Source organism: Macaca fascicularis, chromosome 15 (genome assembly GCF_037993035.2).
Source record: "Macaca fascicularis isolate 582-1 chromosome 15, T2T-MFA8v1.1".
In the NCBI taxonomy this organism is placed as follows: domain Eukaryota; kingdom Metazoa; phylum Chordata; class Mammalia; order Primates; family Cercopithecidae; genus Macaca; species Macaca fascicularis.
Window position 1 is genome coordinate 119,007,903 of NC_088389.1, and position 72,089 is coordinate 119,079,991.

Sequence of the window (72,089 nt, forward strand, 5' to 3'; positions counted from 1 at the left end):
TGGGTTAGAGGCCCAACTTAGGGGAGTTAGAGCCTCTCCAAAGACAGAGTGGGTGAAAGGCCCCTCTTAATAAAAGGCAAGTACGCTTGACTGAATTTGGGTTTGAGGCCCACCTTATGAAGGTTAGAATGATTCCTAAGATTTAGGGGGGTAGAGGCCCCTCTCAGTAAAGTCCCTCTCAGCTAAGAACGGATTTGGCACTATGGGATGTTAACTGCTATTGTCTTTGGAATAATCTGCCTTAGACTCTGCTGATGACTGTAGGTGACAGGATGAGGCATGTACAAGATCTGGGGAGATTTTCTCTCCCCAGAAGGGGAAACTTGAGAGCTGATGGAACTGCTAGAAAAGATCCCTTCATGACCAACAAGTGGCCACTTTTGGTTCGGTGTTGCTACAATGGATGGATCGTTCCCTGGCCTCCCTGAACACTTTGCCTTCCCACTCTGCCACAGGCAATGCCTTTCTCTCTCTCCATTCTCTTTCTTATCTTTTCTATTACTCAGGGGGACCATCTTGCCCAGGGACCACATGTTGGAATTTCTGGTCGGAGTTTAGATTAACGATAACGAGCCCATTTGAGTGCGAATTTGAGCCATAGCAGTTTGATATTGGGTGTGAAGCAGGGCAGCTAGTGTCTGTTTCGTTGCATGTATTTTGTTCTGGCCGGAATGGAAAAAGATAATTTTTCTTTGTGTTGTGGCTTGGCCCCCAGGGCTGTGGTGCAGCTAGCTGGGTCACCAGGGCTGCTCAGGGAAAGGGATCCCAGAAGCCTGGCATGTCGGCCAAAGGGTAAGAATTTCTTACAAGCAGATGTCTGGCCTCTCCCTGTTTCTTTCTATGCAAACTGGTTGAATGGATGATAGAAATTACTGTTTATCTCCTCTATAAGTTTTGATTAATGAAAAAAAAAAAGAGTTTTTGTGGCTAGTCCTAAGCTATAGTGAATCTAGTGTGCTTTGTGTGTCTTTCTGTATTGTTGTGTCATAAAGAGGGGTACCCTAGGATAGAACATGGGCCTAGGAACCTATAAGCCCACTGTTCAAGATGGTCCAGTAAACTGGTCAGTTATAAACTTTGTTGCAGGTCCCTGAAAGCAAACTGGATGAGCTTCTCCTCTTGTCATCTTCTATGTCCTTGGGAGCTTGACCTTGTAACCACGTGGCAGTACTTTCTCCTGGTCTCTGCCATATTAATGGCAGCCTAGGTTCAGGATTCCATTCCTGGCTTAGGGAATGAGTCCCTTATCTTCTGTCTGTGTATTTACATGTGTTGTGTGTGTGAAATGAAAGAGCTTTCATTAATTGGTTTAAAAACAACAAGAGCTTAAATCGAATGTTTTTGTGAGAAAAGTAAAAAGTATAATGCCTTGCAGCTCCTGTGACTTTAGGAGTCTTGGGGAAATAAAGACAGTTTTAAAGATTATCAGTAAAATAAACCTTTCTTAAAAAATGTAAACATTTGGTTGAAATGAGACAGATCAGCTATTAAGTTTACTAAACACTTTAAGTCACAAACTGCTTCTTTGACTTTTAAAAATTTGTCAGTTGGCCAACTTTGGAGCATTAGATTCTAGATAAAGCCTGGGGACATGTTGGGAGCCATGCCCCTTAGCTATGCTGGAAAGAGTCAGCTCTTATCTGCACTTCTGTCTGATGTCCTAGGCCTCACACCTGGGACATAATTATGATCACTTACTAACCAAGTTTTAACCAAAAGTAAAAGTTAACATTGTAACATGTAGTTGAAACTACTGAAGAAACAGTTTTATATGCAAGTCGTGTAAGGAAAGTAGAATATACTTTGGCCTGGAATAAAAGGTTAAAGGATTGTTTTAAGTTAAATAGGGTAAAGCTAAAAGTTTGAGCAAGTTATGAAAGGTTTGTATGAAAGTTATGAAAAGTTAATTTTGTGAAAAAAAATTCTATGTGTGAACGTGTTGGCTACAGTTAAAGAGGTATTCAGTTTTTCCATAAATTGAGTATTGGAATGAAAGTACAACACGTTTTTCTTAAAGAACTGATCTTCTCTTTAATAAATAAATTTTCAAGGGTTATAGAAGGTTTATGAGAATATTAACTTATGGTAAGGCATTAATGTTGGATAGATTTGTCTATAAGGTTTTAATAAAAATTGGATTTAACATTAATGGTACACCAATGTAAAGGTGACATTTGGCTTATTTGGTGTAAAAATCATACAGGAAGCACTGTCAAATATGAAATGGTATTTGACTTTCTTTGGGCTATTTTTGTGTAACTATGTTATTCGTATGTGTTTCAAAATTATAGGAAACTCCTATAATTCTGATACAACTAAGTGTATGTTATTAATAATTATAAAGTTTACATAAAATTATTGTATGCTACAGAGATAATCAAATTTCTTTGTCAATCAATCATATTTTTCATTATGGCTGCCCTAAAACATTTTGTCATTCACAGGCATTCGTTTTCTTGTTTTGGTCTTCTTCAAAAATGTGGTTTTATAAGCAACTCTAAAACTCTAACAGGTGTTCTTAAATACAGGTTTCTGATAACGCTGGACATTGTGACATTAGAATAGAAGAAAAACACTTTCCAGACTTTCATGGAGTGCTGAAATGTTCATGAATATCAAGTAGAACAGTTAACTGCATGGACTAAACTAATAGAAGCCTGAAGTAATCTGTTTTAACCTTTTGCCTAAAATATTGCTGATCCTGTTTTGTTTTTCAGAATAAGGAAGGAAACTTTTCTATCAAGCTATTTGTAGCTTAACAATTGAGTAAAGTGTACTTCTGTGAACAAAATGTGAAACATATTTGTTTTTCTCTACCTGATTTCTCCTGAATTTGGAAACTATTTGTGAATATTCGTAACTTATGGCAATATAGTTATTTGCTTAAGTGCAATAACAATCTGCCTTTTTTTTTTTTTTTTTTTTCTAACAAGACACAATTCAAGAAACTGGTTATTTTAGCAAGGCTTTGACTGGAATGGTGTACTTTCCTTTAAGGAATCAAACTTAACTTGCAAAGCCAATAAAAGTCCCTTGGGAAAACTGATCTCATATTTTGTCTACAACAGTCCCTGTACGGGGTTTCTGACTTGTAGTAAGTAAAGAATGTCATTTTCTGACAGGTCTTGGGACCTCAAGAGGAATGGAATTTACCCAACTCATAGGTATTTGAGGGTACGAACAGGGCTGGGCTCAGCTTAAAAAAAAGTCGTATCTAAGATTCCTTCTATGAAACAGAGTTCCATCAAAGCCAATTTAGAAAGAGCTCATGTGAAAAATAATTATTCTTGCTGTATTTTATGCAAATAATCAGGCCAAGTATAATAAAGCAACTTGGTCATACCATAATTTGCCTTTAGTAAAAATGACAAACTGCAGGAGAAATATTGTGTTTCAAAAACTATGTACACCTCTTATTAGATTCTAGTCTCATCAGTTTTTTGTTTTTGTTTTTGTTTTTTTGAGACAGAGTCTCCCTCTGTCTCCCAGGCTAGAGTGCAGTGGCACAATCTCAGCTCACTGCAACCTCTACCTCCCAGGTTCAAGCAATTCTCCTACCTCAGCAACTAGCTGAGACTGCAGGTGTGTGCAACTATGCCTGGCTAACTGTTTTTGTATTTTCAGTAGAGACAGGGTTTCACCATGTTGGCAAGGCTAGTCTCAAACTCCTGAACTCAGGTGATCCACCTGCCTCGGCCTCCCAAACTGCTGGGATTACAAGCATGAGCAACTGTGCCTGGCTCTCATCAGTTATTTTTAAGTTTTTTTTTTCTGCAATTTAGACTAACCCTGTTTGTTCTTGTGAACCAACCAGTGATCTATAACTTCAGCTCAGAAGAAACAAGAGAGTTGAGTAATGTAAAAATCTGGATCAATATTCTAATTCTGGGCACACTGTAATCAGCTAGCAACCCATATCTGCTTGGTTCCAACAATTGTTCAGTTCACGGAAAGCCTTATAATTTAGTTTACTTGGAATAATTTTACTTTATTTTGCTTTATTGTGGAATATATTGCTGTTATTCTCTTTGTGTAAGAATGCAGAATAAGCTTATTCATCATTTTCTTAAATTGAACACTTATTAATCTTCCAGATATCACCTTTTGTCAGAACTCAAGAGTTGTGAATGACTCTCAGCATACTGACACTTTCTGACTGAGCTCTCTACCTGGAATACAAGAGACCCCACTAGTTAGGCAGGAATATCATCATCCCTATTCAGCATGAAGAAGTTACAGAAGATGGATCATCATCCCTCTGTAACCTTTAGGATAGAGGGTTCCCTTGTAAAAGGGAGGGGGAAAATGTCAGAGGCATTTGAACCAGAGCAATTCCATCTTGAATAGGGGCTGAGTAAAATAAGGCTAAGGCCTACTGGGCTACATTCCCAGATGACTAGGCATTCCATCACAGGATGAGCTAGGAGGTCAGCATAAGATAAAGGATATAAAGACCTTGCTGATATAACAGGTTGCAGTCAAGAAGCTGGCTAAAACCCACCAAAATCAAAATGGTGATGAGAGTGACCTCTGGTTGTCCTCACTGCTACACTCCCAACAGCACCGTGACAGTTTACAAATGCCATGACCACATCAGGAAGTTACCGTATATGGTCTAAAAAGGGGAGACACAAATAATCCACCCCACCTTTTTTGTTTAGCATATAATCAATAAATAACCATGAAAATGAGCAAGCTCAGGGCTTCTCCATCTATGGAGTAGCCACTGTTTTATTCATTTACGTTCTTAATAAACTTGCTTTTACTTAAAAAACATAGTAAGAAGGTAGCACAGAAAAACAAGGCAAAATAAAGGGTGCACACCAGAGTGCTTAAAAACAGGTGGAGATAGCATGGAGCACGCAAAAAATGTAGGGGTCATGGGGACTCTGCCCCTTGGCCATGGTCCCTGGTGCTCACATGCAAAGCAAAATATTTGGATTCAGTCACCAAGGCTCCACCACTGAAACTGATTTCACGTGGTATTTTCTGATTGGACACTGATGTCAACAAAAATTGGTGCATGTGTTGTGTCTTTGCTGGAAACTGTGAAGTCAAAACATTTCATGTATTAATTTAGTATGTTTTAAGGTGAAAAAAGTCATTATAGCAAAAAATAAGTCATCATTCATAAAGCAGTCTTATGTTCTGAGTCACAGCTAAGCAGCTGCATTGTGTTGGGAAGCACCACTGGGATGGTAGAGAGGTGGGTAAGTGTGCACAGGCTGAACAGATGTGAGTGTCCATCATGGGTAACATTGGGGTGGCAGCCCCTGGACTTCAGATTCTGACTCCAACTGTGGGTAATCAATTCTCGTCTTTGGCAAAGCTGCTCTTCTTTTAAAGATCAGGTTGGTTTGCCTTGTGGACTCTATAATGCTTGTAATTAGTTGGTTTTCCTTGGCCAGTGGTCAGCTCAGAATCCATGTGCTCCACTTGGTGACCAAAGGCAGGCCACCCCGGTCACCCACGTGCCAGGCCACTCAGAACTTCACCTTCCCGCCTGTCTCCTTTCCTTGGACTTTCATTTTCGTGTCTTCCTGATTTCTCTATCTTTGGGTCTCTCCCATTATGATGAATATATTTCCTCAAGCTTCTTCACTTCTTTTTGGAATAAGGAAGAAAACAGGAGGTAGAAACATTTTGTTACTCGTTTGCATGAGAAAAAACAGCAAAAGAAGACAACGTTTTATTTCTTTTTTGAGAGGCCTTCATTTTTTATTAGTTTTAAAGATCAGTCTTCCTTTCAAATAATCACTTCATGCATTTCTTTTTGTTTTTCACTAACATTTGGCCAACTATTCAGTTATGACATATCTAAAGATTGGAAGCAAGATTTCCTAAAGTTCAGAACTGAAACCATATGAACAAACATGGAGGGAGCTGAGTATATCGACCAGAGAGGAGGGGAAAATGCTGCCTTCTCCATCGAAGCCCCATTTCCTCTGCTCACATACCCGAGAAGGGTGGCAGGTGCAGTGGGGTTAGCAGTATCCCTGAGGAAGAGGAGAAATTCTAGACTGCTTCATATCAGAGCCAGGGATTGCCTATGAGAAATAACTGAGACTGTCACCCTGATTTGGTCTCTGAAAGCATGATTATTCAAACAAAGGTGGTGAGACTCTGCAGCCAGAAAACACTTGCCTGGGGCTGTGATTCTCCAACCTGAGAGAGGAGAACTCCCTGCATGGCTGCAGCCAGAGGCTCTGCCACAGCAAGTGTGGGCTGGGCTGGATCATCTGCGCATGTAACAAGTTCCTGGGTGATGCTGTGTTGCTGGTCTGGTGTGTGGTTGTGCAAGACATGGTGACTCTGCTGGACAGAACGTACATCCTCTCCCTGTGTGAGTGTCCAAACTCCTGACATCAGCTGTTGGGTGGCTCAGGGGAAAGAGTTATTCCTGCCGCCTCCCAGCAGAACCCTTCTGTACCCAACTCAAGCCAACCAGAAATACAGTTTTTTAAAAAAACTTAAAGGTTTGCAAAGAGGAGAAATCAGCTGTGAAGACTAGTAAAACAGACCAAAAGCTAGTCAAGAAGTCTGCTTTTAGAAAACTTGCTGTCAATAAACAAAAGTTATTTTTGCTTATATTGCTGGTGCTTTTGTTGTATGTCCAAAAAATCGTTACCAAGACCAATCTAAAGGAGGTTTTTCCCTGTTTTCTTCTAGGAGTTTTACTGTTTCAAGTTTTACATTTAAGTACTCAATCCATTTTGAGTTAATTTTTGTATATGATGTAAGGTAAAGGTACACTTTTGTTCTTTTTTTTTTAAGTGGATAAACAGTTTTCCCAGCACTATTTATTGAAGAGACTATCTTTTCCTCATTGAACTCCTGGCACCTTTGTCCAAGAGTAGTTGACCTTATATGGGTGGATTTGTTTCCAGGCATTCAGTTTGGTTCCATTGGAATATATGTCTGTTTTTATTGTTCCATTGGTCTATGTGTCTGTTTTTAACAGTACCATGCTGTTTTGATTACTATAGCTTTGTAATATAGTTTGAAATCAGGTAGGTGATGACTCTAGTTTTGTTCTTTTTTCTTAATATTGCTTTGGCTATTTGGGGTCTTTTGTGCTTCCATATGAATGTTAGGATTGTTTTTCTTTTATTGTAGCATTATTCACAATAGCCAAGATATGGAACCAACATAAGTGTTGGTCGACAGATGAATGGATAAAGAAAATGTGTCATATATGTACAATGAAATATTTTTAAGCCATAAAAATAGAAGGAGATCCTGAAATGTATAACAACACAGATGAACATGGAGGACATTATGCTAAGTAAAATAAGCCAGACACAGAAAGACAAATACCACATGATCTCACTTACAAGGAAAATCTTAAAAAGTTAAATTTATAGAAGCAGAGAGAAGAATGGTGGTTGCTAGAGGCTGGGGCTGGGGGAAATGGGGAAATATTGGTCAAATTGTACAAACTTGCAGTTATAAGATGAGTCAGTTCTGCAGATCTAATGTACAGCATGGTAATATAGTTAACAATACTATATTGTGTATTTGAAATTTGCTAAGAGATTAGATCTTAAGTGTCCTCACTGCCCCCTATGCGCACACACCATGGTAATTATGTAGGGTGATGGTTGTGTTCATTAATTGTATTGTGATGATCATTTCACAATGTATGTGTATATCAAATCATCACATTGTATACCTTAAATATATACAATTTTTTATCTGGCAATTGTACCTCGATAAAGCTGGGAAACAAAACCAAAAACAAACACCCCCCCATCAAAAAACAACAACAACAACAACAACAAACAAATGAAATAAATCAAGAGAAGTTCGCACTGTCCATGGCAAGCAGTGGTAACAGGAAGATTCGGCCTGTTCCCTGGGGATGAGTAATAACATCATGGGATGAGAAATGACCAGAAATAGCAAAGTGCAGCCGCTTCTCCCAGCTGGTTTCAGGAAGCAGCAAAGTCTGCGGTAGGGGCTTTGGAGCATAGACCACGTCCTGCACGGAGCAGGGGAAATTTCTCATTATTCAGGACTGAAGGCTTCTCTGTACCATCTGTCTGTCCTTGACAGAGTATTCTAAATATTCCCCTTGATATGAATAATCTGCAGCATCCATTTCCCAGCCAATGAAGACAGTGTAGTGAGGAAGCAGATGCCTCGCAGGCTTCCTGGAACTTGCCCAGAACCTGGGAACCTGTGCAGGTTCATCCAGGCAGCATCTCTGCTTGCTTTTCCCTCCGCTCGGTTTTTACCAACATCAGCCCTTTCTGTCCCCAGTAGGATGTGCAACATCCCCCTGAACTCTGCCCTGCTCTGTCATCCTTGGAGGATTGTGGTTGCTGTGGGTGCCATAGAGCTCTGTGGATCCAGAATGCTGAATGAGAAGACGGAAGGGCTTGGGAAGTCATGAGGTTCTGATGGAGGAGCTGGGGATGTGTCCTGTAGAAACGAGGGCTCTAATTTCAAGCCTGTCCTTCCTTTTGCTCTTGAGGGGTCACTCATGCACACTGTGAAGACTTTCAAGGGCCTCTGCAGAGCAAGAGTTGTCATAGGCACAGGTTGCTCTTGTCCTGCATCATGGTAGGTGGGGAGGGTCCTCTCCGGGAGGCAGGCGTCATTCAGTCCAAGTGAGAAAAGCTCTCTCGAGGGACAGTCCCATGACAGCACGGGGCCGGTCAGGACCCCCATGCGTGCCTTCCTGAGAACATGTCCAGGTGGAGGCTGGTCACTGTCTGCCAGGGCCTTTGCTAAGGGACTTCCTTCTAATGGTAAAAGATAAAACTAAATTACCTTAACATTTCTTCTAACCTGGATTTAAAAACTTGATTTTGTGCAAATATCTACACTTACAAAAAATAGACCATTGAAATAATTATTTTAATAGAAAAAGAGAGATCATTGGCAGGACAAAACTTTGAGGATAGCAAACAAAAGCCAAAAAATATTTTTGGGAAGCAATGAAAAGATCCATTCTTAAAAGATGAACTCTTTCCAAAGAAATAGCTAGACGTTTAGGGTATTGAAATGGAGAACAGAATATCTACCCTCCTGCGGGTTTTGCCCAAGGGGATGTAACTTCTGACAGGGTTCCTAAACTTTTAATGCAGAGTGTGGGCTTTGTGATTTAGTTTTGGTCAGTTTTGTGGGAAAATTATCATTTTTCTTCTAAAATAGCAACACCTAAAGTCTAATATTTAATTATAACTTGTAGCTAAAGCTGTTTTCCATGGGAAAAAAATGTCTGATTTTATCATAGAAATCAATGCAGAAACAGGGTTTAGTTTCCTGGAGTTTACTTTGCAGGCTATGGAGCAGAACTATTCTTAAAGCCAATTGGAGAACCCTGGACCGGTGGCCTCACTCCCTGGGCGTCATCTTCCAGACTGAGCATGTCTCACCTTAGCATGGCCTTCTCTGTAGCTGGGCTGGTGGTGGTCCAGTCATGTACCCCTGTGTGTGTGGGCCTTGAAGCCCACACAGCTTCTTCCAGATGCAAACGCATTACCACCCTTACAAAGCAGCAAGAACAAACCTGGGGTTTCTTTCGGATACTATTGAGGGTCTTCATCTGGGAAAAAATAGGAGGAGAACAAGTAGGCTTCTAAGAGACTCTAAAACACCTTGAATTAGTGCTTCCCTCAGACACACTTGTCAACCAAGATGTGCAGGTACTTCTGGAAGGCGAATCCCATCACACATCCTTCCATACTTAAGAATGGAACCAGGTAGAGCTCTGTGGGTGTGCAGTGCTTCTCACCAACCAAAGCACTCAGGACTCTGCTTCCCCAGTGATCGGCACCACAGTTTGCCTGGCACTTTCCACCTGGCCGTGTCTGCAACTCAGAGCAGAGGCTGAGGGAGTCCACCTGCAAAGGACATTCAGAAACACGGGAGGGTTTCAAGGTTCACGTCTCTTTGGGGTTTCCCAGGCTCTCCTCACGGTATCAGCAGTGTCCACATCGCAAACTTCAGGAGATGGGAGCCAGAGGGGCCTGTTGGGCGACCAAGCTGTCGTGGTTGCTGGGCTCCCTCTTCACGGCCTGTCAGCCCCACCCCTGGGCATCCCCCACCTGCTGGTCACAGACTCTGTCTGCCTTGGCCTCCAGGTCCTTAACTCTGGCTCTTAGGAGCAATAAATGAGCAGCATGGGTCCTTGGCCTGCAGGAAAGAGTGGCGGCAGCCCTGGGGCTGCGATGTTATTTTATAACATTTTTTTTTTTCTCGTTACAGGATGAATATGTGTTCGTGGTGAAAAAATTATAAGAATAGAACCATGAAAAAAATGGGCTATACCTGTTCTGGCCCACTCAGGTCACCACTGTCTCCTTGCTTCTATTTCGAAGCCCCACGGCTGCCTCCTGCCCAGTGGCGGGGCACCATTTAAACGGGACCATTTTTCTACTGAAGCCTCTCCATGTACTTAGTATGAAACCCAAATCCCCTGGCCTGGTGGATGTGCCCTCCTTCTTTTTAATGTTGTTCTCACTCCCCTTTACGTCTGTGCCCCTCATTGTCTGTGCCATCCCCGTGTGGGAGACATCCCGTCCCCTCAATCGTTAGTGCTGTGGAGAGCTGGCCCCGTACCCTCCGTCCCTTTCTCTACGTTACACCCGCTTTACTCTCAGAACAGGTCTTACTGCTATCTGCAGTTATCGTTTTTAGTTACTTATTCACTGCCCTTTCCCACTGAGAGGGTCAGCGTCATGAGATCAGAGCTCGTCAGCTCAGTGCTTCCTCAGCGAGGTGAGGTGTGAGCTCCTCGAGGTCACCTGTGGGTTGGGGATGGGACAGTTTCTGAGCAGAAGTGTTAAGTTGTCCTCCGGAGAGTCTGTGCCAATTTCCACGTCCACCAGTGTGCTTGGGAGCATGTCCAGTTTCTCCACCTCTTGCGAGGCCTGTGGGGATCTTGGACTCGGTTCCCGTGAGCAGCCTCTTGCGACAGCCATTGGTTGATGTTCACCATCTGTGTGGGTTCTTGGTTACCCCTGCATCAAACATCAACTCTGTGATGAATCCACTCATTCCCAACCACTGCTTTTCAAAGTCACCCCATCACCCTTCCCCTTTCCTCTGAGTTTCCCTGAAAGAGATGAAATTTCTCAGAAGGATTCGGTTGCCTTTAAGATGCCATGATGTGCTCGGTGGCCTTGAATTAAACACCCCACCACATGGTTACACCGGGGCTGACTGGCTGCCCATGCGCTTCCCACGAATGGCACATGCTCCATACATGTGTGTGTGCTTTCTGCTTCCCTCATCACTGCAATCCAGAGACAGAATTTCTGCATTTCCTGTTTTGCAGATGGAAACTGAATTTTAAGCCGCACAGCTACTAAATGCGTGAACCAGGATTTGAGTCTAATGTCACCCGTGCATTTATGACTTCATTCATTCTGTGTCTACACCATGTGCAGCCCTGCTATGTGAGAGTTTGAGATGCACTGTGCCGAGTGCTGAGAATGCAATTCTGAACAAGATGTACTTCCTGTCCTTGCAGACTTTACACTTCAGTAGGGAGGACTGCTATTAGACAAATAACTATAGGCTTTAAATTGCAACTATAGTAAGTACAACAAAGAAGAAATACGGAGACCCATTAAAACATAAAACAGGGTTTGGGAACCATTTTAGGGGTTCCAGGAAGGTTTGGAGAGAAAGTACTGTAAAGGGGAGCTGAGGTGGCCCAGCCACCCCAGTGCCCAGCCCCCAGCCTCCAGCCCCAAAACGTTTCAGCCCTTTTAGCTCAATTTAGCTCATGAATGACCCTATCCTCAGCTCATCCTCAGCTCAATTTAGCCACATGAATGACCCTAAGCAAAACCAACAGAGGTCAAACCACTGTAAGAAACACACCTAATTGTTTTTAAGCCACTAAGTTTTGGGGTGGTTTTATACACAATAATAGAAAACCAAAATAGAATTCAATGGCTAAACAGAAAATTACATCTTACATTTTTGCTTGTGGTCACTTGGACTGAAGTGCTCAGTCAAGTCAATGTTTTTGCAGCTCATTTGCTGCCATTATAAGACAGAATATAGCGTATTAGCCATTCAAGGCCCCTAGGTTCTCTAAGGGTAGAATGATTACTTTTACAGGCACTTGGATAAATGGAAGAAAAAGAAGTTCAAATCCCAACATATGTCCCCAAACCAAGGTCTTCCGAAAATGTGTGTTAATAGAATCTCTTCTTTCTTCTTCCCATAGGGTGATGGTGGCCAAGAATCAGAAATAAGTTGGATCCAGTGGCTTGCCAAGTTGGGGAATAGAGGCATTGAATGCTGGAGTAGGGAGATTTTGGGGGATGGGAAGCCTCAGAGCACGTGAACCAACCCAGCCTCTTGCATGCATACACTCCCCATGTTTCTTTTTGAAGATGCTGTCATGTCCTGGCCAGAGAGAATTACCCTGAAAGAGTACAGGTCTGCAATTATACTCAATCCTTGGGCGGGTGAATTTCAGAGTCAAATCACACGGGAGAAAGCGTTCTGTGGTAGTTTTAACACATCCACAGTTTCATGTGGTCTCCCCTTGACCCTGGGTGGGCCTTTGTGATGGTCTGTGACTTCTGAGGCTTGGTGAGCTGAGTCCACACAGCTGTGCCTGTTTCTCTTGAGACATTTGCTCTGGGGACCTCCAGCTGTCCTGTAAGAAGTCCAGCTATGCCGGGGCTGCTGGGTGAAAGGAATACATACAGGAACGGGCGAGAGGCCTCAGCGGTGGCAGCTTCCAGAAGTTTGAGCTTTTCAAGCCCAGGAGCCAGACATATGAATGAGGAAACCTCAAAGGCTTCTTGAAGATGTCCTTCTGTTGCCACTGTCCGACTGTAACCACATGAGAGATCTTGGTGAGAACAGTCCAGCTAAGCTCAGTCAAGCCACAGAATGAGGAGAGGTAATAACAGTGTGTGATTGTATTGTTCCGAGCCACTCTTTGGGACTCAGAAGGCTGGCATACTCATTTACCAAATATACTGTGTGACAATGCTGTTTACACAGGGAATATCTCGGGAATAGGTGTATGAACCTGTGCTAAGGGTACAGAAAGCAGCAAGTGTCTTAAGGAGGAGGGAGGAGAAATATCACAAGACAGTGAGATGGCTGATTTTTTGTGTCAACTCGGCTAGGCTATGGTACCCAGTTGTTTGGTCAAACATCAGTCTAGATGTTGCTGTGAGGGTGCTTTGTGGATGGCATTAACGTTTACAATCAGTTGATGTTAATTAAAATAGGTTACCCCCCATAGTGTGGGTGGGCCTCATCCAATCGGTGGGAAGCTCACTGCAACACAGAAATCCTGCCTGACTTTCCAGCCTTCAAACTCAGGACTGCAACATCAACTCTTCGCTGAGTCTCCAGCGCTGTCTTACAGTTGTCAGGCTTGCCAGCCTCCACAGTCATGTGAGTCATTTCCTTAAATCCTCTCTAGATACAGATAGACATAGAGATATAGAAATAGATTAGATATCAGATGTAGATACAGATACAGGCACAGATATAGACACAGATTAGATATAAGTTAGGCACAGATACAGGTACAGATACAGACACAGATACAAATACAAATGCAGGTATAGATCTAGATACCCTATTGGTTCTGTATCTCTGGAGAACCTTGACTGATGAAACAGTAAAGCTTGGCACATGTGTGAACTTGGTGGAGGGTAATGGCAGCACATCCTCTCCAAAGGGAAGGACATTTTACTTGTCCTCGCACCCCCATTGCTAGGAAGGAAATATGATTCTGGTTTGGCTTCTTTAAAATGCAGTGGCAGGCCAAGTGTGATGGCTCACACCTGAAATCCCAGTGCTTGGGGAGGCTGAGGCAGGAGGATGGCTTGAGGCCAGGAGTTCAAGATCAGCCTGGGTGACATAGTGGATCTTGTCTCTACAAAAAAATGTTTAAAAATGCAGCAGCATCGGGCACAAAGTTTGGGTATGTGTGTGGGTTCACCAGGTGGCTGGCAGCTGTGGGTGAAGCTCAGAGACACAGCAGACTCTCCAGCTGGGCAGGGCAGCACAGCCATGGCTCTGCCATGGGCCTTGGAGACATTGCATGTTCACGAGGCTTAGGGTCCTGTGTGGAGTCTCTGGCCATCCCATATGGAATCACAGGGCAGCCCCCTGGCATTTGAAGCACACCAGAACCATTGCAGCTTGATGGCAGGTGGTTCTACTGCTTCAAGGAACTTAATTCTGCCAACAACCATGAGAGCTTGGAGGAGGACCCCAAGCCTTGCGTGGGACGTAGCCCTGGCTAGTGCTTTGACTGCAATCTTGTGAAACCCTGTGCAGAGATTCCAGCCAAGCTTTACCCAGACCCCTGACCAACAGAAACTGTGGCACAGTAACTGGGTGTTTTCTTTTTCTTTTTTCTTTTTATTTTTTGAGATAGGGTCTTACTCTGTCGCCCAGGCTGGAGTGCAGTGGCATGGTCTCTGCTTGCTGCAACCGCCACCTCCTGGGTTCAGGTGATTTTCCCATCTCAGCCATCTGAGTAGCTGGGAATATAGGCATGTGCCACCATGCCTGGCTAATTTTTGTATTTTAATAGAGAAGGGGTTTCACCATGTTAGCTAGGTTGAACTTGAACTCCTGACCTCAAGTGATCTGCCAGCCTCTGCCTCCCAGAGTGCTGGGATTACAGACGTGAGCCACCGTGCCTTGCCATAAATGAGTGTTTTAACCACCAAGTTTGTAGAAGTATGTTACGCAATAATACAAAAATAATACAAATAGTAATTAACCATACAGCTTTGGCTGCTGATTGAGATTCTGGCATCCTCTAACTCATTTTTTGTTAAAGTCGGGAGTATCCACAAGCACTTGTCACCCGGGGGCACTGGTAAATACTGGATGGGGCTTGGCCATTCCCTGAAGGCATCAATTCTCACTCACTCACTCTCTCTGTCTCTGCAAACTGAAGGGAGCCAGATTCTCTCTCGTCTGCCTCCTGAAAACTGGCGTGGCATTAAAAATCTAGGCCAGGGCAGCTGGAAGCCCCCACCAGGGGTTCTTTATTAATGATGCAAAGATGCTGGGTAACTTAGAGACCATTCCTGGGGGAGCTGGCTGAGCCAGGAGGGTGGTCTAGGGGGTAGGGGAGACTGTGGTGGAGGCAGTGATTCCCCCCCGCTGGAGACAGGAGACTACTCTCACTGCTTGTGCCCTTGGCTCCTGACACTTCTCTGCTCCTGCTCTGCTTCTGAGCCTGGCTCTCCTGATCTCCCCTCAATTCCATGAGGTGCCTGCTAGTCTTCCAGTACATTGCTGAAGTTAGTTAGGATCTGTCTGCCTCTAAGAACCCTTCCCAGTTGAGCTGAGAGGTGCTGGCTCCTCTGCCCTCCTTACTTTTCCTTCTCTATGTCTCCTTCCTTGGATAAGTATTAGGTTAATCAGATTTGATCAATGACATCTCCGTAAAGCTATCCAGTTGTTGTGTCTAAAATGAAGGCCGACTCAAAGCAGGAACTGAGTGATTTCAGTGCTGCTGGGACAGGCGGTTCTCTTGTCTTGGTCCCCGTGGGGCCTGGCACAGCTTGCCCAGACACAGCTTGCTTTCATCATGCAGTGACGGAAAGAAAAAGCCTCTTCCTGCTTGATAGAAGCTTCTTCCTTCTTTCTTCTTGAACTGTTGTTGCTGCTTCTCCCTCTTTGGGGCTATATCTGAAGAATAGGTGGTATTTTACATACAGAGCAACATGAGATTTCCCCAGAAGCAGCAGAATAGCAATGTCCTTAGTGTGGAGTGAGCTAGCACCTGAGTGATATTCATTAAAGAAATGCATTTCCAGAAGGGACCAGAAATGTCCTCTTAATGGAAGGAAATCGCTGCCACGTTAGGATCAAAGATGAAAGGGGAAGGTAATGCGTGCTTAGAAGGGCAGCTTTCCATCTCACACACTTCCCACGTTGGCTGCAGAACTGGAGGGTGTCACAGGCATCTAAATGAACATCTGCTCCCTGGGCACCACACACTGGGCCCTTGACCACTTCTAGAGCATGGAGGAAGGGGTTTGAGGGGCATGATGAAGAAAATCTGACTTGTATTCATTAGTGCTTCCATAAGTCAACTTTCTGTAAAAGGCTGCATAATAAATACGTTAAATGGACAAAAGATTTTTATGGGAGTATTTTGTCACTGACATTATTTAGGTCTGTTGGCTCAGGATGTTAATAAAAAGAAGACCCACACGAAGTCACAATTCTGATGAGTGGAATGAGCAGCCCAGGGGAGCAGAACCCACAGAAAATGTTCATTTTGACTGCGAGGTAGGTAATAGAGTTTATTTACCTCTAGGCTGGAAGCCAGAACGTAAACAAAAGGCATAACCCAGGAATGGACTTCGGAATGGGTCATTAAAACACAAATACAGCCCAGCCACTGAGAGAGGAAGAGCAACAGCTGAAGCCTTGATGGCTGAAATAGAAAAGCCAGAGCTCGTAGAATTTAGCATCACCTGGAGTCCACTAGACCACTGGGAGGTGAGGTCCCCATGCCTGGGTCAGCTGCCTGGGACATCAGTACTTTGTTTGAAGCTGAAACTTTCTCTTAACTGGTGCTTCGAATTTTGAATTAAAAAACTCAAGCCAAAAAATAAATGTACTTTTTCAGAAGAAAGAAGAAAGAATGGTTCAGAACTAGGTGTATACACTGTAATTCATTAATAGATATTATAATAAAGCAGGAAGGTGAGTTTGACACAGTCATTTTCCCATTTGACTATTATTAAACGCTGAATTTACATGGGAAAATTAATTCTGCAGAAAATTTTATTTGGTTAAGTGAATACCGATGATAGAGAGTGATCAGCAGGTCAGGCACGGTGGTCCACGCCTATAATCCCAGCACTTTAGAAGGCTGAGGCAGGAGGATCACTTGAGGCCAGGATCTGAGACCAGCCTGGCCAACATAGCGAGACCCGACCTCTACTGAAAATACAACAAATTAGCCGGAAGTGGTGGTGCAGGCCTGTAATCCAGCTACTTGGGAGGCTGAAGCACAAGAATCACTTGAATCTGGGAGGTGGAGGTTGCAGTGAGGCGACATTGCTCTGCCGCGCTCCAGCCTGAGCGACGGAGCAGGACTCTGTCTCAAAAACGAAAAACAAACAAACAAACAAAACACTGATCAGCATTGCAAGTGGGATTATAAGATGAGGAAGAACAAGAAATGGTTTGCACCTGGCTGGGGGCCAGGCAGGGCCAGTGGCAGCATCTCTGTGTAATTCTGTGCCCGTCCCAGAGGCTGGACGTGCTGCAAGTGAGCAAGCAACAAGGACAGGACGTGAAAAATGCCAGAGTGACTGGGATGCTAAGTGCAGTATTAGTTTAGAGAGGGGGGGAACAGGTTGGTGTTTTAAAAAGGCTTGTATTCAAAGAATAGGTGGGAATTAGATCAGAGTCTCAGAATATCTGGGAAGGGGCTCTGAAATGTTATTTGTTCTGGGCCGTGTCTGGTGACTATTCAAATAATCCTTAATTTAAAATACAATGTTTTTTCTTGTAGCTGCCACCCTTGGGTGACAAGAGGCTCTGACCCTTGGAATTCTATAAATAGAATGATGGTTTTGCATGGCAGCCATTTAAATAGTTGAACCCAGCAACTGTATCTGCTTTTCCCTCCCTGGAGGCCAACGTCTGCGGTTTCTACAAATGTGTCCATGTGGCATGGTGCTCAAGACCTCCTTGGCCCTCTGTGGGTTCCTAGAACTGAACAGGTACTAAAAGAGATGTGAACTTCATCAAGCACAGAGGGACATTCACCTTTTGTGGCCAAATCAGTGGATTGCAATATGGCAGTCATCAGAATCAGCCCTGGGAGTCAACCTGGGGCTTCTGGGGTAACCAGTCTTGGGGTAGGCACCTCCCATGATCCCAATGTGCATCTTTATCAGCCCAGCTCGTGGATGGCTCCTCTGAGTTTACTGTTGATGAAATGGCCCTGGCTAGTACTTAAGCACAAGCTGCGGTTGCTGTGTCTTTATTTTGTAATTTTGCAATTGATTGATTTAACTATAGGAGGTTTTTTTGGGAGTGTCTTAGAACAACTGTCTCTCCTCACAGCCTGATTTGGCAGCAGATTTGATCACGCTGGGAGCCCATGGGCGAGCTGGTCAGAGGCCCAAGATGCTTGTGGCACTGCTCAGAAGGACAAGTGAAGCCACTCCAAACCCTTCTGTTAGGATTTATAACAGGGTTTCTGGTGGTGGGTCTTGGAGCTGGGAGTTCACACAGATGCTGGTAGCCATTTGAGGCCTTGTATAAAATGGGTAAACAGAAAAATCCACAGGGCTGGCCATTTTAGTGGTTAGTAGAGTGGCACAAGTAATATGCATGTGTAATATTATGTGACATAATGAAAAATCGTTGTTTCAAATGTATTCACTGACGTTTATCATTAATAGCTGCACTTGAAAATTTTTTTCATATCCTTTACAGTGGTTTCATAAAAGTTCTTTTTAAACTTGTATATATGTCCTTGGGATCTATGTATCCATTCTTATTAATCTGTGCATCACATAAATGCAATGATATGACAGCTGACTGAATTAGGGATCCCAAAATGCTGACCTCAAAGACAGGCGCTGTTAAACCAAAGATTAGAGATTCTAGTGAAGTTAGCCCCAAATGATCTCTTTTCTCTTTCTTTCTTTCTCTTTCTTTCTTTCTTTCTTTCTTTCTTTCTCTTTCTTTCTTTCTTTCTTTCTTTCTTTCTTTCTTTCTTTCTTTTTCTTTTTCTTTCTTTCTTTTTTCTTTCTTTCTCTCTTTCTTTTTCGTTCTTTCTTTCTTCCTTCCTTCCTTCCTCTCTCTCTCTCCCCTTCTTTCCTTCCCCTTCATTCCTTCCTTCCTTCCTTCCCCTCTCTCTCCCCTTACTTCCTTTCTCTCTCTCTCTCTCACCTTCCTTCCTTCCTCTTTCTTTCTTTCTCCTTCCTTCCTTCCCCTTCCTTCCTTCCTTCCTCTCGCTCTCTCCCCTTCCTTCCTTCCTCTTTCTCTCTCCCCTTCCTTCCTTCCTTCCTCTTTCTTTTCTCCTTCCTTCCTTCCTTCCTTCCTTTCTTCCTTCCTTCCTTCCTTCCTTCCTTCCTTCCTTCCTTCCTTCCCCTCTCTCTCCCCTTCCTTCCTTCCTCTCTCTCTCTCCCCTTCCTTCCTTCCTCTTTCTTTCTTTCTCCTTCCTTCCTTCCCCTTCCTTCCTTCCTTCCTTCCTTCCTTCCTTCCTTCCTTCCTCTCTCTCTCTCCTCTTCCTTCCTTCCTCTTTCTCTCTCCCCTTCCTTCCTTCCTTCCTTCCTTCTTTCCTTCCTTCCTTCCTCTTTCTTTCTCCTTCCTTCCTTCCTTCCTTCCTTCCTTCCTTCTTTCCTTCCTTCCTTTTTTCCTTCCTTCCTTCCTTCTCTTTCGACAGAGTTTTGCTGTTGTTGCCCAGGCTGGAGTGCAATGGCATGATCTCAGCTCGCTGCAACCTCCACCTACCGGGTTCAAGCTATTCTCCTACCTCAGCCTCCCAAGTAGCTGAGATTACAGGTATGTGCCACCACATCTGGCTAGTTTTTTGTATTTTTTGGTAGAGACGGGGTTTCTCCATTTTGGTCAGGCTGGCCTCGAACTCTCGACCTCAGGTGATCCGCTTGCCTCTACCTCCCAAAGTGCTGGGATTACAGGCATGAGCCACCGCACCCGGCCCCCAAATGGCCTCTTGAGGACCTTTGAGATTTGCTCCTGACTAAGGGGGGAGGTTTTCCTGGAAATTGTAATCTCTGATCATTGAAACTACAAGTTATCAAGTATCTGCCTCCACCAACCCTTCTGCCAGGCCCTTCACATACATTATCAATATGGTGAGTTTTTAGTACAATCATTATACTAAAAAAATATGCATAGGAGGGACATACACTGAAAAAATGATTTGTTTAAATTTGAACTTAACAATTTAACCGGATGTCGTGTCTATTTATTTGTTAAGTCTGGTAACCTTACCGCGACGCAGTACAGAGTGCTAGCCTCACTGGGTTTTGTTAGGTGCTTCCTAGCAGAAAAAGACTAGCTCTTTGCTGCCATGATGCCTTCTCGTCGGGGTGCGGCTGGTCCGTTTGCGAGGGAGGTGGGACCATTCGACTCCCGGCTTATCTCATGCCTGGCACCAGGCAGGTCGCGCCAGCGCTCTGGGGCCCTTCACCTCCCCAAGTTCGTCTGACTCGCTCGGCCTCTCAGGGTATGAGAGGGGCTTTGTCAGAGCCATGCCTCATTTGCCACTTCAGAGCTTCATGTCTGTTGACATTGCAAAATAGCAGAAGAATTCGACAACAGGCCTTTTCAGAATGTGCATCACGACTGGACAAAGCGCAGTCCTAAGTGGGTCAGCGGCTGCCCTGGAGAGTTTTCCGGCTGGGGAATCACATCTGTTTACTCAGCCTTCACATGACCTCCATTCTGCCCACCTCCGCCACCCACTCTGCCGACTCGAAGGGACAAAGGCACCGGGTGTGTCCCTCTCTCATTGTGTTGGCGCGCAGCTCCGGTCCCTGCGCTGAAGGGCGCTGTGTGGGAGGCTCCCTGCATGGCCTCTGACACTTTCCAGTTCAGTGGCATTTAGTACCAAGTTAACGCATCAGTTGTCGGGGAGGTCCAGAGAGCCTCCGCCTTGTGTGTTGTGGACGCTCACCGGAGGCTGGAATGCAAAGGGGGTAGAGCCTTCAGGCAGCTTTCCAAGGCCCTCCTGCCCCTGTCCGCGGGGAGTGGCCATGTTCTGTGCTAAGCAGGCCTCTGCGTTACACTGTCAGCTTGCGAGGGCCTGGCAGGGGACAGGACATCTGCAAAGGGTGTACAGTGCCGGCATGGCCCCTCGCTGTGCTGTAGGGGCAGGATGGGCAGGCCACTGCAGGGTTGGTGTGGGGCCGGGCACAGTTCACAACCAACGATCAAGGGTCCCTGTTGGAGGAAGCTCCTGAAGGCTGGCACTGTGCCAGCCCAATGTTTGGGTAGCAGTATCTTCCCCTAATGAATTTATCCAAAAGAGAGTGTGGTCCAGGAGGTTGAGATGCTCCACAAATTTTCATATTAGTGACGTGGGCAGCATTCCATTATAAGATCATAGGACAAAGCTGTTGCTCTTGGATGAGCAACGCTTTTTTTTTTTTTTACTTCAAATTATTTATAGTTAATGATCCCTTGCAATAAAGACATAAATAAGCAATTTATGTCAGAAAGAAAAACGTCCAGTAACATAAGGCTAACCTTACTTGAAATCAAATAAATTCATATTAAAATAAAAGATTTAGTTTATTAAATATTACTAAAAGATCACGCTACTCAGAACTGAGAACCACGTGGAGAAAAGAGCCATATCCTATATTGCTGTTGGGAAAATGTTTGGAATAACCATTTAAAAGCACAATTTGGTAGCCCATCCCCAAAACCTTAAATATGCTTGTATTCTTTGACCCAGCAGTTCCACTTCCAGAAATTACTCCAGGGAAATAAATATGGATATGAACAAAGTTTTAGATACAAAGAAGTTCATAGCAATAAAAAGGTTGGAAATTCCAATGGTCAATAAATTATTGTATATCCATGTAAGGGAATATTTAAATAACAATGCAGATGTACAAAAGCAACTGTATATGAATAGCCAAGAAAATTCTGAGAAAGATAAAGCAAAGGGGTTTGTTATATGAACACATACTACAAAGCCAGACATTAAAACAGTGTGGTATTGATTCAGCAAGGATAGAGAGATAAATGAAATAGAGAAGAGTTCATAAAGAGAACCATTTATATATGTGTGTGTGCAATGTTGTTTGATCATGAGGTGTATCAAATAGTAAGAAGAGGTCTTGGAATAAATAATTATCCATTGAGACAAAATATAATTATCCATTGAGACAAAATATAGTCTCAAAAATAAATTCCAGGTGGATTTAGAGAACATCATCTGTAAACAGTAGACAGGAATATAGAAGAGAGAAACATTTTCAGCCTTTGCTGGTGGGGAAGGATTTTTGAAGCCAGACACAAAGCCAGAAGCTGTGGCAGAGACTGCTACATCTTCATCAAATGATGCCTTTTTCTACTGGGCACACAGGAAAATGGCATTTCCTACCGTTCCCTGTGTCTGGGTGAGAATATGTGAGTTCTGCCTGGTGGAAAGTAGGGGAAAGGGATGTGTACCCTGCCTGGCACAGCCCTCACTGACTTCTAAGTAGTGTTGCCTGCTCTGTCTGTCTCCCAAGCTGGGGGGAACGCCTCTGGGATGGCAGAGAAAGAGTTCAGATCCCCGAGTCACTGCCTAGAGGAGAGCAGCCAAGAATGGCTGCTGGAACAGAAACATCTGCATTAGAAATAAAAATAATGTGTGCATCTACTTACAATAGCAAAGACTTGGAACCATCCCAAATGCCCATCAACGATAGACTGGATAAAGAAAATGTGGCACATATACACCATGGAATATTATGCAGCCATAAAAAAGAATGAGTTCATGCCCTTTGCAGGGACATGGATGAAGCTAGAAGCCATCATCCTCCACAAACTAACACAGGAAGAGAAAACCAAACACCACATATTCTCACTCATAAGTGGGAGTTGAACAATGAGAACACATGGACACAGGGAGGGGAACATCATACACTGGGGCTTGTTAGGGGGTGTGGGGAAAAGGGAGGGAGAGCACTGGGACAAATACCTAATGCATGCTGGGCTTAAAACCTAGATGACGGGTTGATAGGTGCTGCAAACCACCATGGCACATGTATACCTATGTAACAAACCTGCACGTTCTGCACATGTATCCCAGAACTTAAAGCAAAAAAAAAAAAAAGAGTGTGTGTGTGTGTGTGTGTGTGTGTGTATTCATCAGGGTTCTCCAGAGAAACAGAACCAATAGGAGATACAAGAGGAAATTTATTTGGGGTATTGGCTCACAGGATCACATAGGTGGAGAGGTCCCACAATAGGCCATCTGTAATCTGGAGAACCGGAGCAGCGAAAACAGTAGCATGGCTCTGACTGGAAGTCTCAGAACCAGGAAAGCAGGTGTTGTAGCCACCAGTTAGAGGCTGAAAGCCAGAAAGTCCCCAAGGGTGGTGGGGGGGGGGGGGCGGGGGGAGAGAGAGAGAGAGAGAGAGAGAGAGAGAGAGAGAGAGCAAAGCAGCAAAGCAAGCTGAATACCCACTTCTCCCAGCTGCCTTATCCTGGATGGTGCCCACCCACATTATGTGGGTTTTCCTCTCCAAGTCCACTGATTGACATGTCAATCTCTCTAGGAAACACCCTCAAACAATGCTTCACCAGCTGTCCAAGCACTCCTCAATCCACCCAAATTGACACCCAAAATTAACCATCATTGTGTGTGTGCATGTGTGAAGTCACTGACAATGGAGTTTACAAATAAATCCACAGCCAGAACTAAGAAATAGTAAAAAAGATTGTCAGATTTGGTCACGTGAAAATTTAGATGGCCGGGCATGGTGGCTCACACCTGTAATCCCAGCACTTTGGGAGGCCAAAGCAGGATCTTTTGAGGTCAGGAGTTTGAGACAAGCCTGGGCAACATGGTGAAACCCCATCTCTAAAAAAAAAAAAAAATACAGAAATTAGCCAGGCATGGTGGCACACACTTGTGGTCCCAGCTACTTGGGAGTCTAAGGCGAGAGAATCACTTGAGCTGGGAAGGCGGAGGTTGCAGTGAACGGAGATTGTACCACTGCACTCTAGCCTGGGCCACAGAGCAAGCCCATGTCTCAAAAGAAAAAAAAAAAAAAGAAAATAGGTGATAAGCAAAGTTAAAAGACAAGTAAGAGATTGGTAGAAAATATTTGCAACAGATTTAAAAGATAAAATATTGGTAAACAAAAACTGTGCCTATAAACCAATAATAAAAGGTAAAACAATCAAATAAAAAGCAGGTGAAGAATAAAACAAAGATATTCACAGAAACAATGTAAAGGACAAATACAAAAATATGGTCTACTTTATTTCTAATTATAAAATCCAAATTAAAGCCACACTATACCCAGTAATTTGCTCATGCGACTGGGAAATTTTTTTTTTTTTTTTTTTTTTGAGACGGAGTCTTGCTCTGTCACCCAGGCTGGAGTGCAGTGGCCGGATCTCAGCTCACTGCAAGCTCCGCCTCCCGGGTTTACGCCATTCTCCTGCCTCAGCCTCCCGAGTAGCTGGGACTACAGGCGCCCGCCACCTCGCCCGGCTAGTTTTTTGTATTTTTTAGTAGAGACGGGGTTTCACCGTGTTAGCCGGGATCGTCTCTCGATCTCCTGACCTCGTGATCCGCCCGTCTTGGCCTCCCAAAGTGCTGGGATTACAGGCTTGAGCCACCGCGCCCGGCCACGACTGGGAAATTTTTAAAAATTTCATTATATTCAAAGATTTGCAAGTTATGTGGGGAAAGAGGCATCTATATGCTGTTTAGCTTTTTTTCTGAATTGTTTTGGCAGCATGTTGCAATTAAAAAATGTTTTGACCTTGAGCACATCAATTCCACTTTTCAGAGTCTCCAGTAAAGGAGAAACTTAGATTTTGACACCTTCATATATGGAATATAATGCAGTGATATTTAAAAAAATTCAACTATAAGGAAAAAGCAGAGTTTTTTTTTCTTTTTCCACACTGTTACACAAAATGCCTTGCAATGTTCTTTGTATTTCTTCTGTTTGTGTAAATGTTCCCCAAAATGTCTTTGGTGAAATATGTAAGTATGTCAGCCTGCGTGTAAGTATGTCAGCCTGCGTGTAAGTATGTCAGCCTGCGTGTAAGTATGTCAGCCTGCGTGTAAGTATGTCAGCCTGCGTGTAAGGGAGTACAGGGTGTGGAGGGAAGTCCGCTGGGTGGACATGGCCACCACCAGGATGGAAATGGCTAGGGATGGTGTAGGTGGTGGAGGAGAGAGTAGCTGTGAGCCTGTAGGCTTCTGGATTGTTTGAGTCATGTTACAAGAATCTGCTAATGTATCATTTGTAAAATTTAAAAAGGAGATCACCTGAGGTTAGGCGTCTGAGACCAGCCTGACCAAAATGGTGAAACCCGGTCTGTACTAAAAATTAAAAAAATTAGCTGGGTGTGGTGGTAGGCGCCTGTAATCCCAGCTACTCTGGAGGCTGAGGGAGGAGAATCCCTTGAACCAGGGAGGAGGACATTGCAGTGAGCTGAGGTTGTACCATTGCACTCCAGCCTGGGCAACAAGAACGAAATTCCGTCTCAAAAAAAAAAAAAAAAAAAAAAAATTGCTGTAAGTTCTAAAATGTTCGTGGGAATGAAAATGAAAATGAACAAGTAGAGGAACTGGCATTAGAATGATAGTAACAAAAGCTGTATAGCAACAGGAAAAATGTCTATAACATGATGTGAAAAAAATTGAAATTATAGATATGCTGTGATGGTTAAATAGAAAACATATTTGCCTGGGGACAAAAACTGGGAGGAAATATTGTGATTCTTAAAATCCATTTTCTAAGCTTTTATTTAAGTATTAAGATGCAGTTCCTCTCTCTCCACACCTTGTTTCTTGGAGGAAGGCAGAGGTTTTTCTAGTCAATGTTTAACAACCCTGGGAGGGTAGGTGGAGGAGCCCCGATGTGCAGTACCTGCCAATTTCTGTGGTGTAACTACTCTCACCACAGCTGATTTCAAGCTAGCAACTCAATGTCAACCAGCTTCTAAAATTCCTGGCAAATTAAAAATTGACTCTCACCAACTGATATAAGCTGGCTTCAGTACATCATTGAAGATGGGGTGGGGGTGCAAAGGCATGTCTTCTCTTGAATTTCTTGTTTAAGATGTTTCAGGATGACTTATGATGTTTCAGGATGTTCTTGGATGACTTATAGTAGCTAACTGAGTGTGTGGTTTGGGATGTCAACTGTTGTGGGGGCTGGAGTACTTGGGCATGTAACAGAGATAATATTTAAGAGGAGATTTTCAGGCCTATCTTGTGAATGTTTTTGCCCTAAGTTTCCCACCCTTCAGAACAATGGGTTTCAGTGTGCTGGAGAAAGGCAGTGATGAGCTAGACTGAGACATGGCTCAATTGAGACTGTAGGTGATGACAGTGATGGTGATGTGATAATGGTGATGATGATGATGGTGGTGGTGGCAATGATGGTGATGACAGTGGTGATGATGGTGATAATAGTGGTGATGATAGGTGATGATGGTGATGGTGATGATGGTGGTGATGATGGTGGCAATAATGACAAGGATGATGGTGGTGATGACGGTGATGGAGATGGGGTTGTGATGATCATGGTAATGATGGTGAAGATGATTTTGACTTCATAACCAGATAATGGGCCCAGAGCTAACTGTTTTTGAGAAAAAAAAGATTTTGAAAATTTACTGAATATATCAAGAGATAAACTTGGTGGAGTAGATCACAAAGATCCGTGTATGAGAGGTTCCAGTTAGAAAGAAGAAGAGGGCAAGGCCCCCCTTCTGGCACATTGTGGGAAGAAGAAAAGAGACAGAGGCAAATGGAAGAGTTTGAGCACAAACGGAGCTTCAACTGTGAAAGATATGTAGCAAGTATGACAAAATTTATGAAGTTTGGGTTGTGAGTGCATGGATGTCCATTATAGTTCAGTGTGTTTTAAATATTTTCTCATTTACAAGTGGATCACATAAAAGCAAGTCCTTTCTGCAAAATAACTATATTTGTACAGTATATTCAAGGAGGCCACATCTCATATTCATAATTTTGAAGATCTCATTATCACTGCACTTGCAGCTCAATTCTGTTGCAATGAAATGAGGACAAGTGGGTGAGCAGCTAGGAGAAATGAAGGCAGGCCTAATTGATTGTTCAGTAACTGTTTGCCAAAGAATTTTGAACCTGAACTTTATAACTCCCAACATTGTTCAAGCATAGTTTGCATGGGCTGGAAGTGACAAGGAGTTGAATATAGAGCTTTGACTACAACTGCTGAGGCTGGATGCTCAGTTTTGGCCATGTCCACAGAAAAGGGGAGCCATGTGAGTTACTTTGATGGGGTCCAGGTACCCAACTTTTGAGGTAAAACCTCTATGAGATGAAAGCTGATCGGTATTCATAGCAAACAACTGGAGTCTATGGAACACGGCTGAGGAGCAAAGACAATTTGGAAATCTCTATATGGCTAATGGGGATCTGCTCAAGCACTCTCTTGGTAATTTGTGTGTAGTTAAAAAAATCCATATTGATTTGGATTGCCACAGCCTCAACACATAGAGTTGGCACAGATGAAGAGGGAAATGTACATGCATGTGTGTGGGTATATGTGTGTGTGTGTTGTGTATGTGTGTGCATGCATGCATATGCATATATATGTGTGTGTATGGGTATGTGGGTATGGTATGTGGTATGCGCCTGTGTGTTTGGTATGTGTGTGATGCATATGGTATGTGCATGTGTGTGAGCACACCCACAGGCAACTGTGCAGATTGAGAAGTCATTTTCCTTCTTGTACCCTGCCCAGTGGTTTGGACATAAACCCCAGTATCCCTACTGTTTATACCTCACCTTTCCAGACTGGAAAATTCCAATGTGAGTGGCAATCAGAGAATTGGGAAACATGAAACTGACTTTTCTGTCATGGATTTGGCTATAGTTAAAAATGATCTCAAGGTGATTGGAGATTTTTTTTTCTTGGTAGTTTCCATTTGAGGTTAAGTAAATGCAGGTGTTTGGATTGGACTGGATTTTGTTTTGGGCTCAGTAATTTAGGTGAAATAAGAATCAGGGGTTACTTCTGTAATGAGGAGAAAAGAAAAGATATCAATATCTAGGGGTCTGTGGCCCCTGTTATCACCATCCCCACTACAAGGGTGGGTGCAAGGCAGGTGGTGGGGTAGGAAGAGTGAAAGGAAGAAATATTTCTGGGTCAGATGGCTGGCCTTACTCTTTAATTTTTTTCCAATAGAATCCAGGGAATGTGGGAACAGAACAATGGGGGAAAATCCCCAAATAATACAAAACGAAACAAAACACCAACCTCAAACAAAAACAGAAAAGTTTTAAAACCAAGGAGGGAGGAGGGAGAAACAGGGGCCTGTGTAAGCTGGATTTGTACGTATTTGGGGAGCTTGGAGGAGAAAGGACGAAATGTCTGGGGAAATCCGGGTGTGAGAGAGACATTTCAAATGAGAGAGATGTGGAATTTTAAAGAGATGTTTTTTGTGTACTATGACAATACCTTCTTTTTGGAAATCTTAACACGTTGTAGTAAAATGTTGAACCTTTAAAAATTTTTAATGTGGCTGAACTGATGTTTAAAATGCTACCTTCTGTTGAGAGGGGGCCACAGGATGGCTGGAATGCATTTAATTTTACCTCAAATCATCAGCATTTACTGAGCACTCTCTACAGACAGAAGAAGGAACTAGGTGTTGAAAAGATTTACAAACTCCTTTTAAAAATGTCACCATTGGCTGTTGTAGACAATCCCTAAGTCCTGCCTTGCCCTCAACCCTCATGTCCAGGCATCCAGCCTGACCTCCAAGCTCCCCCAGTCTCTTTTGGCCTGGCCTACATTTTCGGGTCCTCCCTGTGTCCTCACTGTGACACTGCAAGGGCTGGTCCCATCAACCCCTGCCTGGACCAGTGCCTCTACCCTCTCCCTGTGCTGGTCACCATGGACACAGACTCAGGACATAATTGCCCTAAAAGGTCACTCCATGCCTTTTATCCCCTCTCCCCATGTTCTCCTGTAGGTCTGACTATCTGCAGAATAATAACAAGTACCAATGATATTAATCATCATAGTAGGAAAGATAGCTGATGTCTAGAGTCCCTCGCATGTGTGTGCTCCTACCCCAAGACAGGTGCTGGCTGGGCACAGTGGCTCATGCCTGTAATCCCAGCACTATGGGAGGCTGAAGTGGGTGGATCTCTTGAGGTCAGGAGTTCGAGACCAGCCTGGCCAACATGGTGAAACCCCATCTTTACTAAAAATACAAAAGTTAGCTGGGTCTTCTGGTGAATGCCTATAATCCCAGCTACTCAGGAGGCTGAGGCATGAGAATCACTTGAACCTGGGAGGCGGAAGTTGCAGTGAGCTGAAACCACACCACTGCACTCCAGCCTGGACAATAGAGTGAGACTCTGTCTCAGGAAAAAAAAAAAAAGAAGACAGGTGCTACTGTCATTCCACTTACAGTAGGATGCTGAGGCACAGCATGGTGAAATAACTTGCCCAGGATCAAGAAGGAAGAACTAGACTTTGAAACTGGGAACTGTGGCCCCCAAAGTCCTCTATCTTAACCACTTTTGTTACTGGATTCCTTTATTTTATCTCATTTGTCCCCCATAGAAGCCCTTTGATTTTCTTATTAGTCCCCAAACATGCTTTTTTGTGTGTGTGGTCACTTGTTCACACTCTTTGTACATTCCTTTCTTTCTATTTATCTGAGGCTGGCCTTCAAGCTTTGTTCAATACTTTCAATTGCCTCTGGTCAGTTATTTAATAATGTCCCCTCTTCAAGATAATCTGCCTTGAGCATACATTTTCTTATATGTATTTCTCTTCCAGGTCTACATGTTTTCCCACCTAGTCATCTGTGAGATCTTTGAGATCCACATCCATAGTCTTATATCCTATTTTATCTCCAGCATCTAATGCAGAATCTCTCACAGAGTTATGGTTGCACAAAGCACTGGTTCCACAGGGAGTTGTTCTTTAGCTCTACAATGTCCATTATCTCCCTGCCAATCTTTGAAATTGAATACTTTTCTCAAGCTTATTGACAAGTGACTGGAGGTCTCTCTCTGGCTTTTTGTATATTTACTCTGATGAAGAGGCCCTGTCAAGAAACTGAGGGTATCCTTTGGTCAGCCAGGGACAAGCAGAAGGCCTCGGAATAATAGCCTTCAAGAAGCAGAATTTTGCCAACAGCCATGTGAGTTAGCTTGGATGCAGATCATTTCCCAGTTGAGCCTTCTGATGAGACTGCAGCCCCAGTTGCCACTTGATTGCAGCCTTACAGAAGACTGAAGCCAAGGACCTAAATAAGTCATGCCCAGATTTATCATCCAAAGAAACTGCGAGATAACATGTGTGCATATTTTAAACTGATAAACTTTAGGGTACTGTGATACATAGCAACAGATCAGCAAAGCACACCCCAAGGGTCTCAAATGTTCGTGACATAATAGCATAAAAATAATAAAACAAGTTGACAAACAAATCTATGATCAATGAATGTCATGAAATGTCTCAGAGACAACTGGGTAACCACATGAAGAAGTTGTCCCATGTATATGCGAGGGCCAATGAGATAAAGGAGCCCTAGTTAGCTAGTTTGATTTCATGGGGATTACTCTTGGTTGCATAAATTTAATTAATTATTTGTTTATTTTTTTGAGATGGAGTCTCACTTTGTTGCCCAGGCTGGAGTGCAGTGGCATGATCTTGGCTCACTGCAACCTCTGCCTCCTGGGTTCAAGCAATTCTTCTGCCTCAGCCTCAAGAGTAGCTAGGACTACAGGCACATGCCACCATGCCTGCCTAATTTTTGTATTTTTAGTAGAGACAGGGTTTCACCATGCTGGCCAGGCTGGTCTCGAACTCCTGACCTCATGATCTGCCTGCCTCAGCTTCCCAAAGTGCTGCGATTAGAGGTGTGAGCCACCATACCTGGCTGGTTGCATAAATTTATGTAGTAGATTTTACTTCTTTGTCTGACTTCCTACTATTTCCTACCGTACTGATCGTTTTCTGGGCTGATTTTTTTTTTTCTGATTTTAATTTAATCATGTTATGCTGTATATGAAGTGCAACCTTTAATGGGATAAATCAAACTAAATAAAATGTTTACTTACAAGGAATTCATTTTTGAGGACTGATTTGGACTCAATTCTCTTCCTGGATCTGGTAGCAAATTGAAAAATGTGCCAATTTGGTCCAATTCCCAGTTGTTACAGTGTTTTTGATATGATTTAAATGCCAGTGTAGAGTTCTGAAAAGAACTTGGTCTCCTCTTTGCCTGCAGTTTATCATTCTATCTCCTTTTAGATGAATTGTGTGTCATTCCTATAAAAATACCACAGTTGAAAACAAGCATTTCCCAGCCATGAGCAGTGTGCTTCCTGAAGACATATTCCCTGGAAGGGAATGACATTGCTTATTTTTTCTATTGATCTGAGACAAAGTGGGTAGGACAGACAGCAATTAAAGAATTGGCATAATATAGGGTTTCTCTGTCTCAGCACTTGTGGCATTTTGGACCAAATAATCATTTATTGCGAAGGGCTGTCCTGTGCACTGTAGTATACTTACCGGCATCCCTGACCTTTACCCACTCGTTGCTAGTAACACTCTCAGGTCATGACAATCAAAAATGTCCCCTGGGGGTTGAGAACTATTCACATTATTCCACTACATGAACAGTCTGCCTCTATTCTGATTTATTTGACAATCAATAACAGCAATGGCTATAATCTAATAATACATCTACAAATGCATCTACAAATATATCTACAAATTATTTACTATATGTCTTATTTATAGATTTTTTGAGAATTCATATTTCCACTTTAGGGGGTAAGGGTAGTATGTTTCTCTGGCATATTAAATTGATGTTCATATTTCAAACAAAATTATAATGAACAAAGATTCCAAATACTGCTTTAAAAGAGAAGATACATATCTCTTTATTAAATGATATTTTAGACCCTTTTTCAGTGTTTTAAGAATCCTGTATTCTCTTACCTACTGAGGAGGCAAACAATGTGTGTGTGACTCCGTCATTTTTGGTTGTATTCAAGAAAAGTATTCTGGGAGCCTCCATTCAGTAAATGAACGACATTTGCTTGAAATCATTGTTTGGCAAGAAAACAGTTTTCACTTTACAGCTTTAAAAGCTCGTAGTTTTATTTTTAAAAGTTAGTCATTTCCATTAGCAGGCAAGTAAATAAATATAAGAAAACAAAAATAAATGTTTAGTATGTTTTTCCCCTAGTTTTTGATTATTGATTTGGTTCATTTTTGGTTTGTGGAAGCAAAAGAGCACATTAGAAATTTTATCCTTTCTGATTTACCTCGTGCAAAATTTTTAAAATGCATTATATGGATTTAGTATCCTACAGAAGGGACATGGAGTGGATGGTCATGGAAAATCACAGTCTTCCACGTCACATGGACCTGAAATTCAGTCTTTAACTCTCTTAGCTGTAAAATGGGACAGTAGCATCTCCTTCATGATGCTCCCAGGAACATTCAGTGATGGACCCAACCTTTGTGAAGTTATTTCTGATCTTGTCCTACTTTGTTTTTTTGTGGCAAAAAACACATAACCTACATTTAATCTCATAATCATTTTAAAGTGTATAATATAGTATTGCTAACTACAGCACATCATTGTACAATAGATCACTAGAACTTTTTAATCTTGCAAAAATGAAACTCTATATTCATTAAACAACTCTTCATTTTCCCTTAAGCCCTGGCAATCATCATTCTACTTTCTGTCTCCATGAGTTTGACTATTTTAGATCCCTAGTATAAGTGGGGTAATACAGTATTTGTCTTTTTGTAACCAACTTATTTCACTTAGCATAATGTCCTCAAGGTTCATAATTTACTTTCTATACCACGTTTTCTTCATCCATTCATTTGACAATGGACATTTAGGTTGCCTCCATATCTTGGCTATTGTGAATAATACTGTGACGAAAATGAATGTGCAAATATCTCTTTGTGAGCTTCTTTTCAATTCTTCTCATATAAACCCAGCTTGTTCTACGTTTTAACTTCCTAGTCCTGTGAACATAGTTTTATGATTAGAATAATAGAATCTTCTCTAGTATTTTTTGGCCCTTTTTTGGTATCTCTCTTTTAAAAACATGCCTATCTTCTCCTACTGGTCAGAGTAACCTGATGTCAGAGACTGTGCCTTATTCATCTTTGGGTCCCCAGCACTTAACTAGTGCTCAGTAAAGAATGTTGCTTGTCTGACTAATTGGACCAACACATTATTTAATTGATGAGTGTAAATGGAGATACTGGCATAGAGAAGGCTCTTGATAAATGTAATGTTTTCTCCTTCTACAAGTTAGAGTCATGAAGATGGGATTGGAACAAGTGCAGTACAAAAACGTCATTCAATAACGTATTCTCCATTGCATATAAGTGACAGAGAACCTCCTGTCCAAATATGGGGTTTTGAAACATAACAAAACATATTCTGGTAAAAATCAACAGTATAGTTTGAAGGATACATGATTAGTGTCTTTTTTCAGTGCATTGAATAGACAGCAAACAAAGTAGAACCAGTTAAACACCAATATTTAGTTAAAGACAGGCCACACACTAAACTGAGATATTCTTATTAAGGTAAGGAGAAATTCCTGGTATCATCTTCTTGTTTGAGTTTCCACATGCAGACCTCCCTGCAGTTAAGTCAGAGAAGGTCTGCATCTATTTACTTGTTCATTCATTCACCCCTGAGTTAGACAAATTTTTATCTTGCACTTCCCACATTTTCCCCCAGCCTCTGTGCCTTTGTGGGATTTAAATATCAATGGATATGGACAATGTTCAAATGATTTCTAGAAGTTTTAATGAAATTGATTGATAATGTATATGGAATTCCCATCACATGGAATTGACTTTTTCTTTGAATGGAATCAGAACAGTCAAGTCAGAATCTAGTATTTGAGAAAAGGGGGACATTAAACATCTTTGTTTTCTGTTTTGTCTTTATTTGGTTGTTTTATGTAACGTGGCACTGGTTGGTATACCATCTAGTGCTCTGCCACTCTGGTATTTATTTCAAATGTTTTAGCTTGTCCTGAATTAGCTGTGGTTTCTAACATATGTAATTAAAGGACATCAGTACTGGTCTCTACCTGACCAGAGTCATGCCACAGACAGATGATTCTTGGCAAATTACAACCTTGAAACCAAGGAACTGTGCCGGGCTCCCTTTCTGGTGGTGCAGAAGCAGTGCAGAAACTGCCATGGGTGTATCAGGAGAAACTGATGCTGATACATTTTATAACAAAAATGATACAATTATAATAAACATACTTTACAAGTGGACACTGACTTACACTCTTTACAAAATGATTTCCTGGTCTTACCTGACCCTCATGGCATCCTTAGGAAGCAGGTTTAGACTTCAGAGGAGTTAAGTGACCAAACCCATGCTCCTTCTGTGCTTGTTAAAGTAGAGCTGTTGGAAATGTTTGGGTAATTGCCCCGCATCACCAGCTAACATAAGGGCTGTCTGGTTTGTGAAGAGAACAAGGAGTGCTTTGGATTCAAATATACTCAAGTCCAAATCCTTGTTTAGGTGCTTACTCGCTTTGTAACTTTGGCAACTTCTTAGTCTCTTTGCTTCAATTTCTTCATCTACAAATTTGTAATATAATAGTTAACCTGAAGGATTGTTTTAAGTTTGAAATTTTCATGTTCTTTCCCTAACCTCAAGTAATGGTATCTTTTTCAATATTACTCCCCCAACTCTACAGACATGAATTGGGTGTCCTACAATTTATCTCATCCTGTCACTAACTCCTAGAGTTATTGCAGACCCAAAGGTAAAGGGCTCAGACCCACAAGACTGCCCCTACTTTGGATGCCAGTCATAGTAGAGTGCTCAGATTATCCACACTTCTGCTCAGCTGGCTACAAATTCAGGGGTTCCCTTGATATCCTCCCTTCCCCCACCACCTGGTTTGAGAATTTGTAGAATAATTCATAGAACTCAGGAAAGCAGTGTACTTATGTTTACCAGCTTGTTTTAAAGGATACAACTTAAGAATGGCCAGATGGGGCCTCGTGCAGTGGCTCACACCTGTAATTCCAGCACTTTGGGAGGCTGAGGTGGGTAGATCACCTGAGGTCAGGAGTTCGAGACTAGCCTGGCCAACATGACAAAACCTGGTTTTTACTAAAAATACAGAAAAAGTAGCCAGGCATGGTGGCGTGTGCCTGTAATCTCAGCTACTCAGGAGGCTGAGACAGGAGAATTGCTTGAACCTGGGAGGCGGAGGTTGTGTGAGCCAAGATCACGCCACTGCACTCCAGCCTCGGTGACAGAATGGGACTCCATCTCAAAAAAAAAAAGAAAAAAGAAAAAAGAATGGCCAGATGAAAGGCATACACAGGCCAAGGTATGGGGAGTAAGGAACATGATACTTTCCTGCCCTCACCGAGGCACCTCACCTCCCAGCACACTGAGCATTTACCAACCCATAATTTCTCTGCACCCCATCATTTAGGGGTTTTATAGAGGTTTTGTTACATGGGCATGGTTGATTAAGTCATTGGCCATTGGTTGCTGAACTCAATTTCCAGTCCCTCTCTCCTCCCCCAGAGTGGATGGGACTGAAAGTTCTAACCCTCTAATTCCAGGGTTGCTTTTTTTCTGGCAGCCAGACCCCTATCCTGAAGCTAGCCAGGGCCCCACCCCCAAGTCATCTCACATCAGCGTATAAAAGACCCTCATCACTCAGGAGACTCCGTGGGTTTTAGGAGCTGTGAGCCAGGAGCCAGGAACAAAGGCCAATGTATATATTTTATTATGCTTACAGAAATGGAATAACATCCTAAAATCCTGCTTCCAATGGGAACTTAACAGCGCTGTTCCTTTTTTCTAGTACGGAGTTGTTACCAGAAAGGGGCCCCTATCCACACCCCAAGAGAGGGTTCTTGAATCTCATACAAGGAAGAATTCGGAGTGAGTCCATAGAGTAAAGTGAAATCAAGTTCATTAAGAAAGTAAAGAAATAAAGAATGGCTACCCCATAGGCAGAGCAGTGGCATGAGCTACTCAAGCTGCTTATACTTACTGTTGCTTCTTGATTATATGCTAAATAAGGGGTGGACTATTCATGAGTTTTCTGACAAAGGAGTGGAAAATTCCCAGTACTGAGTGTTCCTCCCCCTTTTAGACTATACCCTCCAAAGGGAGGGTAACTTCCTTTGCCATCGTATTTGTAAACTGTCATGGCACCAGTGGGGGTGTTTCTTAGCATGCTAAAGCATTATAATTAGTGTATAATAAGCACTGAGAATGTCCGGATGTCACTCTGGTCACCATCTTGGTTTTGGTGGGTTTTGTCTGGCTTCTTTACTGCAACTGTTTTATCATCAAGGTCTTTGAGATCTGTATCTTGCACTGATCTCCTATCTCATCCTATGACTAAGAATGCCTTAACCCTGGAAATGCAGCCCAGTAGGTCTCAGCCTCATTGTACCCAGCCTGAATTCAAGATGGAGTCACTCTTGTTCAAATGCCTCTGACAGGATAGAGCCAGGACTGGGCCCCAGGCCATCTAGCTGACCTCATATTTCCAAGTGTGGCAAAGTCCTACATCACAGTATTGACAAGGTAGAATGAAGGAGTCCTACATTCCCACTTTCTGGAGCTCTGGCTCTAACACCATTTCTAACACATGCTAAACAGGAGTAACGGAATCTTCTTTGACAAACATTGAGGGCACAGCATTAAGAGGGATTTTTCTGTTATGACTCCTTATTTCCACAAGATGTGGAAGGTTGTGCAAAACAAAGCCACACGCACACATACTTACGTCCTTCCTGAGAGCCTAGACTAAATTTTATGGCAAACAGAAAGTAGAGAGATATGAAGGTCCATGGCAAGTAGGATAGTACAACACAACACAATACAATATGACATAATCACAGAATATTGTTCGTTAAGGGATAAAGAAAATACTGTATTACAAAAACAATTGAATATTATTCAGCCTAAGAAAATGAAATATTAGGCCGGGCGCGGTGGCTCAAGCCTGTAATCCCAGCACTTTGGGAGGCTGAGACGGGCGGATCACGAGGTCAGGAGATCGAGACCATCCTGGCTAACCCGGTGAAACCCTGTCTCTACTAAAAAATACAAAAACTAGCCGGGCGAGGTGGCGGGCGCCTGTAGTCCCAGCTACTCGGGAGGCTGAGGCAGGAGAACGGCGTAAACCCCGGAGGCGGAGCTTGCAGTGAGCTGAGAACCGGCCACTGCATTCCAGCCTGGGCGACAGAGCCAGACTCCGTCTCAAAAAAAAAAAAAAAAAAAAAAAGAAAATGAAATATTATCATTTGGGACAATATAGATGAACCTGGAGGACATTATGCAAAATGAAGTAAGCCAGGCATAGAAAGATAAATGCCATATGATCTTACTCATCTGTGGAATCTAAGAAAGTCCAACTCAGAGAAATGTAACTGAATACCCCCATTTTTCTAAGAGGTGGTTTAATTATTTTTTTTCCCCTCTATCACTTTTTTTCTCATGTCTCTGGCTCCCTATTTCCTACCTAGCCCTTCAGAAATGCAAATGTAACCTTTCACCTCCCCCATCACCAGACATTCCTTACACGGCAAGTTCATCTAACTGTGCGCTCCAAGATGGATCTCTCCTGGAGAGCTGACAGTTGATTTGCACACCAAAGCATGCCCCATGGAACTTTCACTTGTAGGGGGTTGCCTTGGAACTTTGATCCACTAGAGGGCATATGGAAAGCATGCCTGCTTGGCTACTTTTACAACTTACATCTGCCCAGGAAGGCGCCAACTCAACTGTTGATAGACAAGGCACCAACCTAACAGGGGGAACCCTGCCCTTGCTCATTCCCCACCCCGCCACCTTATAAAGGTGCCCGCTTTCTGCTCCAAAGGTGAAGCAGTACAGCAGGACATCTGTGCCTCTTCCCCAAGCTAGCTTTGGAAGAAATTCACTTTTTTAGATATCAGACCTTTCTTTTTTTAACTGGACTCTAAATGCAGCAAGCAACTAAACTGCACTTCAGTTACAGAAGCAGAGAATTGAATGGTAGTTACCAGAGGCTGGATGTATTGGGAGGAATGGGGAGATCTTCTCAAAGGGTACAACTTTCAGTTATGGAGGATAAGTTCTGGAGATTTATTGTACAGTTTGGTGACAATGGTTAATAATGCTTCATTGTATATTTGAAATTGACTAAGAGAGTAGGTCTTCAATGTTTTCACCACCCCAAAAAAAAAAGTACATAAAGTGATGCATATGTTAATTTTCTTGATTTGATAATTTCATGATATATACATATATCAAAACATCATGTAAATATGTGTAATTTCTAATATTAATTTTTATATTTTATTTTTAATTGACAAATAATAGTTCTATATATTTATGAGGCACAATGTGATGCTTTGATATATATTTATAATATAGAATGATTAATTCAGATTCATTAACAAATTCATTACATGCTTTTCATCTTTGTGGTGAAAACATTTTAAATCTACTCTCTTGGCAATTTTGAAATATATAATGCATTATAAATATTTTATAGTCACTATTCTGTGCAATAGATCACTAATGCTTATTCCTCCTTGTCTAACTGAAACTTTGTACCTTTTGATCAACATCTCTCATTTCTTCATACACACCTCTCCCCCAGCCTTTGGTAATCACATTCTACTTCCACTTATATGAGTTCAACTTTTTTAGATTCCACATATAAGTGATATCATGTAATACTTGCCTTTCTGTGCCTGGCTTATTTCATGCAGCATAATGTACTCCAGGTTTATTATGTCTCAAATAACAACAGTTCCATCTTTTTAAAGGCTACACAGTACTCCCTTGAGTATATAGATCACACGTTCCTTATCCATCCATCTGATGGTGGACACCTGGGCTGCTTCCATCTTATCAATTGTGAATTATGCTGCAACGAACATGGCAGCGCCAACATCTCTTCAACATGCTGATTTCAATATATTTCTCTCTGTTAATTATACCTCAATAAAGCTAGGGTGAGGAAAAATATATCAGCCACTTGTCAAATTAAAAAAAAAAGAATATTTCTCATGTTCTTTGTCCTAAAGCAAGAATAAATGTAATCAGTATTTCTGGGAGTCCACACAAACTGTCTGGGATGTGAGAACAGTCCTCAGTCACATATCAGCACTTATTTTCCTCATCAGCTCAGGGCTCACTAGCTGTGACAGGCACAAGCACGTTCCTGCCAAGTCCTTCATCAAAAAATGTTTTCCTAACTCAGGCAGATGGAGATTATCATCAACTTCAAGACCGCCCAAAAGAAGAACCGAATGCTTCAGTTAGTGGGACTGCGTGGAGAAGGGTTCAGACAGAGGGAACCTTGAGCAACTGGATGCTGTGTGAGCCAGCGGAGACAGCCAGGGGAGGTCCAATGGAATCAAGCCAGAAATGCTCCATCCAGACCCTTTTTGCCCTGGGCTTAAAGGACAAAGCTTCCTTATTGGACAACTGCCTTCATCTTAACTCCTTCTATGTATTAATACATGTTGAAAGAAAATTTATTTCCCTGGTTGTTTTAAAATATAGTGCAGTGGGAGAAAATTTGAGGCACAGTAAGGCCAACAGATAAGAACATGACTGCCACTGAAAAGATAGTTTGCTTCTCACAGTTCCCAAGAAGAGAGCCCACACCATGCCACGAGGTGCCATATATGGAAACGCCAAGATAGGCCATAGGAAGAGGAATCGAGGGTACTGTGGGCAAGAGCCTTTATTTTGTTTTGTTTTGTTTTTGTGGGAAGGGACAGGTGAGGCAGGGTAAGCAGGCTTGGGATTGGCTAGTATGAATCATTTCAGTGGGCTCTGGGATGGAGGGGTGCTCCCTGGTTGTCTGGTACCTTCCCTGGGGTGATGGGGATAGGGGGATAGTGGCCCAGAGTATGAAAGCCCCATAGAGGGGGCGGTGGGGTGTGGGCTCTGGGTTGGTTGTTTTATATATGAAAGGTGTACTCACAGGGGTCCTTTACTCCCTCTAGGAATCAGCTGGTCCTTGGGGCTGGGGTGGGGAGAACAGTTCCTACAGGGCCAGCAGCCCCCAAGATGTCAAGGCATCAGAATACAAAAAATAAAATACTTGGTAATACACTGGCCAAATTTTTATATCATTATTGCAAGACCATCCCAGATTCACACTGGACAGAAACGAGTCACCTTGTCAATGTCTAGATGGGGCTTTGTAAGAAGCCCGGACATCAAAGGCTCAGCGCAGCTATTTCTAGGGAACATGCAGTTGGGCTCAGTGGTTCTGTGTGGGGCAGTCATCAAAGGCTCAGCGCAGCTATTTCTAGGGAGCGTGCAATTGGGCTCAGTGGTTATGTGTGGGGCTGATCAAGGAGCCCAAACCTTAGGGGTCCCTCTGGTAAGGGAGGCTCAGCTGAGCAGCACAGAGAGGGCTTGGTGACAGTTCTGATATTTTAGATTTAATTGAATCTTGGTTCGATAAACTTTATGAAATATGTCATGTATCATCCAATTTCACAAGCATTTCTATGTCAATTTTATGAAGATATTAAATCATTTTTTGAACCTGAGATTTTTATCTGGAAGCCTTTTCATGACTTTATTAATCCAGAGCTGCCTTTTTTTCTTTTCTTCCTTTTCTTTTTTGAGTAGAAGAGTGATAACAGGACCTGAATAGTAAACACTGTTTTGTTTTGTTTTTTAACTTGAGAAACTCAAGCCCAAATAATAATTTAAAATCTTCAAGAAAAATAGAGATTTTTCTTCCCCCTCAGCTAAAATCTAAAATTCATATGGCTAGAGCTGTACCTTTAAGTATTCAGGCTTGATTCTTTCTAAAATGTTGACTGGGAATTGACATGCAGTTTTAAAAAGAAGCCTGTTCTTTCCTTATGTACACATAGAATGTTCATCTACATGTTTAAGGCAACTGCAAATATTCTCCAGGTGATATAAAATAAATGGTTCCTGAAATCTAAAGTAATTATAGGGATATAGTATAAAGAAAGGGTCATATGTAAAAATCAGGATTATACTCTTGTGCTTATCAAAATTCTCCAGATAATAATGTTTAAAGATAATTCAAAAACATCTACTAGGCAATTTTATAACTTAAAAAACTCTTAAAATAAATTGTTTTAATCAGATCAATATAAATCTCTGAATCAAATTTAACTTTTAAATTGTGCCTCCTGTAAAACCTTCCAGGTAAGATGTAAAGTATTTGAATATTCAGTAATAATCACAGCAACGCTATCTGAGAAGTCAGAGCAGGGCCTCCATCTCCTCTCTAAGATTAGAAAAATGTCCCTTTGTTCTCTCTCCAGATATTCTTCTGATTTCTGCTGGGACCCAATTTTGTCTCGCTTTCCCTCATCTACTTTTCTTTAGCCAATAAACATTTATTATGCACCTACCTATTGTTGACAAAAACAGTCAAACTGTAAAATATTTGAAGACATTTATTCTGAGCCAAATATGAGTGACCAATGGCCTGTAACACAGCCCTCAAGAGATCTTGAGAACATGTGCCCAAGGTGGTTGGGACACAGCCTAATTTTATACATTTTAGGGAGACATGGGACATCAATCATATACATGCAAGATACACATTGGTTCGGTCCAAAAAGTTGGGACAACTTTAAGAGGGAGAGGGCTTCCAGGTTAAGGGTAGAATTTCTGATTGGCAATTGGTTGAAAGAGTTATTGTCAATAGAGAGGAGTGTCTGGGTTACAATAAGGGGTTGTGGAGACCAAAGTTTTATCATGCACATGAAACATCCAGGTAGCAGCCATCAGAGAGAATAGATTCTAAATGTTTCTTAACAGTCTTAAGGTCTGTGTTGATGTTAATGCTGGTTGGCTTTTCCTGAATTCCAAAAGGAAGGAGGGCATAATGAGACATGTTTGACCCTGCCTTCCTGTCATGGCCTAAACCAGTTTTTAGGTTAACTTTGGAATACCCTGGCTGAGAGGAGGGGCTGATTCCAATGGTTGTGAAGTGCTCAGAATTTTATTTTTTGTTTACTCTATGCAAAGCCTGCATTACACTAAGTAATGGACATGTAGCATTAAGCAGGGCAGACACAGTTCCCAACCTCATATCCTTAGCATCAAACGAAAGAAAGATAATTACAGGAGCAATTTCAGGTTATTCACTATGATAAGTGTTATGATAGGGAAGTACAGTGGATGATAGACCAAAATGTTTGAAAACATTTTGAGAGATGATTTAATAAAATTTAATGTAATTAAATTTTTGTGTTTTAAATACAATTTTATTTAATTTAATAAAAAGAGAGTCATCTATTGTGGACTTTTGAGGATCAAAGCCATTGGTCATCACTGGTGGTGGCCTACCGATGTACTCCTTTCTCAGGGAAGCCTTGGTCTTTTGTGCAATATATGAGAAGAAAGACAGAACCACCTGGCATGAGAAGAAAGTGATACCCTGGTTTGCTGACACGCACCCCATCATCATTAAGGGAGCTGACCTTATGATAGATCCTATTCTGCAGAAAACAGAAGGGATGGTAGAATTAAAAGAACATTCTAGAGGTAGTGAATATATGTGGAAAGGCCCATGGCTGGGGATTGAGAGGGAAGAGAGGGAAGTTTGCAGGGTTGTGGAGGACCCTGCCTATTGTCTATCCTCAGGGAAGTGGGAACCCTCTCAAGGGTTTTATTAGGGGTTGTTGTTTAATGATATTGCCCTGCAGGAGAGTCACTTTGGCTGCAGGGTGGGTTCAACAGGGGTGAAGGAGACTGGCCACAAAGCTGTTCTGGTAAATCAAAGAAAGGTTCTCAAACATTTTGGTCTTAGGGCTCCTTTACACACAAAAAATACTGAGGATACTAAAGAGTTTTTGTTTTGTGGTTGTACCTACCAATATTTGCCAAATTAGAAATTAAAACAGAAAATTTAAAAATTATTTAACTTATTAAAAATAACATTAATTAAACCATTACATGTTAACATGACTTTTTGTAAAACAGAACTCTATTTCAAAAACCAAAAATCTAGAGATTTTTGCAAATTTCTTTAAAGTATAGTCTAATGGAAGCCTGATAGAGTCTCATTTGCTTTCACAGTCAGTCTGCTGTGAGTGCTTTTTAGTTTAAGTACACAAAGAAAATCCAGACTTAAGCAGATGTATAGTTGGAAAATGGAGAAATATTTTAATGGTCTTTTCAGATAATTGTGCATATTATTGTTTGATACTGCACCAACATTCAACAGATGGTAGCTTCTTAAAGCAGAATCTGAAACCATATCAGTACACTTAAATTCTGTATACTGAAAACCATTAATCTCTCTTGAACTTTAAATGGGTTTTATCCATGCATGATATGATCTTGTAGATACCTGCAAGGACCTTGGAGATAGATCCTTAGGGGTCCCTGAATCACCTCTTGAGAATAGCTTCAGAAAATCAAAGAAGCTATGATAGGAACCTGAATGAGGGAGGTAAAAGGAACAGTAGAGATGTAATGAGAGATGGATAAATACAGCATTGCTGGAGAATTGGGGATGGATCTGATTTAGGTAAAGAGGAAGAGATGCCTCCCAAGTTCTGGCCTGGGTGAATGATGGTGCATTCACTGATAAGAGTGCATTCACTGATAAGGATGAGAATCAAGTTTGGGCAAAATGAAGTGGATTCTTTTGGGCATGTTGGAATTAGGGGCTTTCAGACATCCTAGAAGTGATGCACACTTGAGCCTGAAGCTCATGAGAGTCTTCGCTCAAGTCCAAATGTCAAGGACAGATTTGGATTGAAAATCTTAAGTGTATGCAACAATAAGTAAAGCCAGAGAGCAGGCAAGGTAACCAGCAGAGAGTTCTCCACAAGCTCAAAGAGAGGAGACTGAGGGCAGAAACCTATAAAGTACTGACATTTGTGGGACAAGAAGGAGGAAGAAGAAATCTAAGAGAAGACTGAGTTGAAGAAGAAAACCCAGAAAGATGCCATGATATGGAAAACAAGCAAAGAAGGGGAGTGCTTCAAGAACAAGGAAGTGGCCCGTAGGGGTATGTGCTGTGGTGATTCAGGAATATACAAACTCATGAGCTCAGAGCGTAGACCTGCAGTGGCAGCGCATGGGGGAGGGAAGTGCAGGAGTCAGGATACTTCATCCCTCACTCCACGCTTCATACCACTTGCCTTAGTTGAACACCTGCTCGGGTATAGGCATAGAATTTTTCTAACACGGCCCTCAACTTTTTATGCTGGTTGTAGTTAATACTGTGGGGAAAGTAGAGAATAAGCAAGCAAATCAATATGTGCTTATAATCTTACAGGAATCCCCAAACAAGCTCTAAAATGTAGAGAAGACCAATTCACATTTCCTTACATTCAATGCTAAAATCCAAAATGCTCTGGAAACTAAAAAGTTGGTCATATCTCATTTGATGTCAAAACCAAACTGAGAAGACTTTAGGATGGTTACAGTCTTGTTTTAGCCCATTAAGTTTCTATTTACATTACTCAATAAAAATTGTCAGTGTTCTTGTTTTGTGGTGCTGCCTCAGACCCAGCTGGAGGTATATATAAATTACATCACCCCTTTGAAATCTGGCAATGTCTGAATGCCTAACAAATCCATAAGAATTGCATATAAGTGATCATGGACCTGTTTTGTCTCTGTTTTACAAGTGAATAAAAAAGAAACAAAGGTTAAATAACTTTTTCATATTCACACAGCCACACTAGGCTACTGTACCAAACTGTCTCTTAAGTAAGATATCCAGCATCAAGTAAAGTAGCTCATATATCCATCCTCCTATCCATATGTCTATCCATCCACCCACCAACCCACCAACCCATCCATCAATCCACCTATGCATCCATCCATCCATCCATCCATCCATCCATCCATCCATCCATCCACCCACCCATCCATCCATCCACCTATCCACCTGTCCATTCATCCATCCACCCATCCATTTACCCATCCTTCTGCCCATGCATGCATCAATTCATCCATCCATCTGTCTACCCATCCACCTGTGCATTCATCCATCCACCCATCCATTTACCCATCCTTCCACCCATTCATGCATCCATTCATCCATCCATCCATCCTTCCATCCACCCACCCATTCATCAATCCACTTATCCATCAACCCATCCATCCACCCATCCATCTATCCATCCACTTGTCCATTCATCAATTCGTCCATCCATCCACCCATCCATGCATCCATCCATCCATCCATCTATCCACCCATCCACCCACCCATTCATCCATCCACTCATTCATCCACCCATCCATCTACCCATCCACCTGTCCATTCGTCCATCCACCCATTCATCCACCCATCCTTCCACCCATGCATGCATCAATTCATCCCTCCATCCATCTACCCATCCATCCACCCACTCATCCATCCACCCATCCATCCACCCATCCATCCACCCATTCATCATCCATTCATCCATCCATCCATCCATCCATCCATCCACCCATTCATCCATCCACTCATCCATCCACCTACCAATCCACCCATCCATGCATCCATCCGTCTACCTATCCATGTATTTATGGATGAGTATCCATCCATCCATCCATCTATCCACCCACCCATTTGTTTGTCCAAAATATTTACTTGAGACTCTGTTATGTTTCAGACTGTTGAGGCAATGGTTCAAAGTTACTGGGAAAGTGAAAACTCCTTTTTTAAAAAATAGGACTTGCAGAAAGCATTCTTCCATAGATGCTACTGAAGGGCTCTGGGAACTGAAGGAATGATTATTTGTTTGTTTATTTATTTCGAGACAGTCTCGCTCTGTCGCTCAGGTTGGAGTGCAGTGGTGTGATCTCGGTTCACTGTAACCTCCACCTTCTGGGCTCAAGCAATTCTTGTGCCTCAGTCTCCCGAGTAGCTGGGATTACAGGCATGTGCCACTATGCCTGGCTAAATTTTTTGTATTTTTAGTAGAGATGGGGTTTCACCATGTTGGCCAGGCTGATCTCAAACTCCTGACCTCAGGTGATCCACCCACCTTGGCCTCCCAAAGTGCTGGGATTACAGATATGAGCCACTGCCCTCAACCTGAAGGAATGATTTAATACTGAGCTTCATCCTGGCTGTATCAGGTATTGATCAACAGAGTTCTTCCAGCTCTCTTACCATTTACTCAAGGGCAAGAACCACATCTCTTCTCCTATGTCCTTTATATTATCCTTACAGGGCCTATTTTAGTGTTTGGAGACTGTGGTCTCTCAAAAAACGACTAGGAGGAATCGAATGATTGATTTTCTTTGTGCTGTAGGAGGCAGAAGGATAAAAACAGGGCAGTACAAATGCATTTCAGATGGCAACCTCCAAAGGAATTGCAGAACTATTTTCTGAAACACGGAATAAAGAAAGCATGCCTTCAAATGTCATTAGAGAAAACTACTCTCCAAGGGAGAGGAAAGGCTATGGGAAAGGAAAATAGAAAAGCAGTACAACTAAGTGCATATTCTTGCAATTGTGGGGAGGCCTGTGGGGGAAGGTATATGTAAGAGTCACAGAGGGAACAACACACTCAAGAGGTTATAACATCACAACAGAAGTGCTTCACAGGCTCAGAGCCAAGAAACACATCCCTAAGTGCATGGAGGGAACAGTAGATGAGGACACTCAATGTGGAGAAATTGAGGGCAAGGGTAAAGTTGCATTCCATGACAGAGAACAGAATGACATCTACTCTGGAGAGCTGGGCACAGGATCCAGTTGCCTGGGAAGTACCCGCACCATTTCTGGGAATTTGACTGAATCATGTGCGCAGACCTGGAACTGAAACTTCCCACAGCTGTTGCTTGCATTGGAGTGGCGTGCTTTGGATTTGAATAACTCCATGGATTTAACCTGCAGGTTCTGGAGAAGACCAGGACGTTTTGCAAAAGCATAATGCAAACCACTCTTGAAGGAAATGACTCAGACAAGCAAAGTCTTTGCTCCAATGCTGGTATCGTGTCCATTTTTGACTCTTGACCATGGGCTCACCCATAGATCTGGTGCTGGAACATGCCCTGCTTCCACGTTGAGGTCTCTTGCCCACGTTGGACCTGTGTTCGCCCTGGAGCCCCACCTGCTACCTGGTCTTGGCTCAGCATCTTTCTCTTGTGACAGCATGTCCCACATCCTGAGCTATGAATAGGAAGGAACCCTGAAACTTAGGATGAGATTGTTAACTTTAAAACTATTTTTTTTTTTTTACATCAGAACCTCTCCTTTTCCCACAACAAAATCTAGTGCCCAACCCCAATCCTTAAAACAGTTAAAAGTAGAGGCTTTTGGGTGGAAGCTAAGCAGTAGTGAGATGGAATGGGGTGAACAGAGTGAGACCCATGCCCCTCAGCTCTCCAGGCCCTGGGACCTGAAGATATAGAAGCATGGTAGGTTACTATTTTAATGATTTACATGGAATTTTCATTGAGAAAATCATTAAGGGTATACTTGTATACACATACACACTTGTGATACGTGTATTTTCTGTATTCTGTGTTATGCTTCCATAAAAGATGGAAATATTTCACCAATTAAAAGATAAAAAGGAAAGATCGAGATCCTAAGCATGCATTATCTAGCTGAATAAAATTAGAACTTGGATTTTCCATATCACATTTCAGATGACATGCTGTTTAGAGAAATTAGAATCACAAAGTTGAATCTAATCCTTGTATGTGTTGCCTATCAGTTTCTAATCCCTGTATGTGTTGCCTATCAGTTTCTGAAAATGATTATTTTAAAAATCATATCATGTTTCTCTGGATTCTGTCACTACAGAATCCATTTAATTTCCAAGGAAATTAAAATGAACTTTAGAGACCTCTTTAACCCCCTCTCCCCAAGAATAGTTTTTGAAAGGATTGCTTAAGAATTCACCACCACTGCCCCCCACTCTCAGCTTTAATTCATTTTTCCTGATGGAGGGGGAGAAATGGAACTTTAGGGATGGGGTAAGGGATGAAAGAACCAGAAACCCAAAGCTAGAACTAGGCTTTACTTTCATGTGGCTGCACCAGATTACTCAGGAACAGGAGGAAGCTCAGTGTTCAAACAGACATGCTCACACTGCAGGGGTTGAAGTGGGGAGGTGTTAGAGATCCCAGGAAGCAGGGGGTGCCCGGGATTACTCAGTGTTCCCTGAGGGTGAAGGCATTTCACAAAGTGGGGTTGCTTTAACAACTTTGCTTCCTTTCCTTTCCCAATTTTACAAATCATCTGTTGCTGTCTGGGACACATTGACCCTGTTCCATGCATGGCTGTCCCAGGAAAGCAGGCCTTGTAACAGTGGGCATGCCTTGTCATGGGTGTCGTCAGCTCGTTACTGATGGCGTGTGTTTGCCAAAAGAACTTGCTTTTTCTGCCAGTACTGCCAAGTTTTATTGGAAACATGTGGATCCTATGTCTTTTGGAGGAAACGGAATCTTCCCTGTGCCAAGAATTTTACATGTATAATCTTCTCATATATGTCTCACAAATTCCTAGGAATGGCTATGATTGTCCTCTGTGAAATCAAGGTTTGGAGACATTAAGTTGCCTGAGATCACACAGTGAGTAGGTGGTGGAGGCAGGATTCTTACCCAGACAGCCTTAATTAAAATCCTGGGACTCTTAATGATTTCACTAGCCATGCAAATGAAATACTTTAGTGTGGCAGGAGGAAAGAAACTATATGCCACTCTAATTAGTCACTGGAATGTGTAGTTAATGTTGGCAATGACCTCATTAATTTGTAAGCGTTTGATGGGAGGAAAGTCCCATTAATAAAATATAGTTTTAAAAAATGAGATTCAAGATTTCATTAGGAAAATATATTAACTTATTTTCTTGGAATTAGAATACATGTAATGCTTTATCTCAGTTACATAAGCAGAGCAAAAAATTAATAGGCAGTAAAGATCCAAAAAGGTGAAAACAGAAAAATGAAAACTCCCATTAAAGCAGTATAAGTCATTGAGAGACAACCACGGGTTTATTTTTCTTTTGTAGAAATAAACAGCCTCAGATCTCTCTTTTCCTGTTTGCTTATCCTGTACAGACATTTCCTTTTAGGACTGTGAAGATGTCATGCCATTATCTTCTATTTTTACTGTTTCTGCTGTGAAATCAGCTGCGTGCATGTCTTACTGTTGCCCCTTTGAAGTTAATATGCCCTTTACATTTTTTCTGGATGCTCTAAAGGTTTTTTATCATTGTTGTTGATTTCCAGCATTTTACCATGATGTTCTCTAGGTATGGTTTTCTTTGTATTTACCCTGCTTGTGGTTCACTGAACCTCCTGATTCTATGGGTTTCATGATAGTTGAGAAATCTTCAAATATTGTTTCTGCCATAATCTCTTTCTCCTTCCCTTGTAGCACTTCAATTGTACATATATTAGACCACTTCATCATGTCACATTTGTTTCTTATACATTTTTTTGGTATTTTATGCCCTTTTAAATACTCTAGTTTTTATCCTGGATTTTTATATTGGCCAATCTTCCGGTTTCCTAATCTTTTATTTGATTGTGACCAATCTGCTGTTAAATCTATCTATTCAGCTCTTAATTTCAGTTATCATATTTTTCAGTTCTAGAATTTTCATTTGGTTTATTGATTTGAGTTTTCTGCTAAATTCTCATTTGTCTTCTAATTTCTTGAATATATGAATCTTAGTTATTTAAAGATCTATTTTTGACCATTCTCATATCTGGATCTGTTTCTATTACCTATCTTTTTCTTTTGGTTCTATTTTCTTGTATGCTTGGAAATTTTTCATTGCATAGTAGATATTGTATATAGGAAACTGTAGAAACTCGATCTGTGCTGTCTCATAGAGTAGCTGTAGGTGGCCATTGAACACTTGTAATGTGGGTTGCTTTTGCGTCAAGTACCCACTGGTTCACATCAATGTGCTCCTCTTTCTTTGGGATATTGGCCGAGTTCTAGCTACCAGGTGTCTTCAGAGAGATCCTTTGGTATTTTGTCCAGCTTTCCAATCAGACATCAGCAGGATCAGGCAGCTACAAACCAGACTATTGGAGCCAGAAGTGGGCTTCCATGGCCATCCTCCTGCGCTACTTCCTCCCTCATAAATACTAACCTACTTGCTTTTCCTCTTCTCTGTTTATCACTTGGATTCACAAAATCTTCTAGAATATCTCCTCCAAGGGGAAGTTTTCCAAAGTGAGACTGGACTGCCCTGTATTCTTCTGAAGGTGAAGCTGCCTAAACAGGACTTGACCAGTCAGGTCCCCAGAGAGGATCAAGCTTGAACTCTGCTGGGAAAACATATAGGAATTCTGACATCGGCAGCTGGACGCTTGACTTTTGTTACACTTGCTTTAAAAACTTTGAAGCTATAATAGTAGCTGGGTGGAGCATACTTGCAATCCTATCCACTCAAGAGGCCGAGGCAAGAGGATTGCCTGAGCCCAGGAGTTTGAGACCTGACTGGGCAACATAGCAAGACCTCGTTTCTATTTAAAAGATTAATGTTCAAAAAGTAAAGAAAAAGATATTTTGAGGCTAACCTCCAGATCACCTCTTATGTTATAGAACTTTGGGAGCTGGAGTGAGTCCAGAATTACTTGTTTGCTGTCTCTAGAATGTTCTCTCCATTCCAGCATCCCTTCTAATGTGACAGTGGTGACCAGTCTGTCTGCCCAGGTTGACACTTAGGTGTTCACAGACAAGCAGTGCCTTCCAGCTCCAGTCAAGGGGTGTGGCCTTGAACTTAGTGGTGCTCAACATGGGAAAAGGTAACTGAAGAATGGGCACGTAGCCCAGCTTTCCCCTTACATACCCAACATCTGTGCTTGGACTACTAAATCAACCACATACTACCCTGAGTGTGCCATAGTGCAACCAATCAACGAATCTTTGTTGAATTTCACTTTGGATGAATGCTATCGGCAATGATGGAAGATGGCAAAAGAAAGAGCTGATTTTTCTTGTGGACATTTTTTGTTTTGTTTTGTTTTTTAATTGAGACAAGGTCTTGCTCTGTCACTCATGCTGCAGTGCAGTGGCAGGATCTTAGCTCACTGCAACCTCAACTTCCTGCATTCAAGTGATCCTCCAACCTCAGTCTCCCAAGTAGCTGGGAGTACAGGTGTTTGCCACCACGTCTGGCTAGTTTTTGTAGTTTTTGTAGAGATGATGTTTCAGTCTGTTGCCCAGACTGGTCTTGAACTCCTAGGCTCAAGTAGTGTACCTGCCTCAGCCTCCCGAAGTGCTGAGATTTTAGACATGAGCCACCACACCCAGTCCATACTCTTACTATTATGGCTACTAATTTTCTCATAGAGTTATAGCTACTGCAGCTGTTTCCAGTCTTACCTCCTCTCCCCAATGTATTAGCTACACTAGCCAGAGTAATTGTATTAGTTCTCTAGTGCTGCATAATAAATTAGCTCCAAACTTAGTGGCTTAAAACAACAAACATTCATTTTACCATGTTTGTGGGTCAGGAATCTGAGCAAGGCTTTGCTGGGTGCCTGAGTCAGGATCTCTTACAAGAATGCAGCAAAGGGGTTGGGTGGGGCTGAGTCATCTGCGGGCTCAACTCGGACAGGATGCACTTCCAAGCTCACTCACGTGGCTGTTGGCAGCCCTCAGGTCTTGGCTGGCTGTTGGCTGGAAACATCAATTTCTTGACCCATGGATCTCACCACAGGGCAGCTCACCACATGGCAGCTGCCTTTCTTTGGAGTGAGCAAGGGGTAGAGTGAGAGAGAGTGAAGCCAAGATAGAAGCTACAGGCCTTTTGTAACCTACTCTCAGAAGTGCCATCTCATTTTTTTGGATGTATTTTATTCATTAGAAACAAGTCGCTAAGTCTAGTCTGCACTAAAGGGAAAGGATCACACAAAGGCATGAATTCCAGGATCTGTGGATCACCGGGGGCCATGTGGCTTCCTGCCACATCCCCTGACTACACAAAACCAGCACGCCTCTGCTGGAAATCCTGCAGGAGGTCCACCGTGCTCTTCAGATGGAGCGCAGACACTGTTACATGGCTGGCAGGGCCATCCAATCATGCCACTCACCACTCTGGGCTTATTTTGAGAGGCTTCATTCCTGGCTCATTTGTTTTTTCTACAAAGAAGAAAAATGGATTCCATTAAGTTTCATTTTTCTCTCTGTCCCAGATGACGTTTTCAAAAAGTAGCAAACATACCTAAAAAGCATGAAACAGGATGCTGAAAATGTCGCCAGACTAATATATAATCCAAAAAGGGGTCCCTGAATAATTTACACTTTACTATAACTGATCAGAAATGAGTTAGCACTTGCTACTGTGTGTAGGTACTGCCCAGACAACTTTCCATGGATTGACTCATTTACCCTCGGAAAGCCCTAAGCAGTGTCCTCATTTCACAGATGAGGGGCAGGCAGGTCAGAAGCGGAGGGCTCACTCGGAGCCTGCCCCTGTGCCACGCGTGCTGCCCTGGCCCATGGATGCGCCCAGACCAGGCAAGCGACTGCATGGAATCCACAGCTGCTTCCTGTGCATTTCACAATGCCCAGCACACCACTCAGGATGGGATTTGATTCCTGAAAATAGCCTTCATTAACTACTTCAGCCTACACACAACTTTTTAAGTGAAGGGGTGGAAACAACAACTTTTGAAATATTTTTAATGTGTATTAGGATTTCATAAATTTGATAACAGAAGAAGACTTTTTGTAGTTGTTTTTTGTTTTACTTTTTTTCGAAGTAATCCTTTGGAACGTAGGTGTTTAAAAAAGAAATGAAAATTTCTCTGGACACAAGATTCTGCTTTAGAAGAATTTCTCCAGGGAGTTCTCAAATCGATTCTTTTCGTTCCTAGAAAAATGTAAACAACCACAATTGTCGGGAACCATCCTGCGCTGGAAGATTTTGCCATTGGTGGTCTGTCCACCAATAAGATAAGAGAAAGATTTTAACTGCCGGGCGCGTTGGCTCAAGCCTGTAATCCCAGCACTTTGGGAGGCCGAGACGGGCGGATCACGAGGTCAGGAGTTCGAGACCATCCTGGCTAACACGGTGAAACCCCGTCTCTACTAAAAAATACAAAAAACTAGCCGGGCGAGGTGGCAGGCGCCTGTAGTCCCGGCTACTCGGGAGGCTGAGTCAGGAGAATGGCGTGAACCCAGGAGGCGGAGCTTGAGGTGAGCTGAGATCCGGCCACTGCACTCCAGCCTGGGCGACACAGCGAGACTCCGTCTCAAAAAAAAAAAAAAAAAAAAAAAAAGATTTTAACTTTCTCTTATCTGTTTCTTCATTCATCTTTGAGCACCCGTGATGATATTTTTGGGATTAAGTAGCAGATAATTCTTCAATCGAAGGAATGAGTGACATGAAGACGAGGCTGGTTTGGGCTCAACTTCAAGAACTCTCCTGTAGCAGGGCATGGCTTACTTACAATGGAAGGAGCCTGACTGCTGGACGGCACCAGCAGAGAGAGGTTGCCCCCTCTGATGCAATAGTTGGAACTCCTTTCCCAGCCCTAATTCTAAACCACTTACATTAAAATGACTTCCGTGTGGTATGGACAGAAATGCAAATGGAACAATCACATGTCCTTTGCAAGTATTAGACTGCACATTTTTTTTTTTTTTTTTTAAACAGAAAGAATGTCGATAAAAGATCTAGGTCTCTGATAACAACACATGGGCCCAATTATTTCAGAAACCAGTTTTATCTCACATGATCCAGAGCACTGGGGACTTTCCAGTATTTTCCATTGCACAGTCTGTCAGTGTTCAGACTTAGGATTCTTACGTAAAGGATCACTTTTTCACTTAACCCATCCTATGCCCCTGCCCCAAATTCCAAATGTCTTTTTTTATTTCACATTTTTAAAACTTATTTAATTTTAAACTTATTTAATTGACAAATAATAATTATATATATTTGAGTACAGTGTAATGTTTTGATATACTTTTACATTATGGCATGTTTTAATGTATGTTTCATTAATGGTGAAATGATGTCTGCTAACTATCCCTCATTTTGCAATCCCAAGCAGTTAATGGGAGAAAACAGAAACAAACATTTATGCATCCCTAAGCAGCATGAGTTCCAACGGGCCTTGTTGGAATCTAAGTGAGCCATCTGCCAGTTAAAAGTTGGACTTTCTGTCTCTTCTAACCACGGGAGTTTATTTTCCAGCTGAACACATTTTTAAAAGGACTTTTAAGAAGCTAATCATATTAGGGATTGTCTAGATATCATTGCCTGGGGTACAGGGGACCACCCAGCCTCCTGTCTAGAGATAGCCTCACTCTGGAATCTCTTTGTCTTACCCCTTTCTAATGGCCTCATCCCAGGGTGCTCTAGGACCAGGATCTCTGAAGCACTGGCCCTCTCTCCTGCCTATCTTGACATTTCTCTCCCCACGCTTCACCAATTTCTCACCGTTGCTCTACCCAGAAACATATTTGCTAATAATCATTTTAAAAATGCACATTTTTGCACACCTCCCCACTGTCGGAAAAATAACCCTTTATGTCAAATCCACAGCTGAGCTTCCAAAGCACAGTCATGTCTTATTCTCCCTTAACCTTCACCCAAACCCAATGAAGTTACTTACAGTCACTGCCTGCTTTTCAGAAATAAAGAAACAAGGCTCCCAGGACAATGAGATCAGCCCAGGGATGTGCCCTTTGTATGTGGTAGAGCCATCTATGGACACAAGCTGCAAATAGTATTCAGGATGCATAAGTCACTCGGTTCAGGGGCCTTGCCACATCTGACTGAGTCTTCCTTGTGCCCCAAGTCCCTCCCAGCTCCTGCCATTCCCTGGACCCCACAGTCACATGGCTGATCCCCAAATGTAGGGAGGACATTAAATCTCTGAAATGCATGGTTACTAGGGATATGAAATTGTAATGTGCCAGGTCGGGGCAGATCCAGGACTTAAAATTACAAAGGCAAACTCACCTGAGAAAGGTTACTTAGAATGAGAAAAGAAATCACAGTAAATTATGTATTTTCGAACGTTGACAAATACCGTGGATCTCACAGTATCATAAAAATAACATTTTTATAAATTGACACACCTCTGAAATACTTGCTTCTTGAGGAATTTTACTGCATTGGTGGTGATTTGCATGTTTCATCAGGAACTGTCCACTTCTTGAGGACAAGATTCATTAGAATTCCTAATTTGCCAATTGCTACTCTGGTGGGTAAGATGTGCCTTTTAAAACTAATACTATGGTGCTTTGCCCGACAAAAGAGGAGTTCTGATAAGTTCTATTGCACATGACTTTCATCAAAATGGAGAAATATATGTTGTCTTTATAATTAAATCTACTGCACTTTAAGCATTTTCCTGACAAGAAAACATTGCTTTTGCCTAGACATCAGTGAGAACTACTTACTCCTTGTAAGTGTAAAGACTGAGAGAATTTTCCATAGACTAGGCTCCTGGCCCTTTGAAGCGTGTTTCTCTTCTACCACCCACATGTATGGAGCTGTAAGAAATAAGTGCACCTTCATGTTGAGACATGAGAAGACTGGCACAATGTGCAGGGTGCCATTCCACGAAGTCGTTCCTACTCTGGATTGGCTAGCAGTAAGTTACTTATACATGGAAGTGGCTAAGCCGTGAAAATATACTCAACATTCCAATTAAGCATGTCCCTTGGACCTTCTCATTAGCTGGATCTCAAAATGCCTGCAGCCACTCTGATGTCCCCCAACATGAGGGACAGTGTGAGTGAAGGGCAGTGGAAATGAGCATTGGAAACCAGTTGCCATGACAACACTGCTCTTTTCAAATCTCACAGAAGCAAGACCATGCAAACACGTTGTTGGGGGGTCCCACCTATGGTCTTAGAAGGTTCCTGTGAGAGTGATGGGTTGGGAGTGAACACCTCATCAGCTTCAGAGCTAGAGGGGAATGCTCTTTGCAGGGGGCGGGGATTATGAGTGAATTGTGACTTCCCCACAAATTCATTTGTTGGAAACCTAACCCCGTACCTCAGAATATGACTGGAGTTGGAGATAGGATACTTAAAGAGGTGATTAAAATGACTGTCAGGGTGGACCCTAATGCAATATGACTGGTGTCCTAATCAGGAAGAGGAGATGAGGACACATGCATGGAAGGACGACCATGTGAGGGCACAGAGAGAAGACAGCCGCCCACAAGGCAAGGAATGAGGCCTGAGCCCATTGTTCCTCACAGTCCTTAGAAGAACCAGCCCTGCGGACACCTTGCTTATGGGGTTCCAGCCTCCAGAACTGTGGGGTAAGAGATTTCTGTTGTTTTAGCACCCTCTTGTGTGGTTCTTTGTTGTGGCAGCCCCAGCAAGCAAATACGGTGAGACACCTGGGATGTTGTATTTGATATTTGCAGTTGAGTTGTAGGCGAGTGTTCAGTTTTTCAAAAGTATTTTCTGTGTCTATCTATACTCTTTTACATACCAGCAATTAGAGTTTGCACAAGATATAAAAGAAATCTCTGCCTCTTCTACTGACAGTCTAGTGGGAGACTTAGACAGACATAAATTTGTTATCATAATTATAAATAAAATATGTGCACAACAATACATTAGTGCAGTGTGGCTGCATCATAATTTTTATGTCACTCTTATTCACGATTTAGGCCAAGTGGTATGCCAAGATCGCATCTTTTTCTCTATGGGAGTTGGTGTTCCGCTAGAAGAAAAATGTTCCTTTTCAAATCAAATGCATTGCTTTTGTTATCCCCTGAAGGTGCCTCTCTGTTTGGATTGTGACATCTGTAGAGCTTTTGCTCTCATTTCTGGTGTTTCTATTGTCTTTGTCCTTTTCCGAGAGAATAATGCGTTCCATTAATTTATTTGTTTATTCCTCATTTATTGGACACCTGTTTGGCCAGGTGGTATTCTAGATTCTGAGAATGAAGACATAAATAAAACAGGCCCACACCCCTGCCTCTCTGGGTGCATCCGTTAATTCCGGTGGAGGTCAAGGTAGCCAGAACCTCAGGAGGAGGTAGAGGCGTGTGGGCGAGGAGGCGAGCGTAGTGGGGAAGCTGGAGCTGGGAAGCACCGTGCGGGGCGGGAGTCTGCAGTTTTGAATATGGTGCTCAGTGAAGGTCTTTCAGGGATGAGGTGCTGTCCACTCTTCTTGCAGTGAGGGGTTTTGTGCTTCTGCTGATTTCTGAGGGGTCAGGAGTGGAGATGAGCCACTGTGACCTTGAGCCCACTGCCCAGCCCTGGGAGCTTTGCTCAGGCCGATCACGGGTCAGTGTCCCATCTCGATCTGTCTGGCCCTCTGGGTCGCTCTGCTTGCAGATCTGAATGCCTCACACCGGCCCCCCGGCCCACATCTGAAGGCAGGAAGCACCAAGCAGCTCTTCATGCCTGGCGCTGGGATTAAGTGAAACGTTTGCTAAAGATTCAGCCAAGGCCAAGCTGGCAGTTTCCTGAGACACAGAGGGTGACTGTAGCCATTCTGGTATGGAATCAAATGCATATAAACTGCTGTTCATCTCTCCTCTTTCATGACCAGAAACACAGTTTCAGTGCAAAAAACACTTAGAGCCCCACCCTCTGGACGCTGCAGATGACTCGGACTGGGGGTTTCACAGAGATTCCGAGTTTGCTTTCAATCAGTCAAGATTCCTTTTAGAAAAAACAGATACGATGGGGTTATCACAAGTGATTTCTATTCTTGTATTTGATACCTTTCATATTCTCCACATTTTATTTTATAACCTGGTTAACTTTTATAATAAGAGAAAAATTAAGCTGAAACAAACAGAAAACCACACTGGATTTGGATAAACTGGAGACTCCCCTAAGTCATCCTTGGCTGCTTCCAAAGCCCATCTGATGGAGTTGGAATTTTATGTTTAATTCCGTCGAGCAGCACGCTTTTGCTTCTGCACATTTTCCCCAAGAAGTCACAGAGAGGAAAGTAACAAAATTAAAGACAAATAGACTTCTTTAACTGCTAGGAAACATTTTATAAAATCCTATCTGGGCAACCTGGCCTCTTATTTGTTTGAGTTCAGACAATTAAGAAAGAATAACATTGTTTTTGTTTTTAAAGAAAGGATAAGAAGAAATGTGAGCCTCTAAAGATCATCATGGCAAAAGGTAGTCCTGCTTGCCTTCCAGTCAAAGCCTTCCAGGCTGGTGTGTGCAAAGTTCCAGAGCTGCCTGCTGCTCCTCCCCTGAAATGCTTTGCTTGTTTTCAGAAATGCTGCATGGAGCAAGAGGCTCTCTTCTTGGTGTTCTAAATTAACAGATATCTTAGGAAGGGGGTGGAACTGCACACCCTGGGCTTTGCTGTTAGTGGGAGATGACATGGCCATCTCTCGTCCCTCGGGATTGTGGACTGGGTGCCGGCCTGCAGAAAAGGACGTACTGGGGCTTCATTGCTTCTGGCCTGGGAAGCGTCTCAGGGCTCCGAAGCACACACTCGTCTGAGGAAGCATTGCTGCACTGGCCTGGGCCTTGGGCAGGACGCATCGAATCCGAAGCTGGGCTCTCACACGCTCTGCTGGGGCATTATGGACCATCTTTGCAGTTTGGCATGTTCCAAATTAATGAGGGCTCTGTTCTGTGGCCTATTCCTAGCTGTTGATCCTGAATGAGTGATCATTTTAGTAGAATTTAGATGTTTCAGCCTGGCATTCTGAGGGCAGCTGTCCTTAAGTAGAGCAGAGACCGAGATGAAGCTACAGCTGCAGTTTGTGATCAAAGCCAAAGCATGTGGACCTCCTGCAGCCCCTAACCCTTCTGCATCGTGAGCACCTGAAACCGCAGAAGGAAGCTGAGAGGGCAGAGGGATATGGTGATTTTAAGCTATAAGGAACTTCAGGGCAAATTTTGCACTGATTGGAATCTTTGCAATGTAATTTTTCTTAAAAAGCTTGTTGCAAAAGCATAATTAGGAGAAATGGAGAAATTGCCCTGGGTAGATGTCACTCAGAATCCAGGTCTGGCCCTTTCAGGGAGTGAGACTTAAAATAGGTGCACCAGGTCCCACTACTCTTGGTGAAACTAAATGGCATTGCTCAATTCCATTCCCAATCCCTATGGAAAGTGTGTTGTGAGCTTTCTCAAGTAGCAGCAGCCTGACAGTATTGAGTATCTCTACATTGTAAATACAACCATGGAGGGAGAAGGGAGGAGCTCTGTATAAACAGGCAAGTGTAGAAGGGGCAATCAGGGCTGGGCTGCACCTGGGTCAGGAAAGTGGCTGCTCCCTGAGTGCAGAGACACAGCCTGTCCTGCCAGGAGTGTGAAACCTACTCAACATTTTTGTATGAATGTGCATCCATGATCCTCAAGATATTAATAGGAGTTTCAGGGGACATAGACATTCTAGCGGCCCAATGAGTTTGAGAAACCCCGCAGTAAATAGGCTTAAATTCTTGTAGCATCTGTAATGTGCTGTGGGCGTCCAAAATCCCAAATGCGTGTTCAGGGACATTTCCTCATTCTTTGGAGAGGGGTCAAAGGGCTTATTAGTCACTCCCAACAGAAGCGTCCAAGGAACACAAATTCAGAAAATAGCGATTCAGCTGCACGTCCTTATTTTGTAGGTGAAAGCGGCTCTTTGGTTTAGTGGGAAGAGGTGGTTTTAGAGTCAGAAGATCGAGACTGGGATCTGGCTCCTAAGGATGACTGGATATTGGAAAGTCACGCCTGTGTATCCATTTGCACATCTGAATAGGGGTGTAGTTGTGGCAATGATCTGTAACTTTCACTCAGCACAAGGTAGGGTGCCTAGAAACTCAGGAGGTGTTTAATAAATGATAGCTCTTAAAATTACCAATGGAAAACTGAGTCCTGGTGAGAACCAACTGGCCCAAGGCCACCCAGCAAGGGAGGTGCAGGGTGGAGCTGGGTCTGGGTTTCTTGCCTCCCCATCAACATTCTTTTTACTGTACTACACTAACTGAGAATAGAAGTTGTACATGGTTGTATTTCTTTCATAAGGATAACAAATCAAATAGAAGTTGCCAGATGTTTCTGTTTCACAGAAGAATGAAGTTAATGGTCGTATATCAGGGCTCAAACCTAAGATTTAAAGAGAGACTGCTGAGCAAGAGCAGCCATAAAAGACGTCTAGGTTGGTATTTCAGCATTCCTGGGCAGCATTAAGCACCATTTGGTCACATCTGGTCTCCATCAGGCCTGAAGTGTTACATAAATACGTGTACGGTTTAAAGGGTAAGGAGGCTCTACTGAGACGGGCCAGATGTGATCTGTTTAGGCTCTGCAGACAGGGCCCAGGAAACTGCCTAAAGGCCTTGCACAATGCCCTCCCAAGGGACAGAGCTCTCTGCTGCCATCAGTGCATCTAGGACAGAGATACCACGCCAGCTGCCATCACTCATGTCCAACAAGCTTGGTGTTCAACCTCCCTCTGTAAAAGCTCTTCTTACAGACACCCAGTGGAGTTCAATTCAGAAGTTAGAGAACAAAATGCTTTAATGACCTTGTGGGCTCATCCATCCATCCATCCACCCATCCCCTCATCCATTCATCTACCCATCTACTTCAGCCACCCGTTCATCTATCTACTCATTCATTTATGCATTTCTGCAATCATTTATTCACATGCCCATTCATTCATCTACTCATCTATCTATCCCCATCTATATTCATCCATCTTTCTATCCATCCATCCATCCACTTGCCTGTCTGTTCAATCTGTCCATCCACCTATCCAACCGTTCGTTCTTATCCATGCACCCACCCATCCACCCACCCATCCAGTTATTCAGTGAACATGAGTTTCTTGCATGTGCAAAGCACTAGTCGAGGCACAGGGAATCCCGCAACAAACAAGTCAGGCATGGAGCTGACATTTGTATCATGTTCCAGAGAGAGAGATAACATTGAGTAATTGCACAATTATTCATTGGCCAGGGTAATAAATTCTCAGAAGAATTGTGAAATGCTCCAAGAGTGTGTAATAGGAGATGCCTCCTAACTAGGAGGCTAGAAAAGGCTTCCCTTAGCATAGTGGGAGTGCCGTGGGGAAGCCCGGAGCCCTAGCTACAGCCCTGCACGCACTCTGGCTACTGCTTGGTTGGTTTTGCTTTCCCCGGGCCTGCCGATTTTACAGTTAACTCCTTCCTCCATATCATAAGCCCCTTCTTTAGGTAAAAGCATTAAAATTTTCCTAGTATTAAGTCCCCCAAGCAATCTAACTAAAAGATCGAATCTCAAAATAGAAAAGTCCCTTATACCACAATGAAGGCTGGAGGAAAACTCCAGGGATCCCCGCACACCACTCAGGGCAGCATGCCTTCCTCTCCAGGCCACCCTGGGCTCTGGGGAAGGCTGTCAGACGCCTGCCCCTTCCTGTGTACTGAGCTCCTGACTACAGTCTTGTGCCAGTTTTGCTTTTTAAAAGGGACAAGCAAACAGGAATCTTCCCCATGCTTACCATCACTCACGCACACACAGTGGGCCTGGCTGTCATTTCTTCCTGGGATCTGATCTCTGTTTTATGCTCCTGCTTGTTGATTCTGACCCAGATAAGCCACGCAGGGAAAAGCCATCTCCCTGCTCCTTGCTTCGGGGGAGCAGAGTCATTTTCACACACACAAACACCCTGTGCCCCAGCTGCCTGCTTTCAGAGGTGGCTCGCTTGTGGCCAGACAGCCGAAGACCAGGCAGGGCCCGGCCTCTGTTCTCAGGTCTCAGCAGTGATTATGCACGCGAGGTAATTACACTGGTCTTGTTTCCGTGCTTTAGGGCTAAGCCTGGATATTCAAGGAAGGGAGCCTCTGGTTTTTTGCTATGTTATAATTTCTTTGTAGGGACAGGGCTCTAGGCGACTCCCAAATGGGCTACCTGTGCCATGGTCACTCATTTCCTATTGTGCAGAGTAGCAATTACACAGCCAGAGGCTGGCCATGGGTGGGTTTGTTCTTCTCTGTGACATGTATTTTTATTTTGTGAAACAAGAGAGGTCCTCTGTTTCTGAAAGCAACTCTTAAAATAAAAACACCAGGCTCCTCCAAGGAATATTTGCATGAGAAGAAGTAAACTACTCTGTCTAATGGTTCTCAAAGTGCTTTGGAGGGTTGGTCAATCGGTCCACACAGGGAGAGAGGGGCAGGACAAAGGCCTCACCTCTCACTCAGCACTTCCCCTCGTTTTGGGAAAGTTAGCATTTGTCCACAGGTGACATGTTCTCAGGGCCTGACTACCTGTGGGTGGACACCAAGGGTAAGCTGTGTCCTGAATTTTTTTAAAGCTTAAAAAGCAATTATTTCCAGCTGTGCATCATGAGAAGACACTGGTTGGCGTGTGTGAACTGATTTGCAGGACAAAGGACCCTAGAGTACTAGGCTGGGCCAGACAGTGATGGTGACTCACGCTGTCTTTGCAAGACAGTGCATAAACCGAGAGCGAGACAGAAGTTCTTTCCTCCCCACTCCACCCCCCCGGCTTTACTGAGATGTAATTGACAAATACACTTGTATACAGTTAATTGTACAATGTGATGATCTGATGCATGTGCCTATCGTGAAGTGACTGCCAAGATGAAGCTAATCGGCACTTCCACTGCCTCACATGGTTACCATTAGTTTTGTGTGTGTGAGGACACTTCAGATCTGCTCTCTTAGCACATTTTCAACATACAGTACGGCATTAGTAACTATAGTTACCATGCTGTTCATGGATCCTCAGAACGTATTTATCTTATCACTGAAAATTTGTACCCTTTGACCAAAATCCACACACTTTTTTCCTACTCCCCAGCCCCAGGTAACTGCCCTTCTACTTTCTGCTTCTAAGAGGTCAACTTCATTAGAGTCTGGTGCATATATATGTACTATGGTGTAGTATTCAGCCTTAAAAAAGAAGGACATCCTGCCTTTTGTGACAAAGGGGCAAATTCAGAGGGCAGTGTGCTAAGTGAAAGATGCCAGACAAGACAGACAAATACCGGAGGGCTGTTCTTGAGACTCGGAACAGGAAGAAGTCACCGTTGACACAGAGCCCTTCCTGTGGCCAGAAGAAGCTGAAGGCAAAGAGGGCAGGTGGACCGTCCAAGTGAGCGGCACCTGACTGCCCGGTGTACAGCAAGCTTGGCCTGGGGCAGCAGGGCTGATTGTGCAACCCAGCTTTTGGCTTCTCAGAGGCCCTGGAACGGTGCGCATTCCCTGGTGGTTTGAAATCTGAGAGCTGGAAAGAGCTTTCTCCCTTTGCTTTTGTGTCAGCTCACTTCCTTGAAGAAGGTCCATCATCGCAATGTTTTCTTTGGGTCCTGCTTACAGGATCTGGGCTTGTTTTGTTTTTCTTCTTGTTGTGTAGGGAGTGACCAGGGTGGGAAAGCAATGTCCCTTGTAATTGTTGGGGTTTGTGCTTCTCTTGTAAAGCCTTGGGCTCAAGACCAATGTTCTGCAGTATAATGAGACTCGGCCAGGCCCTGCTCCCTGGAGAGGGAGACAGGGGGACCATGCTGGTAACTTCCTTAACATCATTCAAAGGAAAGCCCAGTTTTTGTTTTCTCCTAAAGTGAAACTGCGGCTCTAGGTGAAAGGTACCTTGTAACTCCATGGATCTCTGTCTTCCACCTTCTCATTTCCCTTCTTCCTCTTCCTTTCTTTTGCCTTTTTCCCTTTCCTTATTTCTATGTTCCATAATCTGGAAGATCCCATATATTTTCCAACTTTCCTATTGTTTCCAAGAATTTGCATTAAAAGTAGCTGCTACAGTTCCTCATTAACTTGGACCCCATCTCTGGCAGTAAAGTGGGCAATTATTTCTCTGATTGACAAGGGAGGAGACAATGGGCACGGGGGCTCCTTCAAACCCAGACAGTGTTGTTTGTATCTAGATACTGTTGACCACTTATGTCATTTTGGTTGGTTCCCACATTTAATATCTTCCCCAAGTCACGCTGAGCAGCTGTGACTCAAAGTCCAGGACTCTTGGTTGTCCCGAGGCTCTATTTCCCCACTGTTGAGTTGACAAGCCCATGGGGATTTCCCAGGGGGATGTGTAGCTCTGAGTGCTGGATAGTGTTTGCCACAGGACAGGGCTTCTTATGACACCAGGAGCACACACACATTGCTTAGCAAGAGTGTGCAGCCTACAGGATGGCCAGGCAGAAGGTAGAAAAGAGAGAGAAAGAAAACCAAAACTCGAGCTCAATCCAGAGACTCAAGCAGGGAAAAGATGCAGTGATTCCAGAGCGGCATGTGGGCCTTCAAAGGTGAACTCACGGAGGAGATGTGCAAAGTTTTGTGTCTGTGCCATGTGGCACTCCACTGTTTATGACAGTGAAGTTTCAACCACCAACAAATGGCCGAAGGCAGCGGATTGTGACTTTTGGATTGCATGGATCAGCAATATTTTAAAAGGAGAGTTAAACAACACAACTGCTCCTTACCATCTCCTCAATTCATAAGAGAAAGGGCAGCTGAACACTCCAAAAGTGTAAGAAGTACATAATCTCAGAACAATGGACAATTTTTAAATAGGATAAAGTTGTCTTTATGAAAAATTTATTACATTGTTTATATTTATCTGGTTTTATTATGGACTTGCAGGAACTTGGTTTCTGAGAGCGTTGGTCCTGTGCTGTCTTGGGCCACTGGCCTAGAGCAAGGGTGTTAGATGGGCATTAACTTCAGGGCCAGCTCCAGCGATGGCCAGTGGATGACTGGAACACTGTTGGGAAGGATTCTGAAGTAGAGTCCAGGCTCAATCATTAATTGGCAATATCTGACATGGGCATCATGGTCATTTTGAAGCATGTTCACAAATCCTTTTGCACTTCTTTCATTGAAAGGGGGAAATCTAACTTTTCGATACGGGCTGGCTTGCTTCTGACAGACAGAATGTGACTTTTGAGCACTCGCACTTGGAACCCAGCCACCATTGTGTGAAGAAGCCCACAGCATACGAGGCAGCCAGCAACACCTGAGTGCCCAGAGCAAGGGTCTGGCTGAGGTCCCAGCTGAAAGTCAGCGTCCCCGACCAGGCACGTGAGCTAGCCTACCTGTGATCCCATCAGCTACCATCAAGCTTCCCCAGACGGAAGTGTGTGAAGCAGAGGGAACTTGCTCCTGCCAAGTCCCTGTCAATGTTACAGATTTGTGGTGAAAAAAATATTGCCATTATCATAAGCTATGAGTTTTTGGAGTGGCTTGTTATGCAGCAGAAGATAATCAGATCAATCCCAGGATGGAAACGTGGCAGCAAGCGTTCACTATTACTATCCAGAGCACTCTCAGCTATTATTCTTCCACCTCTTTTTCCCTTTCCCCTCTCTTTCAAGAGAGGTTGAAAGATAAATTCATTCCTGAGTTTATCTGAAAATTTAAAAATGAAATGTGTCTTGCCTACGTTGATGAAAAAGGCCAAGGTAACATTGATTTCAGTAGATTACACTCAAATGGACCAATCCTCCATGTTGAACTCAACTTCTGTTCACTCCTCTGAAAGATAGTGCAGGGTTACCATGACAACCTGAACGCATGCTGGGTGAGAAACACGAAGAACAGAGAGCAGGGGAGCACAGGGCCATTTTTTTGCTGGGAGAATGTTTTCTAAAAACTATATATTTTTTCCAGGCCAAATTATTTGCAGCTGGTCTTCTCTTGGCAAGCACCCTTCATCTGGCAATGTATTTTCTGTCCTATAGAAGCAAAACATTCCCTGTAAATAGCAGGGAAATTAAAAATATTCTCTTTGTATCACTTTTAAAAACCTCCCACAACGGCTATGGGCAGAACAGATGTCTCCGGGGACCTTGAGGTGCCCTCTCTGCCCCTGAAGGCTCGGGCCCACCTGTCCACTCAGATGGGCTCTCCAGAGTACTTGCCCACTCACCAAAGCCCTCTATGTAAAAGATTGTTGGTGCTAACTGTATTCTGCTTTCTAAAGTGGTTGCACCAGAAGAATTCAATCTGAGATTAAATTAGGGCATGAGAATTTCAGAATTCAGAAGAGAGAAGTCCTGCACCCCAACACTCAGAAACATGCTCCTGGGCTGAACGTTCAGACAACGGAAGGACACATTCCCGTGCTTGGGTCGTTCATTAGAAACTTCCTTTCTCCAGTAACTCCGGGGAGTAAATGTGAAATGTTTTGTGCTGCAGGTGGTGATTGTGTTTTTACCTGTAGTTAAACCAGCATCTGTATTAGGTGCTGCCTGTGTGGTGACGATGAAGGACTTTGAAGGTTCAAACAGCATAGACATGTGGTCAGTCATAAAACTGCCTAATTTTAGTGCAATTAGGATGAACAAAGGAGCAGCGAGGTCAGCTTTCTGGAGCGTGCATCCTCTGTGCTCCTTCCTGGGGATGGGTTGGGTGAGCCAGACAGAAGCCCAGGAGGCCCAGGTCTGGCTGGGCCCAGGGTGGGCACGGGCCCAGGGCTGGAGACAGTATGCTGCTCCCTAGCTGGTGGGTCACTCGACATAGCCAGGGCATCTGCATGGCAGGAGCAGCCCCACGACCACCACGCTGGGAGGGAGGACCCAGAGGCTCCTGCAGGGAGCCCAAAATGGCTCACCAGCAGGGAAGAAGGGCTCGCTGAGGCTGGAGCCCTTCCTCCTCCTGCTGGAACTCCCACTCCTGTCCCAGAACCTTCTCAAGAGAAGAGAGGTTGAAAGACAGCAAAAAGAAGGCCCCAACGTTGCAGTGTTTAATTTTTTTTTTTTTTTTTTGAGATGGAGTCTTGCTCTGCCGCCCAGGCTGGAGTGCAGTGGCTAGATCTCAGCTCACTGCAAGCTCCGCCTCCCGGGTTCACACCATTCTCCTGCCTCAGCCTCCTGAGTAGCTGGGACTACAGGCGCCCACCACCGCGCCCGGCTAGTTTTTTGTATTTTTTAGTAGAGACGGGGTTTCACCGTGTTAGCCAGGATGGTCTCGATCTCCTGACCTCGTGATCCGCCCGTCTCGGCCTCCCAAAGTGCTGGGATTACAGGCTTGAGCCACCGCGCCCGGCCGCAGTGTTTAATTATTTACAGACACTTAGACTCCTTAGTGGAACTCTCAAAGGCTTCTGGACCTGAGCCTGGAATCCCCACCTCACAGGCCGGGGACTGACCCCTTGAGTCTCCACTTCCACTTGCACAGCCGCAGGCTCCACCCTGTGCTACAACCCCTGAGGCCAGTGGGTGGGGAGGCTGCGATGAGGTGGGGTGAGGACCTATTGGTGCCGGCCTTGGCCCCAAGAGGGCCCATGAGCATGGGGGTGGGTAGACCCCTCAAGTCCCCAAGCGCATTCCTTCATCCCTTCCTGAAAGTTCTGGGGTCTGGAGTCCACCATCCCTGACCTCTTCCTTCCCCTTGACACCCATTTGCAGCTCCTGCTCAGTCATGACATCAAAGGTCACTGCTTGAGGGTGGCGCTCCTGGACCCCCAGGGATATGCACGCACAGCACCTTGTACCTCATACACATCTCAACTTAAAATTAATGTTTATTTGTTCACACTGACGTCTCAGCTCTAGAATGCCTGCCTAACACATGGAAGGAGCCTGGCCCAGGGGACAAGAGGGGCAGGAACCGTTCATAGAGGAGCCATCCCTTCCGAGCTGGAGCGGGGAGAGGCAGAGAGAAACAGAGGCAGAGAGAAAGGGAGGGACAGGGAGAGACCGAGAAAGAGAGAGAGATGGAGAGAAAAGGAGAGAGAAGGAGAGAAAGAGGGAGGGAGAGAGACAGTCAGAGAGAAAGGGACGGACAAAGTAGGAGAGAGAGGAGAGAAAGAGAGAGAGAAAGAGAGAGGACCAGGTGGACTTGAGTTTTGCCTGTTGTGACCTCTCTTTGGAGGCCACACAGCATCACTTCCACTGCATTCCACCCCTACCCCACCCCAGGCAGTCACCAACATCCAAGAAAAGGAAAACAAACTCTCCCTACTCCTTTAAAAAAATTGTGTCATGGTTCACATAACAACATTTACCATCTTAACCATTTGAAAATGTACACTTCAGTGGTACTAAGCACATTCACCTTCAACAAAACTGAAAAGAGGTACAGTTTGTATTTAAAATAATAGCCTACAGACTATACTACCATTTAAAATATGGTCATTTGTGTGAAATTTATAAGGTTAATAATAAACAATAGTATAATATCATATATGTTATATAATATATACTATAATATTATTATAAATAACATTATAATAAATGATGCCCATGGGGGAAAAAAAGTACATTCACAATGTTGCATAACCATCATCACCATCCATCTCCAGAAAGATTTTTTGAATTAACCATATTTAGAGAACCTAGATCTGCCACTTTCTGCAGAAGAAAAATTTGCTGCAAGGAAACTGGATCCAGCCCTCAGGAAGGCAGCCCCCTGGTCAGCACACGTAACCCTGGATTAAGCTGGCTCTGTGTGGCGCCTATCGTTTCTGGGGTCCAGATAGAAAGATGGAGGCTTGGAGCAAGTTCCCAGCACCCACGCCTCTGGGCTCGGACAGCTCAAGAAAGGTCAACGTTCGAAAGTCCCTCAGATCCTGAAACATAAACACTGCATAATAAGAACGTTTGGGAAAAAAAGATGGTTTCCATCATTTCCCAGCTGTCTGGCTTAATGGGCCGCTTCTCTGAGAACTAGAGAGATTAGCCATAATAAGAGACACAGATGGCCAAGTGTGAACCCGGGGGGATACAGCCCTGGACCTTCGCACAGCTGTTTCCTGATTCACTTTTCTTCTTCAGTAAACACTTTCCTGCACTCTGGTTTGGAAGCAGAGCTGGACCATCTGAGGCCTTTTGATGTGGAGGAAGAATGAAGCTGGATGTAAATTTCAATGGATGCAGAAATGAGGCCAAGAGACTTAAAGGAACTTCTCCAGCCCTCTAGAGCTGGAGCCCTCCGGAGCTGGAGCCTTCCGGAGCTGGAGCCCTCCGAAAGCAGGGATTCCGCCATGCAGAGAAGCTTGGGGTGTTGTGTGGGAAGGCTGCAGATGCTGCCTCCAGCCCACCTCATCCCTTGCCAAATAATGCTGACCTAAAAGAGTAGGTGGTTTATCTGGGGCCAATATTAATAGAAACATGTCCATTCTTGGTTTCCATAATTACAGGTCAGGGTTTCCCAGCAAGCTCTGTTGAAATATTCCCATGCTGGGGTTGGGATAGAAACATGAAAAAGGCATCCCAGAGGTGCCTGGGAACCAGGACTTGTGACAAAAGTGAAGTGGATGCGTCTGTCTAGGCCCTTCCCATTGGAAGCATGTGTTGGAAACTGGCAAGCACAGTCACTGCTGAAACAGCAACAGGCTTCAGGTGAGCACTGCATGTCAGAACTTGGCACTATGATCCAGACTGCAAAAGGGTGCCTCGCTCTGCAGGTGTGACCCATGATGCTGTCAGGTCGCATATTGTGGAAAAGCGCACATGGGCAGAGGCAGAGCAGACCTGCGCCTTGCCAGGAAACGGCCTAGTGTGTTGTCTGTGTGCCTGAGTGCCAGGTCCGTGTGTGCAAACCGGCAGGGATGGCTCTACCTAGTGGGGTTGCTGAAGGATTGCGCACATGTACGGTAAGCCGACCCCGGGGCACCCAACCAATGCCTGTTCCCTTGCAGCTTTTCTATCTCTTCTATCCGACTCTGGGGTGTCAGATATAACCTAGCATAAACATGCAAAAAACAGAACACGGTTTCCTGCTGTCTATTTTGTGTTCTTGCTGTATCATGTTCTCGGAAGCCTCTTCTCATTCCTGAGCCTGCTATACAAGATCAGGGAGCCCATCCTCACATTACTCCTGCTTTCCAGGAGTTAAGAACTCAAGGCCTCTTTTAGCAAGCTTGGCCGTGGCGTGTTGCTAGAGACCACCCTCCCTGACACTGACTCCAGCCGGCTGTAAATTGCAGCACTCACGAGCTGGAGGACTTTGCTGGTTGGAAGAGAACCTAAACGCTCTAATTCCAACACAACTCATAAAACACGAACAGAAGCCTAGTCCAATCATTTGTAATCATTTTTAGGGCAGATAACATTCCATTTCAGTGAACTACATGGGATATGACTTTTCTTTTACACTTCTTATTTTAGAAAATTATAACGCAAAGTGTCAAAAGCATTATAAAGATGTCTGTTTGCGGCCAGGCACGGTGGCTCACACCTGTAATCCCAGCACTTTGGGAGGCCAAGGAGGGCAGATCATGAGGTCAGGAGTTCAAGACCAGCCTGGCCAACGTGGTGAAACACCGTCTCTACTAAAAATACAAAAATTAGCTGGGCGTGGTGGCACATGCCTGTAGTCCCAGCTACCCTGGAGGCTGAGGCAGGAGAATCGCTGGAACCTGGGAAGCAGAGGTTGCAGTTAGCTGAGATTGTACCATTGGACTCCAGCCTGGGAGACAGAGAGAGAGACTGTCTCAAAAAAAAAAAAAAAAAAAAAAAAGTCTGTTTGCCCTCTACCCAGTCTCACTCAAAGCTTACATCCTGTAAAACTACAGGCTGAGACCGAGAGTGGGATGCTGAAGTTGGTGCAGTGTGTGTGCATAGCTCTGTGCCGTTTGGTCACCTGTGTGAATTCCTGCAGTGCCTGCCACAATTGAAGTAGTAGAGCTGTTCCTCTACCGCAAAGACCCCCTCTTGCGGCCCCTTTGTTTTCTGCCCACCCGTCCTAAACCCTCCCCACCTAACACTGGACACCACTAATCTGTTCTTTATCTCTATAACTTAGTCATTTTGAGAATGTCTTATAGATGGAATGTTTTGAGATTGGCATTTTCCACACAGCGTGATGCCCGGCCGACTCCTCAAAGCTGTGCGTCGGTAGTTCATTTATCTTCACTGCTGAGTAATATTCCATGGTACAATGTAGCACAGTTGTTTCAGTTTACCCCTTGAGGTTGCTTCCAGCTTTTAGCTATTACAAATAAAGCTACTATGAACATTCATCTAGAGGCTTTTGTGTGGAGATTAATTTTTATTTCCCTGAGATCAGTGCCCAGGAATGTAATTGCTGGTTTCATGGGAAGCAGGGTAAGGGTATGCATGGTAAGTGTATGCATTAGTATTATTTTTTTCTCTTTTTTGAGACAGAGTCTTGGTTCTGTCACCCAGGCTGGAATGCAGTAGCATGATCATAGTTCGTAGCTGCCACAACCTCCATGGCTCACTCAGTCCTCCTGCCTCAGACTCCCAAGTAGCTGGGACTAGAGGTGTGTGCCACCATGCCCAGCTATTTTTAAAAAATTATTTGTAGAGATGGAGTCTTGCTCTGTTGACCAGGCTGGTTTTGAACTCCTAGCTTCAAACTGCTGGGACTATAGGCATGAGCTACCATGCCTGGCCTGTTGCAGTTTTTAAGAAGCTGCCACACTGTTTTTTGGGGTGGCTATACCATTACATGAGCATCCCAACAATGGATGAGAAATCCTATTTCTTTGCATCATCACCAGTATTAGGTCTATCACTATTTTCTTGTAGTTGTTCTAATAAGTATGCAATGATATTTCATCATGGTCTTAATCTGCATTTCCTGGATGGTTAACAAATGATGTTTAACATCTTTTCAGGGGCTTATTTGCCATCTGCATTCTCCTCACTTAAATATCTGTTCATGTCTCTTGCCCATGTTCTAACTGGATTGCTATTGTTGTTTTAACTGCTGAGCTGTGAGAGCTCTTATATTCTATATTTAAACGCTTAGTCAGGTGTGTGGTTTGGAATTAGGTATCTCAGTCTGTCATCCGGTCTTTGATCCTTTCACCTGGGCTTTCTCAAACCAAACATCTTTAATGCTGATGAAATCCAACTTCTTGATTTTTTTCTTGGATGGACTGTGTTTTTGGTGTCATGTCTATTCACCACCCTTGGGCCCTCAAGATGTTTCTCCTACATGTTCTTCTAAAAGCTTTATAGCTTTATGTTTTACATTTAAATCTATGACTTATTTTGAATTAATTTTGTTGAAAATGTGAGGTGTATGTCAAGTTTTGTTTTTTTATTTTTTTTTTGCCTTTTTTTTAATTTTTTGTGCCATCCGATTGCCCCAGCACTATTTGTTAAAATTGGTATGTAAGATTTGAAAAGAGTTTTTAAAATGCCATTTTGTTTGTAAATATATATGTGACATTATATTTCATTGAGGGAGGGACTGATTGGGAGAATTCTTTTCAAGACGGCTTTCAGACTCCAAAATGGGGACACAAAAGCCTTGTGCCTGTGCCTCCTGGGCCAATCCTACTTGAGGGTAGGGCCTGCTTTGGTGGGTGGGTGTGTTACCTGTTGTGAGTAACATATACCTGGATGGCTATCTGCTGTGGGTACCACCTCAGCGGGGTGCTATCTGTTGGTTGATGTCTCAGTGAAAGCTGTCCCTGTGCTTGATGTTGCCAGCTCTTCACCTGCTTCTTCAGTTAGCACAGGGCCTGCAGCCTGCCTAAGATGAGTGGAGTGGGCGTGTATAGGGCACATCTCAGGCATGGGACCGTGTGACTGCTGCTTGTAGCACTGGCCTTGT

At 43.4% G+C, this 72,089-nt stretch overlaps 1 long non-coding RNA gene across 2 annotated transcripts; it reads left to right on the top strand.

Moving 5' to 3' along the window:
• The first annotated feature begins 9,317 nt into the window (after positions 1-9,317).
• LOC135967481 (uncharacterized) lies at positions 9,318-40,506 on the top strand. 2 transcript variants are annotated; one of them, XR_010581630.1, is made up of 5 exons: positions 9,318-12,877; positions 16,138-16,254; positions 17,492-17,702; positions 19,379-19,497; positions 38,966-40,506. It is a non-coding gene; the product is annotated as an uncharacterized lncRNA (long non-coding RNA). The 2 variants fall into 2 exon arrangements; XR_010581631.1 differs by lacking the exon at positions 9,318-12,877 and adding an exon at positions 12,886-13,383.
• Positions 40,507-72,089: the final 31,583 nt, after the last annotated feature.